This window comes from Thalassophryne amazonica, chromosome 21, assembly GCF_902500255.1.
Source record: "Thalassophryne amazonica chromosome 21, fThaAma1.1, whole genome shotgun sequence".
NCBI classification, from domain to species: domain Eukaryota; kingdom Metazoa; phylum Chordata; class Actinopteri; order Batrachoidiformes; family Batrachoididae; genus Thalassophryne; species Thalassophryne amazonica.
This window is the reverse complement of record NC_047123.1, coordinates 7,247,626-7,310,045: the sequence shown is the minus strand read 5'-3', so window position 1 is coordinate 7,310,045 and position 62,420 is coordinate 7,247,626. Positions and strand designations below refer to the sequence as shown.

The window sequence follows — 62,420 nt, the reverse complement described above, 5'->3', positions numbered from 1 at the left end:
AAAAAAATAAAACTGTTTCTTTTCTAATAGACCTCGTATATACACACATAACCATATATGGCACAATATATATTGCCGTATATTGAGGCAAATAAAGTCAGACTATTACATGTAAAAATATAGTGGCCTCTTTGGTCTTGATTGCAATATATATTTTTATATTTACCAATATATACACATATATGGTCTATGCATATACTGCAATATATTCAAAATATAAATGCAGAATCTCATATATGGAAATATATTGATAAATGTATTGCATGATATTCTCTAATATACTGCAATATATTTTTGTTTCATAAGGGCAGGTGGATGCGTTTAGGTATCTCGGGGTCTTGTTCACGAGATGGGGTAACTTGGAGCATGAGATCAATTAACGGACTGGGTTGGTATCTGATGTGCTATGGATGTTGTACAGGACCGTTGTGGTGAAGAAGGAGCTGAGCCTCTCAGTTTACCAGTGGATTCACACTCCTATCCTCACCTATGGTCAAGAACTTTGAGTTCACTTTTTGACAATACAAGCGGCAGAAAAGAAATTCCTCATCTGGATATCTGGGTTCATACTCAGGGACCAGGGTGAGAAGCTCAACAATCTGGGAGGGTCTCTGAGTAGAACCGCTGCTTCTTCTAATTGAAAGGACCCGGTTGAGGTGGTTCATGCATCTGGTGAAGTTGTGCCCTGGTTGTGTCCCTAAGGTAGGTCTTCCAGTTGTGATCCAGGGAAGACCCAGGACATGCTGGAGGAATACTGTTTCCCAGATGGCTTGGGAACACCTCAAGATCTTGAGGGAACAGTTGCAGTTGCCTTGGCTGAAGATAGTGAAGTGTGGGATGAGCTGCTTGGTCTGCATCCTGAAGCTGGACAAGCGGCAGAAAATGAATGAATGAACGAGTGATGTTGTTTGCAAACGACACTTGGACTATGCGTTGCTTTGCGCCAGGTCTGAGAGAGAGCACAGAAGGTTCCCGGTTTAAACCCCACCGTTGCCACATTTCTCCATGTAATGTGAATTTGCGTCAGGAAGAGCATCCGGTGTAAAACATGTGCCAAATCAACATGCAGATCTTCACTGGGTCTGCTGTGGAGACCCTGAGTGAAAATAAGGGGGCAGCCAGAGGGTCTTACTTACATCCTGTGACTCATCTAAAAACTGGCTGTAAAAGTGATTATGTAGATGTGTTACACTAAACTGCATTCATGCAGTACTTTTACCAACTTGTTGCACTAACATTCTATTTTTTTAGGCCTGTATTTTCTTTCCCAAGCAGTTCCTTTTGATTGTTTGTAAAAAGGAAATGTTCCACTTGTCAGCTTAGATATAATGCAATTATTAAGAGGCAATACACTTCTGAACGAGAGCACCACGCTCGTAGAGCGCAAACCTCCACCAACACTGGTTTCTAATTCCACACATTTTCACCTTGGAAAAAATTTCCTGTTAGAAGTGGTTTTTCATAAGCTAAAATATAACACAAAATATAACTCAAAAGGGCTTTTCAATGTTAAAATCAAATATCCGCTAAATCCGCAATACGGATCAGACGTGGATGAAATTTAGTCTGTTCATTGAGAGGGCCAGTTTGGACCTCAGTGTCACAAATGAGAGTGATTGAGGCACTTGATTGGATCCGATCCACAATTTGGATCAGATCCGGTGTCGCAGACTGAACGGTCCCCCCATAAAAATCAGTCCGCCGTGCCTTAAGTACGCATGTGTCATTTCTGAGCGTCATCTGCGATTCATCAATTATCACCTCATTTCTGCTTCAACCTGCACTCATCTATCTCAGCGACAGATATCTGTGGCTTTTGTAAAAATAATTTCACATAAATTCAGCCTTCTTTTGTAATTAAAGACAGATCAGAGCGCCACAGCAGCAAAGCAGACGTATGACGTGCTGCCGTGATTTAAGAGGTTTTACTTTGTCATTTGATGGTTAATAGTCACATTATTCCCTTTGATTGCTTTGTTTGTAGAAAGTCAGTCTCAGATGTGCAGCTGTGGTCCAAAATGACGCACAGTGAAGACAGGGCGGACTCATTTTTAGGGGGGCATCGTTCGGTTGGCGACACCGGATCAAACTTTGTCAGGTGATAGTGAGTGCCAGTCTGCACCTCAGTTTCAAATATGAGAGTGATTGGTGCACGTTTGATTAAGATATAATGGAAAATATACATTAAATGTGGTTTTCAATGTTAAATTTAAATGGCCACAAAATCTGTGATCTGGATCAGATCCAGATCCAGATCAAACTTTGTCTGTCGATAAAGGATACCATCCTACATAATGTCTCAAATATGAAAGAAATTTGATCTTTTTTGACAGAGTTATGAATTTTTAAAAAATTTGTTCAATGTTAAACATTTTCTCTGACTGCCCTTTAACCTTAAAAATTGAATCACTTCTTGCCCATCAGGATATGAATCTTCAGAAATCTTCAGAAAAAAATGTAATTATAATGATATCTGAAAAATTGTGGGTTACAGGATGTTCACAAACAGACAAACAAATGGGTGAAAACATAACCTCACCCAACTTCATTAAATCAAAATCAAATCAATTTTATTTATATAGCGCCAAATCACAACAAACAGTTGCCCCAAGGAGCTTTATATTGTAAGGTAAGGCCATACAATAATTACGGAAAAACCCCAACGGTCAAAACGACTCCCTGTGAGCAAGCACTTGACAACAGTGGGAAGGAAAAACTCCCTTTTAACAGGAAGAAACCTCCAGCAGAACCAGGCTCAGGGAGAGGCAGTCTTCTGCTGGGACTGGTTGGGGCTGAGGGGAGAGAATCAGGAAAAAGACATGCTGTGGAGGGGAGCAGAGATCAATCACTAATGATTAAATGCAGAGTGGTGCATACAGAGCAAAAAGAGAAAGAAACACTCAGTGCATCATGGGAACCCCCCAGCAGTCTAAGTCTATAGCAGCATAACTAAGGGATGGTTCAGGGTCACCTGATCCAGCCCTAACTATAAGCATTAGCAAAAAGGAAAGTTTTAAGCCTAATCTTAAAAGTAGAGAGGGTATCTGTCTCCCTGATCTGAATTGGGAGCTGGTTCCACAGGAGAGGAGCCTGAAAGCTGAAGGCTCTGCCTCCCATTCTACTCTTACAAACCCTAGGAACTACAAGTAAGCCTGCAGTCTGAGAGCGAAGCGCTCTATTGGGGTGATATGGTACTATGAGGTCTCTAAGATAAGATGGGACCTGATTATTCAAAACCTTATAAGTAAGAAGAAGAATTTTAAATTCTATTCTAGAATTAACAGGAAGCCAATGAAGAGAGGCCAATATGGGTGAAATATGCTCTCTCCTTCTAGTCCCTGTCAGTACTCTAGCTGCAGCATTTTGAATTAACTGAAGGCTTTTCAGGGAACTTTTAGGACAACCTGATAATAATGAATAGTCCAGCCTAGAGGAAATAAATGCATGAATTAGTTTTTCAGCATCACTCTGAGACAAGACCTTTCTAATTTTAGAGATATTGCACAAATGCAAAAAGGTAGTCCTACATATTTGCTTAATATGCACATTGAAGGACATATCCTGATCAAAAATGACTCCAAAATTTCTCACAGTATTACTAGAGGTCAGGGTAATGCCATCCAGAGTAAGGATCTGGTTAGACACCATGTTTCTAAAATTTGTGGGGCCAAGTACACTAACGTCAGTTCTATCTATCTATGAGTCCACTGTCTGAGGCCATAAGAAGATCATTTGTAACCTTCACTAATGCTGTTTCTGTACTATGATGAATTCTAAAACCTGACTGAAACGCTTCAAATAGACCATTCCTCTGCAGATTATCAGTTAGCTGTTTTACAACTACCCTTTCAAGAATTTTTGAGAGAAAAGGAAGGTTGGAGATTGGCCTATAATTAGCTAAGATAGCTGGGTCAAGTGATGGCTTTTTAAGTAATGGTTTAATTACTGCCACCTTAAAAGCCTGTGGTACATAGCCAACTAATAAAGATAGATTGATCATATTTAAGATCGAAGCATTAATTAATGGTAGGGCTTCCTTGAGCAGCCTGGTAGGAATGGGGTCTAATAGACATGTTGATGGTTTGGAGGAAGTAACTAATGAAAATAACTCAGACAGAACAATCGGAGAGAAAGAGTCTAACCAAATACCGGCATCACTGAAAGCAGCCAAAGATAACGATACGTCTTTGGGATGGTTATGAGTAATTTTTTCTCTAATAGTTAAAATTTTATTAGCAAAGAAAGTCATGAAGTCATTACTAGTTAAAGTTAAAGGAATACTCGGCTCAATAGAGCTCTGACTCTTTGTCAGCCTGGCTACAGTGCTGAAAAGAAACCTGGGGATGTTCTTATTTTCTTCAATTAGTGATGAGTAGTAAGATGTCCTAGCTTTACAGAGGGCTTTTTTATAGAGCAACATACTCTTTTTCCAGGCTAAGTGAAGATCTTCTAAATTAGTGAGATGCCATTTCCTCTCCAACTTACGGGTTATCTGCTTCAAGCTGCGAGTTTGTGAGTTATACCACGGAGTCAGACACTTCTGATTTAAAGCTCTCTATTTCAGAGGAGCTACAGCATCCAAAGTTGTCTTCAATGAGGATGTAAAACTATTGACGAGATACTCTAGCTCACTTACAGAGTTTAGGTAGCTACTCTGCACTGTGTTGGTATATGGCATTAGAGAACATAAAGAAGGAATCATATCCTTAAACCTAGTTACAGTGCTTTCTGAAAGACTTCTAGTGTAATGAAACTTATTCCCCACTGCTGGGTAGTGTTGTATGGCTGGGGGGGCCTGGCTGCTGGTTTGTTTGCCTTTTGTGTTTCCTCCCAGGTGGCGTGCATTTGGGACTGAGTGGCTGTGTTGCTGAGGCTGTTAGGAGGACTTCACCCTGATCACCTGCGACTCGTCAGGACTCACAGCTGAGGTGCATCTGGAGGGATTGGAGTATGTTGGCATTTAAGACTGAAGTGCACAGTGTGCATTTGCCAGAGACTCGACCTTGTGACCAGACGGGTGAGATCGTCGTCTTGGGAGCCATCTCATCAGCAGCGGACGCTGAGAATGTCCAGGTTTGATGCACGGTCTGTGAAAGAGGAGAGGGTGAGGTCTCACGCTCGTCAGCACACTTCCTGAGGTACGTTGGATTTTGTGACTAACAGTTATACAGTCAGTAAATGTGGTGTCCCTCACACCTTATTGTATTGAGCTGTATGTTAGTCATGTATCAGCTTCCACTGCTGTGGTGATTTGTGAACGAGATGTTCCATGCCTGCAGGTTGGAAGCTGATCAGTAATCAAGCCAGGAAGTGTTTGCTGTTTGTACACCTTTAAGTGTTCTGTGTGTAGAGTGTGGACTCACATAATGGTTCCTTCTTTCACAGACTCGGTTGTTGCGGCCACCTGGGGGGTGTCGGCGGGGTCCTTGGGTCCGAAACAGCTTCTGGCTCCGGACCATTAGCGCTGCTGGGAGCGCACCACGCCAGACCGCACTTTTTATTATTATTATGGTCACTGTTATGTATTAAATTCAGTTAGCCTTTGTACCGTGCTCTGCTTATTTCATACTGGGTCCTTCAAACGCTGGTCGGTTCTCCGAGCTGCGTCCGACACATAACAGGTAGTCCATCAGAGTAAATGTAAATGTTATTAAGAAATGATCAGACAGAAGGGAGATTTCAGGGAATACTGTTAAGTCTTCAATTTCCATACCATAAGTCAGAACAAGATCTAAGATATGATTAAAGTGGTGGGTGGACTCATTTACATTTTGAGCAAAGCCAATTGAGTCTAATAATAGATTAAATGCAGTGTTGAGGCTGTCATTCTCAGCATCTGTGTGGATGTTAAAATTGCCCACTATAATTATCTTATCTGAACTAAGCACTAAGTCAGACAAAAGGTCTGAAAATTCACAGAGAAACTCACAGTAACGACCAGGTGGACGATAGATAATAACAAATAAAACTGTTTTTTTGGACTTCCAATTTGGATGGACAAGACTAAGAGTCAAGCTTTCAAATGAATTAAAGCTCTGTCTGGGTTTTTTTTTATTAATTAATAAGCTGGAGTGGAAGATTGCTGCTAATCCTCCGCCCCGGCCCGTGCTACGAGCATTCTGGCAGTTAGTGTGACTCGGGGGTGTTGACTCATTTAAACTAACATATTCATCCTGCTGTAACCAGGTTTCTGTAAGGCAGAATAAATCAATATGTTGATCAATTATTATATCATTTACTAACAAGGACTTAGAAGAGAGAGACTTAATGTTTAATAGACCACATTTAACTGTTTTAGTTTGTGGTGCAGTTGAAGGTGCTATATTATTTTTTCTGTTTGAATTTTTATGCTTAAATAGATTTTTACTGGTTATTGGTGGTGTGGGAGCAGGCACCGTTTCTACGGGGATGGGGTAATGAGGGGATGGCAGGGGGAGAGAAGCTGCAGAGAGGTGTGTAAGACTACAACTCTGCTTCCTGGTCCCAACCCTGGATAGTCACGGTTTGGAGGATTTAAGAAAATTGGCCAGATTTCTAGAAATGAGCGCTGCTCCATCCAAAGCGGGATGGATGCCGTCTCTCCTAACAAGACCAGGTTTTCCCCAGAAGCTTTGCCAATTATCTATGAAGCCCACCTCATTTTTTGGACACCACTCAGACAGCCAGCAATTCAAGGAGAACATGCGGCTAAACATGTCACTCCCGGTCTGACTGGGGAGGGGCCCAGAGAAAACTACAGAGTCCGACATTGTTTTTGCAAAGTTACACACCGATTAATTTTGTTAATTTTAGTGACCTCCGATTGGCGTAACCGAGTGTCATTACTGCCGACGTGAATTACAATCTTACCAAATTTACGCTTAGCCTTAGCCAGCAGTTTCAAATTTCCTTCGATGTCGCCTGCTCTGGCCCCCGGAAGACAATTGACTATGGTTGCTGGTGTCGCTAACTTCACATTTCTCAAAACAGAGTCGCCAATAACCAGAGTTTGATCCTCGGTGGGTGTGTCACCGAGTGGGGAAAAACGGTTAGAAATGTGAACGGGTTGGCGGTGTACACGGGGCTTCTGTTTAGGGCTACGCTTCCTCCTCACAGTCACCCAGTCGGCCTGCTTTCCCGGCTGCTTGGGATCTGCTGGAAGGGAACTAACGGCGGCTAAGCTACCTTGGTCCGCACCGACTACAGGGGCCTGGCTAGCTGTAGAATTTTCCACGGTGCAGAGCCGAGTCTCCAATTCGCCCAGCCTGGCCTCCAAAGCTACGAATAAGCTACACTTATTACAAGTACCGTTACTGCTAAAGGAGGCCGAGGAATAACTAAACATTTCACACCCAGAGCAGAAAAGTGCGGGAGACAGGAGAAGCCGCCATGCTAAATCGGCTAAGAGCTAGTAGCTCTGCTAAGCTAGCGGATTCCTAAAAACCCACAAAGTGAATAATGTGTAAATAATTTAGAGGTGATTCAGCAGAGGGAGTGCTTTAGTTAAGGCACGTGAAGATTACACTGTAAAACAAATTATCTAGTTAACTAGATCAATCTAACTGCGCAGATTAAACAGCGAACAGATACAGCAAAACACCGCTGTGTTCCGGAGCAGGAAGTGATACAATACCGCAGTGAGAGCCATTAGCAGAGGTAAGAATCTGAGAGTTGATTTACTGCACAGCAGAAGTGTTACTTTTGATTTTTTCTGAATCCTCTCGGACTTAAAAAAGAAGTAATTAAATACGGGGTAATCTCACAGACTTTACTGGGGTTTCTGGCCGTCCTGACTGCGAGCGCTGCCCTTCCCGCCGTATGTTAAACTCCAGCACGGCGCTGACAAGCAGCAGCAAATGAGCCAAATCCATCAGCTTCACATTACCCAAAGATTTGTGCTGAAACATTATACACCAGGGTCCTTTCTCTTCCAATCAATTCCGTATGTATAGACCTCCTCAGAGCCCCTGGGCATCACATCAGGTCACTGAGAACTCTATTAGCAAAAAGAATCACGCTTGGACACACCGACATTTGCACAAAGAGGGAAAAATATACAGGCGGGACTTAAAAGAATGACACTAAAAGTGCATTTGTGGTCATAAAACCAGCAGCCGTCTGCTGCTTTTATTTCCACGACTGGCACAGGTCAGAACGCTCTTTATTTGGGCGTCACCGCCTGTCTCTGTGGACGTGTGTGCACATGGCCTCTTTCAGTACCGTTCGTCATAATGTAGCCGATAAAGTGCTGATACGGCTGCAGCTGACACGATTACACCACACCACCGAGGAGGGGGTTATGGATGGAGCAAACTGAGGGAGGCGGGAACAGGTGGCGGTGGCGGCGGGGATGGATGGACAGGCTGCAGTGTGTATATAAGCAATTTGGCGTGGCAACTTTAGATGAATCTATAATTTGTCAGAGATTGAGTGAGTGTGAGAGAAAGGGCAATATGGATGGAAAGCTTACTCTTACTCTTACTCAGCACCAGAGCCACAAAACATGATGAAAAATGCGCCTGTAATGGAGTGTGTGTTTGTGCGCGCGTGCATGTGCACAAACACAACCTGCCATGGATTTGGGACGCAACGAGAGTCGAGTGCGTCACCTAGAGGTTTATTATAAGTCATGATTTTTCTCCCCTATAACGCCACATTTACACACATGTACTGTAAATAATTAATGGATATAATCTCTTCCTCAACTAGTGATAAATTATTTGGCAGTTATTATAATTAGGCAACGCAATTAAGCAGACAGATGATGTACAGCAGCGGATCTCAAATTGAGGACGAGATAAGGCTCACAAGAAATCTGACTCATCATGTACGTGCAATTGTGCAAAACTGTTGGCAATAATAACTCAAAAATACAGCGACAAATTCAAAAAGAGAGCTGTTGTAATTTCAGCAAGACTGCAATAAAAACACAATATCCCAGGCTGGCAAATGCTTTGGTACAAGTGTTTGCTACATATTATAACAAGGAATTGCACCGTTTGTTGGGAAGGTGTAGTGACACGGACCCACAACAGGGGGCGTTAATGAACGGACAATGGATAAGCCAAAAAGTAACAATTTAATATTGTGAATTGCACAACGGAATACACACAAAACAAATAGAGGAGTACAGTCAATCATACACAAGGTGACGTGTGGGCAGGCTCGAAGATAGAAGACGTCTGTCCAAAGAAGAGCCGGATCCCACACGGCTTCCACCGGCAGCGGATCTGAAGAACACCGGAGCCACCGTCTCCAGCTGTCAGACCAGGTACTGCTGGCAGAAACAGAAACAGTTAATGGTGGGTGTGTGAAGACACACCCAGTAATCGTCCCTTAAGTAGTTCCTCCGGGAGGGAGAACCTCCACCTCCAGAAACAATTTCACCCATGCAGCTCCTGTTGGTCTCTTTCCTGGATGGAGTGAGAGACGAAGAACATCGCCCTCTCACTGTCCGCCAATCCAGCCTCCGACAGAGCCCGCAGGAACACGGCTGCACACAGAACAATGTTTTTAGTCTCAATATAAATCGCAGAGAAGGTTACCTCGATTGGTAGCTGATTTCTCGGCGGGGAGGTGGAGTTGCAGTCCGGCCTTTATGGTGATGGTGTTGAGTAGTGGATGAGTGACAGCTGGTACAGATGATGAGTGACAGCTGTCACTCCCGATCGCTCCGACGCCCTCTCGTGCTTGAAGCCCGCACTTCAAGCAGGGCGCCATCTTGTGGTGGTGGGCCAGCAGTACCTCCTCTTCAGCGGCCCACACAACAAAGTTTCCCAAAATTCCTACTAGAAATGTGAGAGGAGTTGATTTCAGAATGCAGGCACTGACTCGTGAAACTGGCAGTGTCTAGGTTTGTTAATCAAGGGCCATAACTCTGCCAAAATGTGTAAATCTTGTACAATATTACAATTCACTTACTATTAACCAAAAATAAGGATTTGTACCAAATTACATGAAATTCCTCCTAAAAATGTGAGAAGAGTTAGATTTTGGAATGCAGGCACCCATTGATGAAACTCAGAGTCTTGACTTGTTAATCAAGGACCATAACTCTGGTAAAATGGGCCCAAATTGAACGACGATATGTGTATTACCAACCTATAACAAGGACTTGTACCAGGTTTCAGGAAATTCCTCCTAAACGTGTGAGAGGAGTTGATTCCAGAATGCAGACACTGACTTGTGAAACTGGCAGTGTCTAGGTTTGTTAATCAAGGGCCATAACTCTGCCAAAATGTGTCAACCTTGTACAATATTACAATTCACTTATTATTAACCTATAATAAGGATTTGTACCAAGTTACATGAAATTCCTCCTAAAAATGTGACAGGAGTTAGATTTTGGAATGCAGGCACCCATTCATGAAACTCACATAGTCTTGACTTGTTAATCTGGTAAAATGGGCTCAAATTGAACGATATTTATTTGCTATAAAATAGCCTCTACATGTGGTGATGCCTTGTTTCTTTTTTACCGTTACCGGTATCATTTCAATAACCAGAAGTCGTTTTATTTTATTAGCACTGCATTAAAAATGGCAGTTACTAATCTCAACACACACGAATGATTCAAATAAATCCACATTATTTGAAATCTGTTACCAACAATGACAAACTAATTCACCCTCCAACATCTTGTCGATTTTCACTTTGGATGAAACGTGGTCGTTCAATCGAAGCAGGTGAATCCTTACCACAGTACATCTATTAACTTACAAATCTTATTAACAAATCAGCTGTTTAGCATTTTTTTAAAAAGCAGCTGCAGCTTCAACAGGAGACTCGTGAAGGACACACGCTCCCATCAGAACAAATGTACAGAAAGTCCCGTCCTCGAAAACACCTTTCTCACTTTCTCTTGTCAGGATATACTGCTGCATCCTAATGATAGCCAAGAGACACTACTCGCTCAGATAAACTATGAAAGTGTCGTTTCCAGCCACAATCTCAGCTGCTTGTGATCTCTCAGGTGGTAAGCGGACTGGAAATAAGTGAAAGTTATGCTACAAGTTCAAATCCTTCTTGAAAAACAACCATTATTTCAACTCTAGTTAGGTTTCAATGTTGTCCAAGGATATATTAGAAGACTCTGTTCTTTTAATCTTTCCTCAGATGTGTGCTGCTCAGATGTCAAAAACACAAAATAGCATTTTAGATTAATAAAATGCATATGAGCGCTCTTGTCTCATACCAAGAATTATGGAGATCTGGTATGACTGTGTCATTAATAATAGTAATACAGGCCTTTTGGTTCTTGATGTCCTAGTGATGGCTAAATGAGGCCTCATGAAGCACTTGGCATTTGTCCTGAGTCCACTAGATGGCAGTCCACCCATCCATTCATTCATTTTCTATACCCGCTTAATCCAATTAAGGGTTACAGGGGGGCTGAAGCCTATCCCAGCAGTCACAGGGTGTGAGGCGGGGTACTCCCTGGACAGGACGCCAGCCTCTCGCAGGGCCACACATCGACAAATTCACACACACACACACACACACACACCTACGGACAATATTTTACAATTTTCTTAAGTTTCCGATTCACCCAACGTCCATGTCTTTGGATGTGGGAGGAAGCTGGAGGGAACCCGCGCAAACATGGACAGAACATGCAAACTCCTCACAGAAAGGCCACAGGTATGAATCGATCCCCTGACCTTCATACTGTGAGGCAACAGTGCTAAGGCACCATGCTGCCCCAGATGGCAATGTCTATTCAACAACAACAACAAAAGGTTTCAAAAGAAACTAAAGTGCATTTTGCTTTGAACTACTGCCATCTAGCGGGCCCAGAAAAAAAAAATCTTTGTGTGTGATGGACTGACATGACGTGCAGGTGAAACAATGATCCCCACCCAATCCAATGTTAACTTGAAAATTCTGATTAAAGAAAACAGTCATAATTCGGACACATCCCGTTCTGGGCCTGTTATCACATTACATCAACAATTTTCTACCACAGATGCATTTCAGTTAGAACTGCTGCTTTATTTACCCTTTCATCCTTTCATTGTAACATTAAATCAAGTGCACATTGGTTCTTTGAACATACTGTAAATAAAGGTTGATTATGACAGAACCACAGTACAGATATGGCAACTTTAACAATCACAAACTGTGAAACTAATTCTCACACTGTTACATCCTTGTGTAAATGGCAAAACAAGAAAATTATCTCCAAAGAATAAATAAAAACTCCTTTGGTATCACTAGTAATGTTACAGTATGTTACTGGGCACTCATACTGACCAAATAACACAATGTCCACTGTGTAAGCAAAGATGAATACAGGGTCATCTACTAGCTCAGTGATTTGGCAAAAAGCCAGAGGAGGTACCAACTTCACCGGGGTGGAAATCAAACATAAAAAGTGGTACAGAACAATGTTGCAATAAACCCGGGGATTTATGGCAGCACAGTAATACAGTCAGGTCCATACACAATTGGACAGTGACAATTTTTGTAATGTTGCCTCTGTACAACCACTGAAACAAAACAAGTTGCTTTTCATGCAAACTTTCAGCCTTAAGTCAAGGGAGTTCAATTCCATCGATCAATAAGAAAAATCTATATATTCCTCACTGACCCAGTGTGGACCCATATAGACACTGTCAGCGTTAATTTAACTGATGATTTTGCTGTGTACAAGGAGAGGAGTGACTGAAGCCACCAAGACACCAGTGACAACTATGAAGGAGTTACATGGACTTCTATGGCCGATTAGAGAAACTTTAGTTTGTCTAATTAAATATGGGACAATATATAAAAATGGCTGTAATTCCTAAATGCTTAATGTGATATTTTCATTAAACTAGAGCCCAACTGATAATATCGCCCAAAGAGCGTTTCATGAATACATCGATCGGTATTGGTATTATTTTGGCTGTTGGAAATTGTCAGTACATAGTCCCTCCAGCAAAGGGCGCTCTGACAGCATCGTTTACAATGATGTCAAGCATGACTGTAACTGTCATCACCGCTTGGTCACATTAGCTACAAGAGACAGAGGCAAAGTGACCAGCTGCCAATCATTTTCAAACAGCATGGACGTTTCACAGCCAAGAGACGAGCGATCGCTATGCCGCCAGCTAGGGGGAGCTAAAATAGATGAAGTCTGTTTTATGCAAATGCGAGGAGAGCGAGGAGACACGACAATAGCCAATCAGAGTAAAGTTAGCGTGACGACGTACATTGGTTGTTGTTGGTTATATATAATAAAGTTCATGTTTAAAAGGTGAAGCCTCAATCACATTTCTTCGCCATAAGAGTTTGTTAGGAATCATTGCCATTTTTACGCATATATTGGCACACATATCTGTATTAGAGCCCGGCCGATATATCGGAATTTATAAGCCCTTTTCAAAGTACTCACTATCAGCCGAAATTTTGCCGATAGAACGCCGACAATTTCTCATAAACAGAACAGTTACTGAAATAATGTTTGTCAGCAATGTAAAATGTCCTTGCACCATTTGTCCAGTAGATGGAGCTCTGACTCCATTCAACTGAGAGCTGCTTACACCCCTGCTTAAATGTGTTCATCACCAGCCCCCGTAGTTCGCTGTAACACTGCACTGATCGGATGACAAAAGCATACAAGTTTCTAAGGATCTATATACTTATCCTGAACCTATATCTAAGTTGCAGCAACAAGAGGTACAAGATCAGATGTATTTCACAACTCTTTTTAAGGATATGCATTTGCTAATTTCACAAAGATTTAATCTTGATTGCATTTTTTGAACTGAAAATTCTTCTCTGTTATAAAGTTAATCAATATGAAGACAAAGCTTCAGCCTTTAGCTCATACCTGTTTATTAAGGGTCCAAAAAAGAACATTTTATTCATTAAAAAAATAAATAATAATATCGTCTGATTTATCGGCTATCGGCAAATCAGCCGATTTATCGATTATCTGCATTTTTTTTTCATCCAAATATCGTTATCAGCCTCAAAAAATCCATATCGGTCGGCTCTAATCTGTATTAATTTTTTACTCCCTATTATCGGTATCAGCCACCCAAGAAATCCATATCGGTTGGAATCTACATTGAACCCATTGAAATAACACTGTAACCTGACGAGACAAGCACATCTTGATTGTTTCATTGTTGTGGCTGTACTGAGACAAAATTTAAAAACTGGCATCCCTGTTCAACTACTTATGAAGCTGATTGGATGAGTTTGCAGTTCAGTCAGTAGAACAACAGAAAACCATGACTCTGTTCTCGACAAATGTAAAATACAAACCTTCAAATAGCCATTTTAGAAACTTCTGTGTTATAAAAGAAAGAAGGTTCCCAAAAGGAGTTAACACAAAGAACCACACCACATCAAGAATAAAATATATTAAAGCACTCAGAAATAGATTTTAAAATAATGAAGAGAGAGGGTGGGGGGCACTGAACCACAAAATATGTGGAAAAACAGTTTGAATCTAAACATAAAGTGTTACTGTGAAACTGTGATGCCACAGGTTGCATCATGTAACAGGACTGTTTGTGGAATAGTTACGCTGGCACGTTTAAAAACTTAGCGCAAACGCTCCGTTATTAATCAGCTGAGGTAAACCGCTTTGGTTACGTGTGTGTTGCCAAACAATTTTACACAGAACAAGTCTCAGAAAAAGTAACAGAATTAATGAAATGATGGCGAATCTTCGGTTCCATCTCTCAAAGCAGGCAGTTCCTGCAGACGACCTTATTGCACCACAGTGAGACAATGGCGGCAGTTAGCTAGAGTCGCGCTGCGAGAGTCTTCTGAGTGGGCAGTTTTCCTTCTAAAGAGAGACAAATACAAGCGCCTTAAAGAGGATCAACAAAACACTGAGTCCAACTGGATGTCCTGGAATCAGATTCTTACCGAGAGTGTCTTCCAGTATGTTCACCATCACTTTGTTGATTTTTAGAGTCTCCTGTTCGGCACTGAGTGGAAAAACAGTGAAGCTCAGAATATTTTCAGCACAGCAGTGATCTGGAGTTTATGCCGACGGATGGCTAACAGGCACAGCTGTGACATGCGGTGACTAGTGCTGGGTTGAAAAGATCGATTTGCCCCATTTTAAATCGATTTTCATGTTAATTCCCATAGATTGATTCCTACATCCAAGGATCGATTTTTTTTCAAAAATAATAAAAATATATATAAATATATATGCACTTCTTGCCAGCGTTATAACAGCATGTCTGAAAAAAATGACGCTGCAGTTGGGGCGTTGCACTGTTTCTGAGGGGGTGTATTAGCCATATAAAGATGTTAATCATGACAACAAAAAGACAATTGTCGTTTTTTTCCGTTCCTCATAAAGTGCCATTTTTGTGGGAGCTGCGTTCTTCTGCTGCAGGAGAACTTCCCCCCACTGCAGGATAATTTGTCTAATAGCTGCGTTCTCCTGCTGCAGTGAGTGGTACAGGCGTGAGCTTTGTAGGGGAGACCGGGGCATTATCCCACAGAAAATTTTTAAATTTATAACTCTCTGAAACACTCTTGCCTGCATTTTGAGGGTCACATTTTGTGAAGTAATATTAATATGTTGCATAACTAGACAATCATGTAACAGCTTAAAAAACAGTTTTAATAACACTAACCCAAATCGATATCGGATCAAATCAAAATGATTGATTTTGAATCTTAAGAATCAAATCGAATCCATTCTTGAAATTTGAATAGATACCCAGCTCTAGCGGTGACGTGGGTGAAACAGATGTGGTGCAGGATGGGGAAATGATTAGCGGGGAGCGCTTCAACTACTGTACAAAAATATACGTATGGATATGACAAAACTGCAAAACTCAGCAATTTTTTTTTTCAGTGCACTATTTAAACTGGCCACAGTGCAGTTAGTGGTAATGTTTCAACAGTAACCCAATCTGCCACATCATAGTTATGTGTAATTATGATGTGGCAGATTAACTACAATGCGGCCAATTTAGTCTTTAAAATTTTTTCATATTCTGTGATGTAAGAAGTAATCCATAGGCCACAGAGGTTTTTGCTACCACTTAAGGGGACAAAGCACCATTTACAATCGTGCCACTCTATATCATGACCTACACAAAAATGTAGGGTGGCAGCTATAGCCACGCAGGGGTCAATACATGATTACACAGGGTTCAACTTTGAAAAAAAATGCTCCAGTGACATTGAAAAGTATCCCACATTATTTGTCTGGTCATAAAGATTCCAAAAATGTATGTTTGGACTATCTATGAATGTACACTCAACAAAAATATAAACGCAACACTTTTGGTTTTGCTCCCATTTTGTATGAGATGAACTCAAAGATCTAAAACTTTTTCCACATACACAATATCACCATTTCCCTCAAATATTGTTCACAAACCAGTCTAAATCTGTGATAGTGAGCACTTCTCCTTTGCTGAGATAATCCATCCCACCTCACAGGTGTGCCATATCAAGATGCTGATTAGACACCATGATTAGTGCACAGGTGTGCCTTAGACTGACCACCATTTGCCTCATGCAGTGCAACACATCTCCTTCGCATAGAGTTGATCAGGTTGTCAATTGTGGCCTGTGGAATGTTGGTCCACTCCTCTTCAATGGCTGTGCGAAGTTGCAGGATATTGGCAGGAACTGGTACACGCTGTCGTATACGCCGGTCCAGAGCATCCCAAACATGCTCAATGGGTGACATGTCCAGTGAGTATGCCGGCCACGCAAGAACTGGGACATTTTCAGCTTCCAAGAATTGTGTACAGATCCTTGCAACATGGGGCCGTGCATTATCCTGCTGCAACATGAGGTGATGTTCTTGGATGTATGGCACAACAATGGGCCTCAGGATCTCGTCACGGTATCTCTGTGCATTCAAAATGCCATCAATAAAATGCACCTGTGTTCTTCGTCCATAACAGACACCTGCCCATACCATAACCCCACCGCCACCATGGGCCACTCGATCCACAACATTGACATCAGAAAACCGCTCACCCACAAGATGCCACACACGCTGTCTGCCATCTGCCCTGAACAGTGTGAACCGGGATTCATCCGTGAAGAGAACACCTCTCCAACGTGCCAAACGCCAGCGAATGTGAGCATTTGCCCACTCAAGTCGGTTACGACGACGAACTGGAGTCAGGTCGAGACCCCGATGAGGACGACGAGCATGCAGATGAGCTTCCCTGAGACGTTTCTGACAGTTTGTGCAGAAATTCTTTGGTTATGCAAACCGATTGTTTCAGCAGCTGTCCGAGTGGCTGGTCTCAGACGATCTTGGAGGTGAACGTGCTGGATGTGGAGGTCCTGGGCTGGTGTGGTTACACGTGGTCTGTGGTTGTGAGGCTGGTTGGATGTACTGCCAAATTCTCTGAAACGCCTTTGGAGACGGCTTATGGTAGAGAAATGAACATTCAATACACGAGCAACAGCTCTAGTTGACATTCCTGCTGTCAGCATGCCAATTGCACGCTCCCTCAAATCTTGCGACATCTGTGGCATTGTGCTGTGTGATAAAACTGCACCTTTCAGAGTGGCCTTTTATTGTGGGCAGTCTAAGGCACACCTGTGCACTAATCATGGTGTCTAATCAGCATCTTGATATGGCACACCTGTGAGGTGGGATGGATTATCTCAGCAAAGGAGAAGTGCTCACTATCACAGATTTAGACTGGTTTGTGAACAATATTTGAGGGAAATTGTTGCGTGTTGGGGGGGGTTGGCTGGCCACGATGCTTTTTGTGTGCACTCCAGGTGATTTGTGGGGGACGTGTCTGAAGCTGTGATGATGGATGAAGCGTCTCTCACCCTCCACCATCATTATGCCATGGTTTGTGAACAATATTTGAGGGAAATGGTGATATTGTGTATGTGGAAAAAGTTTTAGATCTTTGAGTTCATCTCATACAAAATGGGAGCAAAACCAAAAGTGTTGCATTTATATTTTTGTTGAGTGTATGTTAAGGAGTTATGGGGTAAAAACTGCAAAAACTGATAAAGGTCCATTTTACTTTGTATAGGGGTCACAAGTTAAAGTTGCTCCAATTTTAATAAAAAGTGATGGCTGAGCTAATCAGAATTTAAAAAGAAATAGTGTGCACCAGCTGTTAGGGTTACTTATCACGTTTTGGTGTAACGTACGCATATCATAGAATCCAATGGATTTTGACATGACGCTATTTGACAATCAACGCTGTCTAAACTATTCCATTTTTTAAAACTAATATTGAAATTGTCACCATTTTTGCTGTTTTTACTCCATAACTCCAAAAGATTAATGAACAGATAGTCCAAAGTATATCTTTTTGGAATTGTTATGATCCGACAAATACTGTGGTATATTTTACTGCTGTATTGTGTACTGCAGTCCCTCCTCTCTATGCAGGGCTGGCATGATTTAAAATCAGCTGATTTAAAATTGCTGTTAAATAAATAAATAAAAATCAAAAATGATTTTATTTATTTATTTTTAGAAATCAGTAATTAAAACATCACCAAAATATGAAATCAGTTGTACATGTTGTATGTGCACCTTAATGTTTTAACATGTCAATAAAGATTATAACTAATGATATTATTTGTATAGTCTCAAACAGAAGAGTGAAAAAAGTCTATTTAAACCAATAAAACTCAATTTAAATGGGGCAAAAAAAAAAAAAAAAATAAAAAATCATGACTTTTTTTTTTTACCACCCCTGTCTCTGTGGGAACAATTCCACCTGTTGATTTCCCCAAAGCTGTGAAGGTTCAACTGGCAAAAGCCAGACGACAGAGAAGAGGCAAAAGACCTCCATATTTTACATTCTGAGAGACCAACATTTCTCAGGATTACACACAGTAACTGAAGATTTTCACACATTCTTCAGAAATGTTGGTTACTCAGAATGTAAAAGATGGAGAACCATGCCCTCCTTTTTCTGGGTCAGGCTCAAAACTTCTCGATCGCCCGCCTTATACACAAACACACACAGCTTGAATTCAGCTAGAGCCGGAATGAGTTTGGACGCATGTGTTGGATGAGCTGGATTTGGAAATGCCTGGACATTATATGACTAAAAAGCAATCTAGACTGAATCCGGCTCAATTCAGATTGCCAGCCCCAGTCTGAACGGGGACTAGGTGGTACCGATTAGGTCAAAATTGGCATCTGGCTCATGGACAAAATGAATTTAAACATAGTCAAACAGGATGTTCTGATGTGTGGCTGATGACTCACCCTTTGATTTTCCTTACAGCTCCAAGTCTGAGCAAAGCTGCCAGAATGTTCTTCTGAAGGTCAGATGACAACACCTCACAGTATCTCAGTGTACCTGGTCAACAAACGCACATCATTTACAACACAGTACATCTTGTAGAGCAGAGAGGTGAAAACAACAGGAAAAATCAATCAATCAATAGCTCCAAACACACAACGAGAGCAAACCTGCAAGAATCTGTTTGATGATGAACTTTCGGACAGCAGGAACAAACTGTTTTTCTGTCAGGTCCTCTGTGGCCTCTTCACACAGGTAGCGGCACACCACCTACACACACACACAAATAGACTTAATGATGTGCTCACACCACCATCTGGTGGCCATTCTTCAAAATATAACAAACATCTCTGATAAACAGGTTTTACTTTGATAATACAGTTAATATCAGTTTGTCTTTTGGACTCCATTACATTACTCCATACAGTATAGTCAAAGAAATTAAACAATGAAAACACACAAAATAAAGTGGTCAAAGATGACAAATAAATGATGTATTCCAGACCAAAGGCTGTATCCAAAAGGATAAAAAGTTGCTCCCAACATGATGACTTTAAAATACATTATGCATCAGCTAGAACTTTGATTTTGGCAAAGACAGTTTGGTGTTGAAATATTTCACAACTAAAACTTTTCTTAAGTCCGGACGTACATAAAGTCCAAACAGTCTTTAAAAAAAGTTCAATAAACTTGTGATGAAGATGCCCGTTTGTCAGGAAGAAGAAGAAAAATTCAAATATGCCAACTTTTCCAATATATTTATTTAGTTATCTTTAACGACGGTAAGTTGGGAGGTTCTGTGATTTACACTCCATGTTTGTGCAAAAGATGAATTAAACCAATCAGATTGTGATTTGTCAATGTCTTTAAGAGTAGGGTGTTGTACACGAACCTGGTGCATTGCTATTCAGATGGCGGACTGAAGTGAGAGGTTTTCTGGCAAAAGCACGGATCATTTATGGGAGCAGCTGCCAAAGCTCAGTGACAGAAAGCAGGAAAGCTGTAATGGGAGGTATATTTTTCCCCTCAGTGTTTGCTTTTATTTCAATTTAAATGTTTGTTTTCAATTAAGTTTAAGTGTAGTTTGGTGCGTTCATGCGTACCAAAGCAGAGTGTAGATGTGTACCTGAATGCTGCCCTGAAATAGCAGAAAAACTCAATTTGGATGAGAAATTTAAAAGTATTTATGGAACACACCACAAACTGAGGGCTTCCTGCATCCATGTCCATCTGATGCTTTCTTTTGTTGAAACTCTGTCAATTAACATCCAATGTGTTGTTCAATGCATGCTTATGTTAAGTAACAGCGCATTCTGGTGTTGCGCACATGTGCTACCCAGTTCCTGTCTGTTCTTAAGTTAAAAAATTAATTCCACATACAGAAAAAAGGTGCAACTTATACTCCAGTGTGACTTTTACTCAGAAAAATGTACACAAACAGAGAACTACTACTGGTTGTTGTATCAGAACTTAAAACAGTCGCCACTTATACTCCCTAATAACACTAGTGCTGTATGCGGCTTTGTAATGGGTGTACCCTAGGGCCCTTCGTGGCATTCAATGTAAAGGGGTAAAAGATTCTAAGTGCCCCGTTTTTGGAAGCATACTGATAAATCTGAAAGGGCAAGTGAGCAAAATCACCTCATAACTACCCCTGCCGCTGCAGTTTTTATTGCACTTCCTAGAAAAACCTTTCAAGTACTAACAAATTAATTTTAAGATTGCAATGGAAAGAATTAAACACAACTGAAAGTAGGAAAATTTTTAGAAAGTTTTGTAGTAAAAGGTTTATGATTTGGGTTGCATTCGTTGTACAAGCTTCCATTAATCTAATGTGTATGCAAATTGTATATAGTGAACTAATTCATGAAAAACAGCTCATGTTACAAGCACGCTTTAGTGCCATTTAGGAGGAATGCCTAATGGTAAAATATGGCTGAGAAAAAGTCCTCTAACCTTCACATTTCCATTCAGAGCTTTTAAAATATCAACTGCATAAACTGTGGATGAAATTCTGTTTATTCAGATATATGCAGATTTGAAAACAGCAAATGAGCTGGTATAAAATATAACCTACATTTGTGGCATACGTTGTGTGGCTCCCTCTCACCTGATATCCTTGGAGGAAGGGATCAAGCATGCTGGTGAGAAAGGTCAGTATTTTGTGTCCTCTGTCCGTCACCAGCACCTCCTGCTGGCTAACTTGCAGAGCTCTAGTCTTCACCAGTAAGTAACAGGCCTCTTCAAAATCCTACAACACAACAAACAAACCAGGAGAAAAACAAATTAGCAAGTATTATTTTGCATGTCTGCATTTTTAAAACTTTTGAAACACTTATTGAAGACATTTTAATACCAATTAAAGCCTTTTGAGATGAACACATTCAGTGCTTTTTAATGAACAGAAGGAACCCTGCCTGACCTGGGGAAAGAAAACTGTAAATTAATGATATGTATAAATCATTTTTGTATTTTGTGCATTCAATTACTTACAGCCTCTGAAAACAGAGAAACAATGCAGTTGGACCCACAGGTATTTGGACAGTGAGAATTTTGCATCTGAACGCCACCACAATAGAGCTGAAATGATTTTTTTTAATACAGTGAGGCAAATAAGTATTTGATCCACTGTCAATTTTGCAAGTTTTCCCATCTACAAAGAATGTAGAGGTCTGTAATTTTTATGGTAGGTACACTTCAGCTGTGAAAATTCAGAAAATCACACTGTATGACTTTTAAATAATTAATTTGCATTTTATTCCATGAAATAACTATCTGTTCTCCTACCAACCAGCAAGAATTCTGGCTCTCACAAACGCATTAGTTCTTTAAAAAGTCCTTGTTACCTGTATAAAAGACACCTGTCCACACACTCAGTCAATCACACTCCAACCTACCCACCATAGCCAAGACCAAAGAGCTGTCTAAGGACACCAGGGACAAAATTATAGACTTGCACAAGGCTGGGATGGACTACAGGACAACAGGCAAGCATCTTGGTGAGAAGACAACAACTGTTGATGTAATTATTAGAAAATAGAAGAAACACAAGGATTCACAGGAGGACCTGGTCAATGACCTGAAGAGAGTTGGGACCACAGTTGCAAAAATTACATTAGTACCACAAAATGCTGTCATGGTTTAAAATTCTGCAGGGCAGCAAGGTCCCCCTGCTCAAGCCAGCACATGTCCAGGCCCGTTTGAAGTTCACCAGTGACCATCTGGATGATCCAGAGGAGGCATGGGAGAAGGTCATGTGGTTAGATAAGACCAAGATACAGTTTTTTGGTATCAACTCCACTTGTCGTGTTTGGAGGATGAGAACAACCCCAAGAACACCATCCCAACTGTGAAGCATGGGGGTGGAAACATCATACTCTGGGGGTGCTCTTCTGCAAAGGGGACAGGATGACTGCACCGTATTGAAGGGAGGATGGATGGGGTCATGTATTGCGAGATTTTGGCAATCAACCTCCTTCCCCTCAGTAAGAACATTGAAGATGGGTCATGGCTGGGTCTTCAAGCATGACAATGACCCCAAACACACAGCCAGGGCAACTAAGGAGGGGCTCCGTAAGAAGCATTTCAAGGTCCTGGAGTCGCCTGGCCAGTCTCCAGACCTGAACTCAACAGAAAATCTTTGGAGGGAGCTGAAACTCCAAACCTGAAAGATCTGGAGAAGATCTGTATGGAGGAGTGGACCAAAATCTCTGTTGCAGTATGCAAACATGGTCAAGAACTACAGGAAACATCTGACCTCTGTACTTGCAAACAAAGGTTTCTGTACCAAATATCAAAGTCTGTTTTTCTATTCTATCAAATATTTATTTCATGCAATAAAATGCAAATTATTTAGAAATCATACAATGTGATTTTCTGATTTATTTATTTATTTATTTATTTTTGTAGATTCTGTCTCTCATAGTTGAAGTGTACATACAATAAAAATTACAGACCTCTCTATTCTTTGTAGGTGGGAAAACTTGCAAAATCAACAGTGGATCAAATACTTATTTGCCTCACTGTATGTTAGGCAAATGAAGGCTGAAAAATAAGCAGCGTTTTGTGAACGTTTAGAAATTTGTCATTTTAAAATTGACTTGTTGTTATCAGAAGAAAAACACTTAGACTTGACACTACAGGAAGAGTCAGCTCAGGTTATGTTAAAAAAAAAATATATATATATATATATATATATACAGGCAATATTGCCCTGAAACTGTAAATATGGACTGAAATTAACAGCATTACTCTGTTTCTGTTCCAGATGGTGGACAAATTATTTTTTTTTTTCCAGTTATTTCAGAAAGTGTACATTTTTTTGCATTGTAGAATCAGTATATATTACATTTAAAGAACATGTTTCCAACATTTTTTTTTTATTTTGATCATGTCTGTAACGCCAAACAAACAGAAAAATATGCATCTTAAAATATTACGATATTTAATTTCAAGTTTGAATAACTTACTATTTATGTAGTATAAATACCATGAATCTCTCAGTCTGCTTCAGGATACACAACCTGGACTTCCATAAAACCTCAGAAGCACCACAGGCTGATGCTGCACTGGTGCAGTAATTCATGCAAAACGAGTCACAACCAAGCACTGAGTGCAAAACGGGTTGGTCACACCAAAAGATAAACCCAGGTTATACGGCTTGCTCATGACATAAAATCTGACGAATCACCAGACAGTCGTTAAGAAGAATGTGCTACCAATCACAGAAGTCATGGTTGATCATTGGATGAATAATCGGTCATGGGAGGTTTTTGAGCATGTTCAAAATCCAGTAGCAACTGATTTGTAAATTCTGAGGTCGCATGAGCTCCCAAGAAGGTTTTACCATCAGTCTTTGGTCATCGTACAACTGGTCTTGCATTATCTAGGACAACAATGACTCATTGTTCAACTGCTCGTGCCACCTGATGATTGTTGGCACCACGAGTGATACGACCTTGTGCCACTTCAAATGATCTCTCACGATTTGTGACAGACAGACAGACAGACAGTTTATTAATCCAGAAAGAAATTATGTGGTGGTCTGCTGCTCCCATTCACACAAATAAAAGCACACATGTCAAAAATACATATAAAAAAGTAACAATAAATAATACAGCACAATTACAATCAAAGTAAAAGTAAAAGGAGTTTAAGGCATTACACTTGTGGCACAATTGGTCGAGTTATCAGCTGAGCAACTGGTATAAATCTGTCACATTCTGGGGCTATTTTGAAATTTGTAATAATAACAGCACAAACACAGAGTACTCAGCAAACCTACGAGCTGATCACCTTCAGCACCATGGACAGCGCCACATGCTATTCCACTATTGAAACTTTTGCAGAATATTGCTGATCATTTTTATGGCTCATGTTGGTGAGACTATGTGAACATCCTGGTGAATTTATGCTTGAACCCATCTCATTGTCATTCTGGTCACAGCCCCCTCCAGGGGGCAGTTTTGGGGAGTTTTCAGCAGACTTGCAGCCTCCTCACTCATATTTCAATGAAATATTCAAATCTTTTGACATTTTTCCCTTTTTGAGCTGGAGGCCATATTTTCAATATTAAAATTACAAAACTGCTTGAAATATTTTAGTTTAATATACGCAATGAGTCGAGAATATTTACAATTTTCACTTTCTGAAATAACTGACAAAAAAAACCTGAACTTCTTCACAGCATTCTAATTTTTGGGGATGTACATTTGTGCAGTGGGACTAAAAGCAGCAGAGGTGGTTTTGTATCTGGGTGGAACAGTTGGTAAGTGCTGCTTCTCACCTGCACTGTAGCTCCAGGACAGAGGATGAACTCATCGGAGAACATGCTTCTCAGGAAGCTGAAACTACTGAAGACTTCCTCTGTAAAACATCACGAGTGACATACAGGAGATCAAGTCAACATTTTTTGTAAGTCTTGTTTAAAAAAACTGCTGGTAGAGTCTTGCTGCTCGGCTCGGTTTCTTTTTCCCCTCACTAGTTTTTCTTCTTGTAAGATTTCACATAAATTTGGGGTCTCCCATTTGTTTTTATTCCCATCTTGTAAGATGCCTCAAGTTCATTTTCAGTAGTAGCTAATAGAGAAACAGCATCTGCTCTCATAAAATATGCCACATTAAAAAGAACAAAAAACTAATCCAATTCTTATTAATTATGGCTGATTCGTTAAATTTCATTTAAATGTGTGCAGCCTACAGCCGCACAATATGACGGCATTTTGAATGGCTCGATCAGTTGTTATCACCCAACTAACCAAAAGTTTTGAGGGGGGCTGGTGTAAAACTATCACCAAGTCTGAAGAGAAATGGAGAGAATGAGTCAGGATAAACAAACGTGATGATGATACAAGACAGCTGCACCACAACATCTCAACATAAAGCAGCTTACAGCAGAAGACCAGGTTTTAGTCTCATCTGGAGTTCATGTAGAGACGCTTTTCTTTTCAACTGCTCCTGTTTGGGTTCATGATTACATCTTACCTCTCTAACCCACCTGAATTTGTTATCAAATCCCATTTTTTGTGGTCTGCATATTGCACAGGATGCCCTTTCCTTTTCTTTCTTTCTTCATTTTATTTTCATTTTAGCACCAAATCATAACATAGTTGTCTCAAGGTGATTCACACAAGTAAAGTCTAACCTTACCAACTCCCAAAGCAAGAACACTGGCAAGGAAGAAACCTCAAGCAGACCAGACTCAAAGGGGTGACCCTCTGCTTGGGCCATGCTACAGACACAAATTACAAAAACAATTCACAAAACGAATATACAGGAAATGTTACTGGTGCACAGGACAGGAGGGTTTCAGAAACAGACACCACATCCATCTCTGGATGGAGCCGCACCTCAAACAGAGAGAAAAAAAACAGAATCAGCCATCAGAAAAACAACAAATACAGTATAATTTGTCAACGTTAAGCAACAAGAAAAACAGAAGAAATACTCAGGTGATCGCCAGTCCCTAGCTCCTCCATCACCTCCCCCAGACCATCACCTGGGGGAGGTGATGGTCTGGGGGAGGTGATGGTCTAGTGGTTAAGGTGTTGGGCTTGAGTCCACAAGATCCTGGGTTCAAATCCCGCCTGACTGGAAAATCACTAAGGGCCCTTGGGCAAGGTCTTTAATCCCCTACTGCTCCCAGTGTGTAGTGAGCGCCTTGTATGGCAGCATCCTGACATTGGGGTGAATGTGAGGCATAATTGTAAAGCACTTTGAGCGTGATGCAGATGGAAAAACCCAATATAAATGCAGTCCATTATAGCTCTAAGCGTCACTAAAAGACTCAGACTTTAGATAAAGTTGAGGCCGCGGTTTGTTTCCTAATAAAATTAATTTAAAAGAGTAAATTTTGTTCCCAGGGTGAAGAAGTCATCAGCAGGTCAAAGAGCCTTTTCGTATCGTGCACCCACCCTGTGGAACAGTCTTCCTGCGACCGTGAGGCAGTCGGAGTCCGTGGACATTTTTAAGGCAAGACTGAAAACCTTTTTTTTTTCTTTCTTATGAATAGTTTTTATTTTTATCTGTGTTATTCTTTTACTTCTGTTTTTATTCATGTATTTTGAATTTTTTTATTCATTTTTAGTTATTAATTAAATTTTATGTTGACTTGTTTTATGTAAGGTGCCTTGACACCTGTGATTTGGCGCATTATAAGCTAATTAAATTAAATGCTTAGTAACATACTATGCCAGTATGCTAGCCATACGAAAGGGAAAATAAGTGCATCTTAAGTCTGGACTTGAAAGTCTCTACAGAATCTGACTGTTTTACTGACGCATGGAGGTCATTCCACAGAACAGGGGCACGATAAGAGAAAGCTCTGTGACCCACAGACTTCTTATTCACCCTAGGGACACAAAGTAGTCCATGAATGTCTCAGTCTGATTCAGGACACACAAAGGGTTTAATTAGGTCAGCTAAGTAGGGAGGTGCCAGTCCGTGAACACTTTTGTAGGTTAGTAGTAGAACATTAAAATCTGATCTCACTGGGACAGGAAACCAGTGAAGAGACACCAAAACGGGTGTAATGTGGTTGAACTTTCTGCTTCGTGTCAAAAGTCTGGCTGCAGCATTTTGAACCAATTGGAGAGCCCTAATGCTGGACTGCGGTAAACCAGAAAAATAGAACATTGCAGTAGTCCAATCTAGAAGAGACAAATGCATGGATCAGGGTCTTAGCATCAGCCATAGACAAGATGGCAGGATTTTCCCTTCCAGCTGATCCACAGGCCTCCATCCTCAGCATCCTTCTCCTTAAACCATATCAATCTCTCCTCTCTCACTACGTCTCTAAAGCACACGACCTGTGCTGTCCCTCTGATGTGCTCATTCCTAATACTGATTAGTTGTAAGGGCCATAAAATGTCAGAAAATTGTGAAACAGCCAAGATGATGCTTTTAGACGTCATGTTTTGTCCACAACGCAGAGGTATTCAGTGCACTTTCAGATATGAGTAGAGAAAGTAGCACAACAAACCAGAACAAATTCACATTTAAGAAGCTGAAATCAGAGAATTTGCTTTTTGGTTTTAAAGGAGAAAAATTAAATAGTTTGTGATTAATAATCAATTAATTGGTGTTGCTCTGATTCCTACCATATCATCATGTGGTGTGCAGTTGTCACAGAGAAGATGTGAAATAGAGCATTACTCTTCATTTTGACTTGATCATTAATATAATAATATATAAAAGAAACAACAACAGCCCAAGAACTGAACCCTGTGGCACTCCACATGTATCACACGTTTCATATACAGTTTAAACAGACACACAGCAGCCTCAGGCTTACGTTTCTTGTTGGAAGAGGCAGCGCTGATGGCAGAGGCCAGCAGTGCTGGGCGAAGGAAGACATGCAGAGCCTGGTTCCTGTAGGAGGTGCACGAGAGTATAATGACTGCCTTGCTCAAAAGTTCCTCTTCTGGTGTGGTGGTGCACTGAGCCTCCCCAGGCCTCGACTGGTCTCCTAGTTGAGGTTGAGGATTAACATAAGGTATGGTAAAACAGAGTCTAAGTGTTAAAATACAGTTCTGGACTAAATTTTTGTAGCACCTTTTAAGACCAGCTTTATAAAACATGATGCAGTGGCACGTCACTTTCACTCATTCATACCTGCTTGAATGCAAGGAGCTTCCACGCACTGTGCTGACCTGCACGCTGAAGCTATTTGGGGTTCAGTGTCATTCTCAAGGACATATAGAGAGAAGCACCCAGGAACTGAACAACATCCTTTGGGTTTTTGAAAATATTCTAATCTATGGAAAAGGTTTGGGAGCCTCTGCCATAACGTCAAGTGGATGAGTCTCTATGACTCACCCTAGCTGGGACACTTGCCTGACAAAGGTTACCTCCACAGCCAAGGCCAATATCCATTTACACCTCGGTGGACAGACACACTGGAGATGAAGTGCCTTGTCCAAGGACACAGACCACATTAATTTTATTACTTGGGATTGAAAATAAATAAATTATTGGAATTATTGTTGTAAAATACATAAAATATAAATGAAAATAATTTTTTTAAAAGTCTCATTTTGACAATACGTAGGCAAGTAAAGAAGGCCGTGCTGACGGCCCACCTCTCAAGGATCTACACTGTACATACCAGTGTTGCACTCTCAGGCTTCCCCTTCTTGTTTTGTTCATGTGACAGAAGTGTAATTATATTGGGGTTTTATTTTTAATAAAAAGAATTTTAATCTCTGAACTTATTATTTATGGAGTACAGTGCATGATGTTGTTACAGCATTTAAGAATGAGGTTGCAAAAAGACTAAATGTGCAAAAGGCTTCTGAAAACTTTGTGGGAGCAATGTAAAAAAACAAAGAAACGTGCACCTTGTTGCTCGAGTGCCAGCTGGACCCGCCTGTCACAGATCCTCACGAGACCGTGGTGCAGAGAAAGACTGGAGGAAACTACTTCAGATGGGGACATGTGGTCTGAGAGAGACAGAGAGAGAGAAATCAAAGACTACTGGACAGTGAGAAAGAGGAAGACATGGGGGACAGGTAGGTCTTTGGACACAAGTCACTACCACATACGGTGACAAATCCCCACAACCCCCCCACCCCAATAATTTACTACGTATATATCTCAAAATAATATTTAAGCTGAACAAAAATATAAATGCAATACTTTGTTTTTGTTCCCATTTTTCATAAACTGAAAAATCTAAAACGTTTTCTATATACACAAAAGACCTATTTCTCCAAAATATTAACAAATCTGTCTAAATCTGTCCCAGGTGTGGCAAATCAAGATGCTGATTAGACAGCTTGATTATTGCACAGCTGTGTTCAATTTGCACAAAATAAATCATGGTGCAACAGCTGTTTGACAAAGTGGTGAGTCAATTATCATCATCACATGACACTGATTTCTAAATAAAGCCAAACCTTTTTCAAATCCATAACCAATATCACTAAACAAATAGTAGCGGAAATAAGAGAGATCTGCTTGATTCATTACGGCTCTGGTTTTGCCCTGTCAGATACACACGTAAGATCCTTTACAAAAACATCTACCACATTTCTGAGACTAAAAGTCACACCAGAGTGTAAGATGCATTTATTTTTGAAACAGGTTTTACAAAAATTCAAGAAAATTTTTTTTTGTAACAATCTGGAAAGACTATTCAGTCGCACACTAGCCTAAAAGACAGACTAAATAACTTCAATTCTGTGTTTCGTGTTTCTACTGCACTGCAAACATTGAACAGTGATTTTTATGAACCTTTACACCCCAATTTTTTGACATATAAGTTGAATACAAGTTGCAGGACCTCCCAAACTAGCATTAAAAAAACAAAAGTAAAATGATCCATAGTCCAGAAAATATGGCAATTCTAATGAATTGATAGTGACTTTGACCAAATTCCATGCATTTACATTTAGCTGTGTGACGGCAAACTCAGAGGTGTAGGCACTGCCTTCCTGCCATAAGATAGCATCATATGTAGATAGATTAGCTAGAACTTTACTGATCCCTTGGGAAGACTCCCTCAGGGAAACTGAGGTTCCAGCAGCATTGTTTAGCAGCACACAGTAAAGTCAAAAACATTTTGCAAGTATAAATACCAGAAATACTGTTCACTACTGGTTTACTGGCTACTACTGTTCCTCTCCTTCCTGTCCTCTGTCTTCCTGTTATTCCTCCTCCCCCTGAGTAAGGAGCTGTACCATGTGTCAACTTTATTCAGATACCTTTAAAAGGCCAATTTTTTAGACTCGCCTAATCTGATTTATTCTTAGCCAGCATTTATTTTTATGCGTTTTTCTTATTTATTCATTTAAACACCTCCTTTGATTTTCAAATGGAGGCTTCCTGTTCATCAGAGCACTTGAAACAGAGACATCCAGTTGTACCTCTGTGATGACACTGAATCTGACGGAGAAAGCTGAGCTCATACTGTACCGGGCCAGTGAAGGAAGGCTCCATACTGCTGGGAAACATCTCTGAGCCACACAGTCTGTTCAGCCAGCTCATCTAATGACATTCCCTGCTGTTTCGGCCATGACTCCTGGTTCATATGGTGCTGCTGGAGCAAAAGGGAAACCACAAGAACCCAGGGCTTCAGGACCATATTCTCCTCCTGGACCCGTACTAGTCTGTAGGCAGCATCGTTGACAAAGCGTTGGATCTCCTCAGTGGGTCTCCTGGGGATATGTCTGGAAACAGAAATGTTACACTCACCACAAGGTTTTGAATTTTTTTTCTTGCACAAAGAAGAAAAAATAAGGAGAATGACAGATATCATGCTCAGGTTTTGAGGATTAAAGCCAGGAGGTAGACAGCACAGGTGGGAAATAACCTCAAACCGTACAGCACCTAGTCCTCCTTAACCCGTTTATGCCCAGTTTTTTGTTTTTTTTTTTATAAGTGAAAAAAGTTGCATTAGTACCTTTGAGATTTTTTTATTGTGAGTAGAACATGACAGTGACGCACTTCGGCAACAATTGTCGCCAGTGGGGTACAAGGGGTTAAGCTCAAATAACCACATTCTGGGATGAGAGTTGCAGTCATGTGGACATAATCACTACCACTATAAATATGTAAAATGTTTGATAGACCATGAGCCAGTCATGAATTTTGACCTCATCGGTACCACTTAGGGGACGAAATGACACTTACAATTCAACCTCAGTGTACCATGGCCTACACAACAATCTATGATAGCCATCCCAGGGTGGTAGCTGTAGCCAGGTAGGGGTCAATGAAGAATTACACAGAGGTCAAACTTTACAAATGCTCCAATCATGTTGAAAACTATATCACATTATTTGTCTGATCATAATTCCAAAAAGGTATAGTTTGGACTATCTATGACGGAATGTTCTGGAGTTATGGGGTCAAAACAGCAAAAATGATGACAAAGGTCAATTTCAATTTGTGCAGGGGCCAAAAGTTAAAGTTGCTCAATAAAAGGAATCGTTTTGACTGTGTTGAATGCTCTGTCTCCAAGGTAAAGATCAAACAAGGTCAAGCCCATTGAATTCTATGACATGTGACATATGTTACCCTGTAACATGATAACTAAGCATGACAGATGGTGCAAACTATTCCTTTTTAGAACCATATTAACCCAAACAATAATTTGCATAATTGTTTACTGAAATTGGAGCAACTTTAATATTTGACCCCTGTACAAACTGAAACTAACCTTTGTGCACCATTTTTGCTGTTTTGACCCCATAACTCTAGAACATTCCGTCATTCATAGTCCAAACTATACCTTTTTGGAATTGTTATGATCAGACAAGTAATGTGATATAGTTTTCAACATGACTGGAGCATTTTTAAAGTTTGACCTCTGTGTAATTCCTCATTGATCCGTACCTGGCTACAGCTACCACCCTGGGATGGCTATCATAGATTTTTGTGGAGACCATGTTACACTGAGGCTGGATTCTAAGTGTCGTTTTTTTTCCCCTTAAGTGGTACCGAAAACCTGCTTGGCCCATGGACTATGACCAGTTTTATAATTAAGAACACATAACTTGTGTTAGATGATCAAACTACTTTTCGTTCAGGTGGTTTCCTGCCATTTAATAGAAAAGCAGGTTGGATTTAATCAGGTTATGATCATTTTATTATTGCATGACCATTGTCAATTGCCTTTGTTATGTCCTCTACTGGACAGTACACTGTGAAGAAATGTTGTTTTGTTGTTTGTTTATATACGTACGTGTATATATATATATATATATATATATATATATATATATATATATATAAACAAGGAATGTAGCTTGAAAATGAACTTGTTCCTTCAGCAAAATTAGGGAGCTTTGGTATTCACCACAATCCACATGTTCCATCCATTCTTTAAAAGTCGGGTTTTACTTTCCAGTTCTGTTGGGTGTTTCACCCCGTGGACATCATGTTTCTCCACGGGGTTGCTTATTTAACTTGTTAGCTGACATGCACCTGAAGGCAAATACATGTGGGTAGAGCACACCACATGTAAGTTCAACCACAGCTGTTCACAATTCCCCATAATCCATCGAGCATCCACTAACCACCCAGCAGGTAGCAGACACAGCTACGTGTATCTGGTGCACATCTACTCGAAGAGAAGGTGATGGTCAAGTGTTTAATTTCATGTATATTTTTGCTGTACAGGGCATACTCTGTTACTAGCACTGGGAATATATCAATTAATTTGTTCCAAAATTCTTCAGCTCATCGAAGATCTACATCTGACCAGTTAGTGATGAGCTCATTTTATGGTACTTTGTCGTACCGTGGCACGAGGTTGAACTGGCAGCGATTAATGCTTGTCTGGGCTAAACTTCTGACAGACACAGGGGTACCGAAGTAAACATGGATGCTGCCGTAGTCTTCACTGAGGACCTTTCTGGCTTTAAACAGACCCTACAGGACGAAAGATAAACAAGAGAAAAGAAAAACAGTTTTACAGAATAGTTCAGCATCTGTCACGTGACATAAAGCCTTTATCTGTCAATTCAGTTGACTTTACTATTAAATATTTTGAAATACTTGCATAAAGTACCCACCACAGGTTTAAAATGTTATCATGCAACAATGCATAGGTTTGCAATAATTAGTCTTTGCCTAGCTTTTCTGTTCTGTCACCCTGGACATTTAAGAGACTTACTGAAGTGGTCTCCTTGGGTTTGGGTACACCCAGCAGTTCCCTCGCATACAGTGACTCTTCCAAGACTCTTTCATAACTGATACTTACTGGGACCAGGCTGATATCAAACACTTCTCCTTTGAGGAATGGGTCCATCACTATATTCAACAGACCTGGATGAAAATGAACAGTGAGAGGCAGAAATAAACAAACAGAATAGTGTATGAACCCTGAATGCACCACAGGAAAACATTAAAAGGGACCTGCTTTAAAATGTTAATGGTAAATCAAACTAATATCTGCAGTTATTTTCCAAATTATTATTTTTTCTATTAATAATTATCTAAACAAATGTGCTAAAAATAATCCACCACTAGAGGCGCTGCAGTCAACCTAGAAGTGTGACATCAGCGTATGGGCATGTGTTTACATCACAATGTTCTTACACGTTTCTGCGAGGCATTTTCTTTCCATTTTATTTTGTTCGGAGATGACAGAGAGTAGTAACACCAGACAGGGATTTCGTAGTGTCAAGATGCAAATGCATTGATGTTTGCTATGTTAGCAATGCCACTGGAAATTGCTCATCAATGCGCACTGGCATTCAGTCCTTGCTACAAGTGTTTTAGGGGCCAGAATTTCATTTAAACCTCTGGGGCCGACGCCGTCGTATACGACGGCTAAGACCAAGCTTATAAATAGCTTATAAATAACTTTTTAATGATATGAGATAGAAACTTACTTTTTTTTTTTTTTTGCTGAAAAGTTAACGCCACGGACTTTCGAGCCAGCCATCGGCCATCTTTGTACTGCTCATAGAAGCTCTGTGATGACGTGCGCAATGTGAGTGTCCAATCGGAATTGGTTCACCGTCACATGGTTTTCCAAAATCCAATCGTAGAGCAGATTTACCTCACGTGAAAAGCCAAAGATCGTTTTCAGGAGTGATGTGTTACTAGTTGGCCCGTTTGAATAGCCCCCTGGGTGCTTCAATGAGTACATACTATTAGTACATACTCAGTGCACCCTGCGCCATTACGCACAGTGAATAGTGAAAGCAGGAGCAGATGGAGAGCCTCTGATGACAATCTCATGTGCTCAAACAAAGAGTGTGTAACTATCAGGATTGCTCCACTAGTTTGCATGTGAATGTTACTGGATAACTCTGTTGCTTTCTCTGCGTAAAGCACTGTTTACCATATCAATGGAGAACAAAACGCATAAACCATTTTGTATATACTGTTCAAAATGTGCATTTGTGTTTATTGTTTGAACCTTTTTGTTGTACAGTCTTTCACACAAGACCTCAAATTACCTTTATAAAGTGTCGCTTTATTTTTTCCTTGCCTATTTTTGATTGTAAACTTTTATTAAATCAAATCAATTTTATTTATATAGCGCCAAATCACAACAAACAGTTGCCCCAAGGCGCTTTATATTGTAAGGCAAGGCCATACATTAATTACGGAAAAACCCAACGGTCAAAATGACCCCCTGTGAGCAAGCACTTGGCGACAGTGGGAAGGAAAAACTCCCTTTTAACAGGAAGAAACCTCCAGCAGAACCAGGCTCAGGGAGGGGCAGTCTTCTGCTGGGACTGCTTGGGGCTGAGGGAGAGAACCAGGAAAAAGACACCCTGTGGAGGGGAGCAGAGATCAATCACTAATGATTAAATGCAGAGTGGTGCATACAGAGCAAAAAGAGAAAGAAACACTCACTGCATCATGGGAACCCCCCAGCAGTCTAAGTCTATAGCAGCATAACTAAGGGATGGTTCAGGGTCACCCGATCCAGCCCTAACTATAAGCTTTAGCAAAAAGAAAAGTTTTAAGCCTAATCTTAAAAGTAGAGAGGGTGTCTGTCTCCCTGATCTGAATTGGGAGCTGGTTCCAGAGGAGAGGAGCCTGAAAGCTGAAGGCTCTGCCTCCCATTCTACTCTTACAAACCCTAGGAACTACAAGTAAGCCTGCAGTCTGAGAGCGAAGTGCTCTATTGGGGTGATATGGTACTATGAGGTCCCTAAGATAATACATTATCTTAGGGACATTAAGATTACATCAAGATATTACACTTATAAAACACAACAAAAACATATATATTCTGAAAGCACAGGTTGTCCTGAAAAAAATAGACATAAAACTTGATTGTGGGATACAGGGAGAACTGTTAACAGCAATAATAAAACATTTATGCCAGGCGAGTGAACTGTCCAAAAAATGCCCTCGGACCCCGAGGGTTAAATGACAGAGCTGTGAGTAAGTAGCTCCCACTCATACTACAGGAGTTACTTGCATGTACTATATATCAGTGGTAGCAAATATTTTGTGATGAAATACCTGAATTTGGAAACTGGTGAACAACTATAGATGTAATATGCAAAATATGACATTAAATAATAAAAAAAAACATATCTGCCAAACATTTGAACCATCTGTTGGACTGGAATTACTTGCCTTCATGCCCATGGTGTCTTTTCACTGTGTGAAGTTTCATTAAAATCCATGAAGCAGTTTAGGGGAAGCTGCTTTTATGAAGTTTCAGTATCAAGGATTTAAACGCTCTGTGCGCATCGCTAAGCAAGGCCATACAAGACCTTATTTCGGGGCTGGTGGGTCATCTTCAGGTTTGTGAAGAGCCTCCATCATACAGTATTATGTGTCAAATAACACAAAACTCCAATTATCTCCCTTTGAAGACATCAGACCAGAATCATGTTCCTTCATGCACACTTTCAAATGGTATGTGAATCACTGTGAGAAATTTCAGTGGACACCACCAAATGGTTTAGGAGGAGCTGCACCTACAAGACTCAAAGACAGATGGGTGATCCCTACACTGTTAAACCGAACACTCTATTTTAATACAATAATTAATGTAACTCAAACTTTGAAAAAAGTTATAGTCACTCATTTCCATGTATTAAACTAACTCAAAAATGAACTGTTGTCATAACAACTCAGTTCCTTTAAGTGCATTTAAAGTTTTGGGGCATTTAAGTGTTGGTGATGTATTTCCAGTGCATTCCATTCACTCATTGTAACTGAGTTTATACAATTATGAAAAACTGCAAGTTCTGTTCATGGGCTACCATTTAGCATTTTTCATTCTGTTGTAGTCCTTTCAGGTTTTTTTTTTTTTTTTTTAGAAAGCAGATTATTGTCAACAAGTAAACCAAAGAATGCATCCAAAAATGTATCCAAAATACAAAGCAATTTTTTTTTTTAGGCAGAAAGTTATTTGTCACCTTTTTTTTATTGAAAAACGCAAACTAGATTTACATAAGTTTAATTAACTATAAATTGTTAAGTTACTAAAAATTTAACAATTCCATTTTTGAAAATTATTTTATTTAAGTTGGCAAACTCAAATGGTTTAAAGCAATTGGTTTCCTCAAATGGTTTGAGTTCAACTAACTCATTGAGTTTTACAGTGTGTACGTCCCAACTAATGTTTGCCTTTTTTGGGGGTGGGGGGTGTAAATCAAACCTTGTTTCGAGAGTAGAAAATTATATTTTGTCATTATAGATATTTGTGGCTTCATGAATCCAGTAATTCCTGACAGTGACCTCCAGTGTTCACCGGGAGGGATTGGATTGCATTTATGCACATGCTCAAAGCGTTTTACAATGATGCCTCACATTCACACACCGATGTCAAAGTGCTCAACTGCACAATGGGAGCAATTTAGTGGCTCAGGATCTTGCCCGAGGTTCCTTAGTGAGTTCGAGAGGGATTTCAACCAACGATCCTGAGTATGGCACAGTCAGGATTCTATTCTGTGCCTCTAAATCAGAAGTTAGAAAACAATGGTTTGTCAGCAGACTCTTGTGCTGAAGAGTGGACTTAGTCAGAATTCAAAGATGTCAATTCACCAAATGATTTCTATGTTCCAAATCTCAGCTGTGGCCACAAACTGAGTAAAAGGGTGAACTCATAAACACAAGTGGTTGAAATGAGTTTCCTTTGCAATGTGGTAAAACTCACCCTTGAACATTGGGTGAGGAGTTTTGCCATCAGTAAATAACTCAGTCAAAGGACTGCTCCTGTGTATGAAAATACATAGCTGAGGTGGAAAAGGCATCACATCAGAATCCTCCAACGTGTCATGTCCAACTGAGAAACACCCCAGATTACAGCCAGAATACACTGAAAACATTACATTGGCTGTGAAGAACATTTGTTCTACCTTACTTATCCTGCGCTAAGTCAAGTCAAGTCAAGTCTCGGAGCATGCAGTGGTATCGCACTTTGCTGCATCCATGACACCATGGTTTTGGATGGCAACCACACAGGCAGACAACCAGTCCATCCCACATCTCTAAAATAGCCATCGATTTGCCACAGCCAGGTGAAGTGTGGGCATTCTCTTGGTCTTCTCTCCAACCACTGAGGTACTCAACGTTCAAGCACCTTATGTGCTAGATCATGCACAGACATTCAACATTATCCTGCTCCAAATGCTATTAAATCTAGATAAGCAGTTTAAAAATGAATAAGTTTACTTTTTATATCCATGTTGGAATCGTCCTTATGGCCTTACCCAACTTTGGAGTCAAAGACTTGGACGTACGGCTTCTGGTCCCCTCTAGGAAAAATTCAACAGGTGCAAATCCATTCTTGAGAGGAAAATAAAGACAAGCAAACAAGAAAAGAAATAAGATTGTTTAGTCTCTTTACCAACAAAATTAAAGGGATAATAACAACAGACACTGCAAAAGTAATATCGTGAGCCTTAACTAGAGCCCGACCGATATGTCGGCCGGCCGATATTAGGGCTTATATCGGCCGATAATATCGGGCGATATAATTGGGCGATATAATTGGCCGATATAAACCCTTTTCAAAGTACTCACTATCGGCTGAAATTCTGCCGATAGAACGCCGATAATTTCTCATAAACAGAACAGTTACTGAAATAATGTTTATGTCGGCAATGTAAAATGTCCTTGCATCGTTTGTCCAGTAGATGGAGCTCTGACTCCAGTCAACTGAGAGCTGCTTACACCCCTGTTTAAATGTGTTCATCGCCCGCCCCCGTAGTTCACCATCACACTGCACTGATCGGCTGACAAAAGCATACAAGTAAATTTATAAGGATCTATATCCTTATCCTGAACCTATATCTAAGTTGCAGCAACAAGAGGTACAAGAGCATATGTGGGTGATTCTTAGACTACGGGCACTTTTATGTCCCTTGATCATATTTTATGAAAAAAAGAAAAAAGAGGAAATTTCACACTTTTATAGTTATCTTTACAATGAAAGTGTTTGAAGAAATTTGTCCTAGTAGTCTATGATGACTTTTTCACCTTTTTTCAGCATCATTATATGCAAATATTGCCATTTTGTGCTTGTCCCACACCCAGACTTATGATCTTCAATGATAAAAATGAATAGTAAACAAATGTTTTTTCTAATGTTTTAAAATATCTCTGAATAAAATATCAGTAAAATAATCAAAATATAATTGGGGTATTCAATGTCATACAACTGTTGTGATTTTTTTAAACAAAATGTAGTTGTCCCACACTATTGCCGTAATTTCCACCACAACAATAATGTCCCTTTAAAAAGTTTGCATGAAAGATTGTGTGGGTAGTTTCTATGGAGATAAACAGTAACATCAGAGCACATGTATATAGCGCCAAATCACAACAAACAGTTGCCCCAAGGCACTTTATATTGTAAGGCAATGGTGTGGTGGAAATTACATTTACAAGGCCAATAGTGCCCGTAGTTAAAGAATCACCCATGTATTTCACAACTCTTTTTAAGGATATGCATTTGCTAATTTCAAAAAGGCTTAATTCTTGATTGCATTTTTTGAACTTGAAACTTTTTCTCTGTCATAAAGTTAATCAATATGAGGACAAAGCTTCAGCTTTTAGCTCATACCTTTTTTGTTAAGGGCCCAAAAAAGAACATTTTATTAATTTAAAAAAAAAATCGGCTGATTTATCAGCTATCGGCAATTCAGCCGATTTATCGATTATCTGCATTTTTTTTTTCATCCAAATATCGTTATCGGCATCGGCCTCAAAAAATCCATATCGGTCGGGCTCTAGCCTTAACCATCTTAACCTTAAGCTGACAAAAGTCACTTTATAATGATGACAAGAAGATCTCACAGGAATCTCCTTCAGCATGGTGCTTGCAGATGACACTGTGAACTGTAGTGAGAGCAGAGAGCAGCATGAAGCTAGCCTGGAGAGATGAAGATATGCTCTGGAGAGAAGGGGAATGAAATTCAGTAGGAACAAGACTGAGTGCGTGTGTGAATGAGGAAGAGCCCACTTTAATAGTGTGGTTGTAAGTAGTGGGGGTAGTGAAGGTGAAGGTGTATTTAAATACTTGGGATCATCTATCCAAAGTAGTGGAGAGGTGAAGAAGAGTGTGCAGGCAGGGTGGACTGTGTGGAGAAAGGTGGCCAGAAGGGTTTGTCACAGAAAGACAGTGGTGAGACCAGCAATGCTGTACGGTTTAGAGACTGTAGCAATAACAAAAAGACAGGAGGAAGAGCTGGAGGTGGCAGAGCTGAAGATGTGCATTAATTAGAAGTAAGTAGGATGGACAGGATTATGAATGAGCGTATAAGAGTATAGGTGGGACCATTTGGAGACAAAGTCAGAGAATGACATGGAAGAGGCACCCAGGGGATATCAAGAGAAGACTTCTGAGGATGGAGCCACCAGGCAGGAGGAGAAGAGGGAGGCCAAAATGTGGTGAGAAAGGACATGGAAGTAATAGTACAGCAGATAAGAGAATATTTAGAGTGGAATCCTGCAAAGTTAAAGTTTCCCTAATTTTGGTAAAAAAGTGATGCAAATTATTAGTTGAGTTAATAGAGTTTTAAAAAGGAATAGTTTGCACCATGTGTCATGCTTAGTTATCATGTTACGGGTTGACATATGTCACATGTCACAGAATCCAATGGACGTTGACATTGTTTGACCTTTACTTTGGAGACCAAGCATTCAACACTGTCAAAACTATTCCATTTATTCATCCTATTAGCTCAACCAATAATATGCATCACTTTTTACCAAAATTGGGGCAACTTTAACTTTTGACCCCTGTACAAACTGAAACTTGTTACCATTCTTGCTTTTTTACCCCATAACATTCAGACACAGATAGTCCAAACTATATCTTTTTTCAAATCCTTATGATCAATAATGTGATATAGTTTTCAATATGATTAGAGCATCTTTTAATTTTGACCCCTGTGTAATTCTTCAATTGACCCCTACCTGATTGCCTATCAAAAATTCAGGTGGCTAATTGGTTATTTCAAAAGAGTGTGTCTAAGGAGTATTTGTGCCAAATTTGATGCCACCACTTGCAGGATTGTTTCAGTTATCTCCTGCACTATATTTTGTGTGACAGAGGAAGCTGCAGAGGACAGATTGTGACAGAGGGATGATCTGTTGTTGCAACCCCTAACGGGAGCAGCTGAAAGAAAAGGATAACAATGACAATAAAACAGGAATACAAGTAGTTCTCTTTACCTTGAGCATGGTCTTGACGTACTCTGAGAAGACAGCCCAGTACAGCTTGTCTCCACCAAATGATCGCCGCATGAAGAAGGCTCCAGACTTACGCAGCATCTCCCCAACAAATTTCATCCCCATGAAGTCTACAGGAAGATTAGGGCGAATCAAATGTTCACATAAGTAAAGTTCAAAAACTCTTATCACTGGTGTTGTCCTGAGCCACTTTATATTGAGCTGCTTGTTGACTGCCACATAAATGTAAAGGGAAGTAAGCAATATACTGAGCACGCCTGTTAATATAATACAACTGAAACAACACCTCTAAAAATGACAGGCTCAGTGATAATCACTGGAATAAATTATAGAGGTGAGCCAGTAACTTGGTAAAGCAGTTAATATGCTCTTATTATTTCCATGCTTACCCATGCCGGCTGCGATGACAGGCAGAGCCAGGTCATAAGTGTACAGGATATACGACATCAGCAAAAAGTCCATGTAACTTCGATGACTGGGAAGGAGAATGACCGGATGCTCCTGAATGGTCTGCTGAAGCTACAATTTATAAACACACAAATTTAGCGATATGCATGTGCTAAAGCAGATTGTCTTCTGTGAAACTTCCATAGACTGATAAAACACACAGAAATGCATACAGCCCTATCTTACAGCTGGTGTAAAGCAGTGCACAGCTCAGGACAAGTGTTGTTGCCATCTCCCCAACAATGCAGTTGTCATGTTTACACCCAGCGCCCATGTTCTGCAATTACCAAATGCATTTGCGGTCATCTGCACACCCATGTGTCATGGGTTGTGGCATGTGTTTAATTTGTTTGGTTATGGCTCATTTTGTCCTCCCTCCATGTTATGTTATATTTACTTCCTTATAGCAAACAGGTTTCTTCTGGGTATGTTATTTCATGTCCCAGGCCACTGGTTTTATTAGGGTTCTCATTAGAGTTCATTGCTCCTGGCTTCGCCTTCACATCGGTGTATTTTTCTCTGTTACTTCTACATTACCTCTCTCTATTACGCTTGCCCCCATCGTGATCCCTGGTACTATGTTTTTTCCACAAAACACTCCAGTGGTTTCTCTGCTGATGCACCTTGTCACTGTTGTTTTTCTCCCTCACATCTGTATCTTTTTCCTCCTCACCTTGTGTTTTTCCCCCTCTCGTTCACTCAGCGATTATAGTTTAATATTAGTTTCCTTGCATTTCTGGCCTTAGTTGTTATTAACTGCCTAGTTTCCTCATGCTCAGGTTCTTCAGTGTTGTGGTCATCTGAGCTCCTGTGTCTTGGCATTTCAGCTGTTACTGACTGGCATCCTTCAAAAAGCATCTCATTTCAGATGTGCCCCGATAGATCATCATGGTTCCAACACACTTTCTCATCTCCTCATGTTCCGAGTGAATATCATTAATGTTCCGGTGATTCCTGTGTTTTGACCTTTGCAATGTATCCTGATCTCTGGGTTTGCCTAACATCTTTTGGGCACTGCCTATTTTGAACTGCTTCAGTGTTAAACATCATGTACCTGCTTTGCGGTTATCCTTCCTACTGTACCCCTGAAAAGACTGTTGGTAAATATCTTGGTTTGCTGTGTACCGAATCTGAGCCTCAGAACATGGTCCATGACACCATGGATGTGTTGGTCTTAAAACAAAGTGTCTTCAAGCACAGTGTTGGTGCACTCCTATCGTGAGGAAACAGAAAACACAATAGACAAAAAACCTTGTCTAAAGTCAAGAACAGCGTTTTCTGCCATTTATATAGTGATACACCTCATATAGGTGGGTTCCTAAAGTCCATACATGTTGCTTATACACACAAAGATGTACATTAACAGTCATTCCCCCTCTCTAGTCTTCATACTAAAATTAAGCTGAATTCAAAACAAAGATTGTAACTCAATTAAAAGTAAAAACAAATGGAAAAACACACAATGCTGGATAAATACAATAAAGAGTGGAAAAACATCAACACCAACAAGAATTCAACAACTGGAAACATCTAGATACAATTATTTATTATTATCTGTTTAATATATTGTTATGATTTGATTGTAGTTGTAGTGACATTCTTGACTAAATCTGCCACATGAATACAAACCTTACATATCAAAGCCATAACGGAGGACCAACATTTTCATCCTTATAAACACAAATAGTTTTCACAGACCCTCAATTTTTTGGATAGACACACTGACATTGTGAGAGAGGCCACTCCCAACAATAGAAAAGTGTTTCATCATGGTGTACTCACTCTCTGGATTCCCTCTTCATTGACACAGATGCTCCTGAACAAGGTTTTAAAGATCTTGCTGAGTGTGAAAGCAAAGAATCGAATGGTGCTGAGCTGTAGCCGGTGAGCCATTTCCTCCAGGATGTCTGATGCATCCTCCATGATGGCATCAACCGTTGTGCCTGTCTCTTTAGAAAGCTTGAAAATTCAAAGAAAACAATCAATGAATAATACCAATGTTATTTCAAAGTTGTTTTTTTAGACAGACAAATGTTTTGAGTGACTAAAAATCAGAATGCACAGCTTTTCTAAGATTTCACTCGTCTTCTCAGGTGTGTGTGTTTGCAAAAACGCACTACTCTGCACTTAAAGGAAATAAATTGTTTTTCTATAACTTAGAAAAACACTGTCTGCAAATGTCCTGTATAATTTGACATCACCCTGCATTCACCTGGTGGACAACATAGAGGACATGATGAGATTGAAGCACCATGTTCTTCAACTGGCTGGGACCGCAGGGAGTCAGACCTTTGTAAAGGATGGGTGTGTAACATCTGAGAGCATATCTCAAGTCACTGGAGTTTCTCCTCTCCTTCAAAATGTCCTCAAAGTCATCCCTTTTCTTCAGCATAGGGTCTCTGTGCTATGTAAAAAAAAAAAAAAAAAGTCATACTGAATAAGGACTGAGCAAACATGAAGTGGCCAGAAATAGGCATAATTGCATATTAAATACTGATTTCATGAAACTAGTGCAAGATATTGTAATCGATCATGTGTTTGTATACAAAGTAATTCAGAAACTGGAGAGGAGATTTTCACCAAGCATTGGAGGAATATTATTCAAGAAAGTGTCTCCAGATGATTACTTCCCTTTTTTGAGAACAGCCTACTACTGACAAATTTACCATATAGTACCATACTATTTGTATTTCTTGATGATCGATGCCAGTGAAATCCAAGACATATTCAGTGACGAAAATATTCATGTCTATCCCCTGATTTGTCAAAAGAAAACTGGCTGTAAAAGTAACAGTTTGTATTAACAATAACTAGAGTCCAACCAATAAAATGGCAAGTCGATGTAATCCGATATGAGTTACTTTTTTGGCCGCACAATGTTATTTATGTAAACTAATAAATTGTTCAAATTCTGTTCATGTCAGTACAAACCATGTATGCATTTCAGAAAAATTAAACCCAAACTCTCACCCTTACCCAAAGCTTAACCCTAAATCATTTATGCCAAAGTAACATGCAAGGTTGCTAGATAGCTGAGACATAAGGAATGAGCCTTGTTCGTACACCTGAGGTGCACAGTCCCCTTCCAGTCAAGGTGATCAGTCTCAGGACAACAAAAAAGATCCTATTTGTCCCACTTCACTTACTGTGCAGAACATATGCAAATGGACACAAGGCCTAAAATGATAAGGCAACATTGTTCTGAAAGCTGAAAATCTACACTACAAGCACATCCTGATTGTTTAATTTTAAAGGAAGTGGCTATTTGTACACAGCCATATTAATAATCCCAAAATGAATTTGTATGTAGAGTAGCCTTGTTGTGGTTAAGATTACGGTTGGGGTTAGACTAGTGATTGTGATCAACATACTTTAGGAATCTACGTATCAATAGCAAATCGTGTATGTAGCCTCATGATCATGTGACCTATATTGACCAATGACAGAAACGCTATGTATCAAAAGAATTTCACAATACAAAATTTTAAATCCACTGTGGTGATGTAAAGAGGAAAAAAAAAAATCATAAATTGTGTCTCTATCCAAACACTTATGGCCCTGACTATGAAACTGGTCAAGAACAACAATCAAAGATTATTATCTGATGTCATGATTTTCCAAGTAATTTTTGAGAGGGTAGAGGTTTAAAAATACCTTTAAATCTTTAAATGTTGACAAATAAAACAATATTCACAAATTTATATGCCTAAATTTCCATTTTATGTAACAACTGTTCTTGAAGGTCACTTTTTAATATTCGCCTGTTCGTTATTCAAAGAAATTTCATTAGAAAACACTGCTCAGTTATGAGATAAACAATAATGTAACTAAAAGCAGTGCACCGTGTGCGCAAATAGAAATATAAGGCAGTTTAACAGCATGACAGTAATAATTAATGTTTTAAATGTCAGAGAGAAGACAAAAAAAAAAATCACTGAAGACGTTTAAGTTTGTTCAGCCACACGTAACTTACCGAATAATTAACTTTAGGTGCCATACGTCCTTACTGTTAAAAAAAAATAATAATAATAATAATAATAAAGAATAACGATGCATTAACTGCAAAAACTGTTTACTTTATGTTTGTGTCAAAAACAAATAAAACATGAAAAAAATTCTAATGAGTGAGCGCACTCCACTTCCGGGTTCTACGCCTTCTTTTCTTCTTCGTTCTGCTTTTGGTAGTCAGCAAAATAGATTTTGGTGCATTACCGCCACTCTATCGGTCGGAGATAGTTATTTATGTATCGTAGTTTATGTAGTCAGTTGTTTATGAATCATGAAATGTCGCTAATATTTTATGTTTGAAAAGTACTTTGTAAATCAAATTAGATACAGGTTTTATAAGAGAAGAATTAAAACCACTGTCCACACTTTATGTATCATATTGTACTGGGAAAACAGAAGATGACAGCAGGCAATTAGATTTTACAACTACAAATGTAAAATATGTTTTGTTTTGGTTTTTTAATGTCTTGTGAATCAGAAAAATTTCTGGAGGCTCTAGGGGGATAAAACAGTTTGGTTTAGGGACTTAGAAAAATCCTAAAAATCTATCTATCCATAGATCTACCACCAAAAACCAAAAACAAACAAACAAAAAAATCAGGCAAATTTCAGGCAGTCATATATCATGCACCTCCTGATACTTTAAAAAACTGCCTCTTAAGCAATACAAGGAGGTTCAAGAAATTTCAATTGGTAAAGGGCAAGAGTGCAAGCCCACAATCTCCGGTCCTTCACTACTTCAAAAACTGTCATTCATCAATAGCTGGTATAGCCACATGGTCAAGGGATTATTTTGGGAGACCTTTGTCAACCACTACCATATGAAGTTGCATTCTCATACAGACACAAATGAAGTGTTGTTTTCTATGTTTTCTTCCATGCTGAATCCATTGTAACCCCAGTTGCATTCATTCATTCATTCATTATGTAGGCCCACTTACGCCAATCAAAGGTCACGTGTGTGTGTTTCTGGTTTCTGTTTGTCACTCCAGTCCAGGCGATGGCAGTGATGTACTAATACGACAGCTTGGGAGTGAAGAAGAAGAAGAAGAAGAAGAAGAAGGCGTGGCCAACAGGAGTGTGCTGTCCGCGTCACGTGTGGGATTGTCGTGATTCTGACCGGAACAACTTAGCAGCTCGCTGTTCTGTTTTTATTTAATATTTAATAACCGTGTTATGCTCTAATTTTACAATGTCATCTGAAAGTGACAGAAACGAAGACGAGGATTGTGTGGTTCTTGAGCAAGTGTTGGATAAATTGTATGACTTTGGTAAGTGTTTGCCAAGTAGCTAATGCTAAGATAGCTTGCTTAAAGGCCATAAAACTTTTTTAATTTATGTGTTGGGTTTATTTATTTATTTTTGTAATTCTTTTATCTTTTTTTGGGGGGGGGGGGGGGGGGGGGGGTAACTGTTGTGTGTTTAGGACTTGTAATGTTGCTTTGCAATTTGGTAATATATTTGTAAAATGACCATTTATCAAAAGCAAGCACATCTAGATTCCTTTATTCTTTTGCAGTATCTATTACATTACTGTTCATATACTTATAACACACGTTTTTGTGTCACCTTACAGTTATCTGTGTTAAAACCTAATAACTGTTCACTTGTCCACACCATTGATGGCTTTGATTATTCGTACATTAATTAGATTAGATCATCAGGGTCAAGGATTGACCCAAATTGAAAGGGCTGAGTTCGTCTTCTAAATATTGTTGAGGTGTAAGATTCTAAAAACATTTTGAAATCACATGCCATTCCAACTCATTATACAAGCTTTGCTTAATTTATTACCACCCTTACACTACCCAATCTAGAGCCCATGGATCCCCATGGGCAACACGCTAGTATGTATGTATGTGTGTGTCTATATAGGGCAAAGACAGACTATCACCAGGCAATTACCAGGCCTGGCGAGTATAGCACACCAATGGTTGCCATTAATATACCACTCACTCGCCTTTTTTGTTAGAGGAGCTTAAATGTTGCTGTTACTGTGAATTGTATTAACCGCCTGAAAAGGTATGAAAGTTAGTTAAACCTCATAATTCACCAGTGCCCTCCAGACACCATGGCTCAGAAAGTGTTATCGCTTTCTCCAGAGTGAGTTTGAGCTGCACAAAGTCCTTCTTGATGATGTTGAGCCAACTGGTCCTTGGTGTCCCTCTGGATCTTCAAGAGCCTGCAGCCTTCGGGTTGAAGTTCAGTATGTTGCTGGTAGGATGATTGGCTGGGAGGTAGAAAAAGTGCTCAATCCGTTGGAAGTGTTGCTGGGGGAAGGCTTGAAGTATGGTTGCTGGATGCGTATCTAAAATATTACACCTATTTAAGCCATTTTTTGCGCTTTTGTTCCAGCTTTTTGATACTCTCATTTTTCCTTATGTGTCCTTCACACCAGAGAAAGACAAGTTATAAATATCCACCTCAAATGATAATTCATGTTGCAGGTAATGATTCTGCATTAAAAAGAAAATCTCAGAAGAAGAGAAAGCAGAAAAGATTTGAGGGGGAACCATTGCTTGCACCTAAAGAAGTCTATATTGACATTGAAGATGGAGGAGCCCAGCATTCTGATGTTGCACATATTAAACACCATCCAGAGGCAGATAAAATTCCTGGTGAGTTGATATCAAGCCATGATTTCATAATTTTTATTTTGAAAACATTTCAGATGAAGCTTTCCTTTTTAATGAAAAAGATGCATGTATTTTAATGTTTTGTTATCAGATCCTTTTAAAATATTTCAGTATCACTCCATATGAAATTTTATATGTATGTGTACGTACGAGGTCTGTTAGAAAAGTATCCGACCTTATTATTTAAAAAAAAAAAACATATGGATTTGAATCACGTGTGATTGCGTCAGCCAAGCTTGAACCCTTGTGCGCATGCGTGAGTTTTTTCACGCCTGTCAGTTGCTTCATTCGCCTGTGAGGTGTGGTCTACCCCTCTCGTCTTTTTTTTAATTGCGAATAAATGTCTGAACATTTGGAGCTTTGCTGCATCAATTTTTTTCCAGAAACTGTAAGAGACCTCCAGGTGGACAAAGTTCGAAAAGTCAATATGGCTTTCAGGGACGATTTTATGGGGATTAAACAGATTAAGGAGTGTTACTGCCCCTTTAAGGACGGCCCACAACTGCTGAGAGCGCAGCGCACTCCCAGCGCCGATGGACAGGCTGACACCCCGCACAAACAACCAGATCATTTCCAACGTGAAAGCTTTATTGATCCGGGACCTCGTCTGACTTTCACAAAAAGGCAGAAGATGTGGACATCAGCACTTTTTCCGGCACATTCCATTGTTACAGGAGTTTTTTTTTTTCTTTTCATGGAAAAACAAGCCGAGGGACGCGCCACGGAGCCGTTCATTACGCGGGACAAAACCACCTCGGTGTTGGTCTCACAGGACGGCTTAAAGGTGGATTTCAGACGGATTCCGGTTGCTTTCCAGTCGTGTGATTATCCGATTGTGATTGTGCATGAGCTGGACATGCCAGAACATGTCCTGTGAGGCTTCATCACGGCGTTTCTTTTCGCCATGCAGCTCCGCCGCGACGCGCGGAATTCCTCCGCCTTTGTTCCTCTTTCCATGGAAAAAACTCCTGTAACAGTGAAATGTGCCGTTCATTTTTAAACTGGACGCTGTCTTGATCCGGTATGTCCTCTGACTAGCACAGGAATTGTGAAAAGACGTGGACATCAGCACTTTTTCGGCACATTAAGACAGACGTGCGGAGGAGTTCGGCGCCTCGTGGTGCAGCCGCTCAGCGCAAAGAAACGCCGTGATGAAGCCTCACAGGACATGTTGGGGCTTGTCCAGCTCATGCTCAATTTCTCGGATGTTCACACGAGAGAAAAGCAACCGGAATCCGTCTGAAAGCCGTCCTGAGAGACCAACACCGAGGTGGTTTTGTGCCGCATCAAGAGCGGCACGGTGGCGCGTCCCTCTGCTTTTTTTTCCATGGGAAAAAAAACTCCTGTAACGGTGGTAATACACCTGCCTTCCAGATTAATCATTATGATTAAGATGTTATTCTTGAATATGTTAAATGTTATACATTGAACATTATTCTACTGTAATTATTAAACTTGCAGTGAGGATTTGCAGCATGTAACTCAACATCACAGTGGTTCCTAAACTTGCTTTTGGGGAAACCCTTTTCTCCAGGTTTTCCATGATTCACGGCCCAAATAACATCCGATTAGTTGACTAGCAAGCGTTTACAGTGTTTGACAGCTATTGTATGACTGACTGTGTCAGTAAAGTGGGTTTGGGTAAAATAGCAGGAAATGGGAAAACCTGAAATACTGGGGATCTTTGGGAGCAGGCCATGGTAGGAAATCAGTGATGGAAACACCAAGACCTTACCTCCAAGTCCACCTTCTATCTACACTGTGTTTTCCAGTGAGCACAGCTCAGATTACTTGTTAACTTTGTTGCCACCCCTTTAAAAGGAATGCAGATACCACAGAGGGTAAGAAGGGAGGATATTAATGTGGTCATTCTTCTGGGAGTTGAGTTTCACCTCCATATTATCTAAATGTTTTCTAAGATTTGCCATCCCACACACCACTCGGTTCATCACGCTTCCTTCTGTTTTACAATCTTGTCTTAATTAGGTTCAGCTGTCCACCAAGTGAGCCAGGTTGAAGTAGTGACATTCCAGAATCCCACAAAGAAACACAACAAGGCGACACCAGCCCCTGAAAACAGTTCTGTGAGTATTTATATTATCTAAAGTACACTCAACAAAAATATAAACGCAACACTTTTGGTTTTGCTCCCATTTTGTATGAGATGAACTCAAAGATCTAAAACTTTTTCCACATACACAATATCACCATTTTCCTCAAATATTGTTCACAAACCAGTCTAAATCTGTGATAGTGAGCACTTCTCCTTTGCTGAGATAATCCATCCCACCTCACAGGTGTGCCATATCAAGATGCTGATTAGACACCATGATTAGTGCACAGGTGTGCCTTAGACTGCCCACAATAAAAGGCCACTCTGAAAGGTGCAGTTTTGTTTTATTGGGGGGGATACCAGTCAGTATCTGGTGTGACCACTATTTGCCTCATGCAGTGCAACACATCTCCTTCGCATAGAGTTGATCAGGTTGTCAATTGTGGCCTGTGGAATGTTGGTCCACTCCTCTTCAATGACTGTGCGAAGTTGCTGGATATTGGCAGGAACTGGTACACGCTGTCGTATACGCCGGTCCAGAGCATCCCAAACATGCTCAATGGGTGACATGTCCGGTGAGTATGCCGGCCATGCAAGAACTGGGACATTTTCAGCTTCCAAGAATTGTGTACAGATCCTTGCAACATGGGGCCGTGCATTATCCTGCTGCAACATGAGGTGATGTTCTTGGATGTATGGCACAACAATGGGCCTCAGGATCTCGTCACGGTATCTCTGTGCATTCAAAATGCCATCAATAAAATGCACCTGTGTTCTTCGTCCATAACAGACGCCTGCCCATACCATAACCCCACCGCCACCATGGGCCACTCGATCCACAACATTGACATCAGAAAACCGCTCACCCACACGACGCCACACACGCTGTCTGCCATCTGCCCTGAACAGTGTGAACCGGGATTCATCCGTGAAGAGAACACCTCTCCAACGTGCCAAACGCCAGCGAATGTGAGCATTTGCCCACTCAAGTCGGTTACGACGACAAACTGGAGTCAGGTCGAGACCCCGATGAGGACGACGAGCATGCAGATGAGCTTACCTCAGACGGTTTCTGACAGTTTGTGCAGAAATTCTTTGGTTATGCAAACTGATTGTTTCAGCAGCTGTCCGAGTGGCTGGTCTCAGACGATCTTGGAGGTGAACATGCTGGATGTGGAGGTCCTGGGCTGGTGTGGTTACACGTGGTCTGCGGTTGTGAGGCTGGTTGGATGTACTGCCAAATTCTCTGAAACGCCTTTGGAGACGGCTTATGGTAGAGAAATGAACATTCAATACACGAGCAACAGCTCTAGTTGACATTCCTGCTGTCAGCATGCCAACTGCACGCTCCCTCAAATCTTGCGACATCTGTGGCATTGTGCTGTGTGATAAAACTGCACCTTTCAGAGTGGCCTTTTATTGTGGACAGTCTAAGGCACACCTGTGCACTAATCATGGTGTCTAATCAGCATCTTGATATGGCACACCTGTGAGGTGGGATGGATTATCTCAGCAAAGGAGAAGTGCTCACTATCACAGATTTAGACTGGTTTGTGAACAATATTTGAGGGAAATGGTGATATTGTGTATGTTGAAAAAGTTTTAGATCTTTGAGTTCATCTCATACAAAATGGGAGCAAAACCATAAGTGTTGCATTTATATTTTTGTTGAGTGTATATTTAATTTAAAAAAAAAAGAAAAAAAGCACAACTGACGTCCAAGCAGTTTCAAATGTAAAATTTAGACTAGCAGACAAATTGGTTGTTGAGAAAATGCAGGCTTTCTCTCAGCACTGTGGTTTCCTGCCACGAAAACATGACCTTTCTTGATGAGGAGTGGAGTGGTGGCCAGATGTGGAATTCCTGTTTAAAAAAAAAAAAAAAAAAAAAAATCATCTTGTTTCAGACCACCTAGCATTGAGGCTGGTGTGGGGTGAGCTTCAGACCACCTTTCTGTGTCCTATTTTCTTAGATGAAGTCAGGCAGTGACTTTTCTTTGGGTCAAAGCAGTACAAATATCTGAGATCTCTCACTTTCACAGCAGCTGCCTCTCCTTCCAAAAAACACTGGAACCAATTTGAGCCACCTATTCATACCAATGGGATTCCAAAGTTGAGGTTGAGCCTGATGGCTGTTTACCCGTATTGCAGTTTGCAATATGGGTATATTTATATTACAAGGTTTATCAGTCTTGATTACATACAAATAACCCAAGTCACTGGAGTTGCATTAGGAAGGGCATCCGGGGTAAAACCTGTGCCAAATACCAATTCGGATCTGGCTGTATCCACTGTGGTGACCCCCAAAAAAACGGAGGCAACGAATGGAAACAACATATAGTGAAGTGTTGGATGTTATGTTTCATGGCTAATTTGTCTGTGATATAAATTATAATATAACTTGCTAATACCCTCAAATCTTATAATAAATAATAATAATAATAATATCCTCATATTTCCTCTGGAACGCCATGAAACATAATATCCAACAGCTGTCTGTACTTGCAGGAATGACTTCTGACATGAGAAGTTCAGCTTTCCTGACTTCTTATGGAGAGTGTGCAGCAAAAAGCTCATCAGTCTGTGTTTGAGCAACACTAAAAATAGTTGTTTTTGCCTTCTGATGTATGATTCTTCACCACATGAGCTTTTCCTTTCTTAGTCCCACAGGGTTTGAAATAAATCACACATTTGTTATTGTATAGAAAACATGATTTCTTTTCTGGTTCATCACTCACAATGTCTCTGTGTTGGGGTTGAAGATTGATCTAATGGGCTGTACAAAATACAGGTCCTTACTGTATCTGAAAGACAGAAATGGGAAACATGCATTTTACTTCATCACTCTTATTAGCTCCAAATAAATAACTGCATTCAGATAAAGAATGTGAGGCTCTGAACTGTTTCATTAAGAAAATCTTAGACCATATATATTGAACAAAGTATTTTCATGGTAAATTTTAATATGTTTAGGTATGTACTTTTATTAAACCTAAATTTCATGACATATTTCATGAAATTAGGGTCATTGTGACACCGTTATGATGCGTACTGCTCATAAGTGATAATGCTAATTTTCCTGCTTTTTCAAAGATCATTAAAAAGTGAAAACTCATGCATACAAATGCAAGCGAAAAGAGCTTGAAACACTTTAAATATTTTCACAACCATCCATTTCATGATCCATAGAGCCCAGGCCTTAAGAAAATTATGGTTGTGGTTTGTTGGACAGGGGAGAGGGTTACTCAAATATATAGGACCTCTTTCGACTTCTGCATTGTTGGATCCACCCAGCTGTAAATGAACACTGGCCTTGGCTGGGGAGTAAACTGTGATGGACTCGTGTCCCCTCTAGGGGGAGTCCTTGACTCTCTACTTCATGTTGGGGTGTTCAGAGATGAGTGCCATTGGGCCTCAGGAATACTTTTGTCAACTTCAACTCAGTAAAATAACGTCCATGCTCTTATTGTTGAGGGGTCTGTTTTGTGGGGTGCTTGATACAGAATGTGGCGTTTCCAGGAACCTGATGGACACAGTTCCAGCCATTTGTGACAGCTTGTCGTTAACTTGCGCGCGTTTACCGAATGAACACATTTTGCTTTAGTGAACTGATCTATGCTGAGTTTTAAGTGCTTAGTTGCCAGACCTACATTTTGTGTGATGTTTTACTTTGGGCATGGGGTGTTTTAGAAGGTGCTGAAGTGTGTCAGGTTTGTTAGGCCCTGTCGTCTTCAGCATTGATTTGATGGTTAAGAGGCTGCACTGCTGCTGATTTCAGAGGCTTTCAAGTCCAAACTTAAGACACACTTATTTTCCCTTTCGTATGGCAGCATACTATTATAGTATGTTACTATGCTTTTTACTCTTTTAATTAATTTTATTAGGAAACGGAGCGGGCCGCGGCCTCAACTTTATCTAAAGTCTGGGTCTTTTAGTGAAGCTTAGGGATAGTGCCAGCGATCACCTTAGTGTTTCTTCTGTTTTTCTTGTTTCCGATGCCTGATTCTGTGTTTTTTCCTCTCTGAGGTGCGGCTCCATAAGGCGATGGGTGTGGTGTCTGTTTCTGCAACCCTTCCATCCTGTGCACCAGCAGCATTTCCTGTATATTCGTTTTGTGATTGTTTTGGAAATTGTGTCTGTAGCATGGCCCAAGCAAGTCTGGTCTGCTTGAGGTTTCTTCCTCGAATCATCAGAGGGAGTTTTTTTCTTACCACTGTCACCTGTGTGCTTGCTCTAGGGGTTTGTAAGGTTAGACCTTACTTGTGTGAAGCGCCTTGAGGCAACTTTGTTGCGATTTGGCGCTATGTAAATGAAAATAAATTGAAATTGGGTTCTGTCTCATGTTTTTTCACATCACAAAGAAATTAGCAAGTTAACGTGATTGGTAAGTCGTGACAGTTGAATTTGCTTGGCTTGGTTTGATAAGTTCAGCACCAAATGTTAAAAACTAAGGTTTTTTGCACAACTTTAAGATTGTGTACGATTCCTGATGTATATCTTGCTTGTGGAGAACTGTGTTGCACATCCTTACTCCTTCTTGCGAGCTGTAATTTGTGCTGTGGGGATGTTTGTTCCTGGTGATTCTGCCAACACCTCAAAAACTGACCAATGTATCCAGCGGTTTTACTGAATTACTACAATTTGTAAGTGATGACATTTTTAATTGTGATTAATAGCTGAATTTGTAACATTCTGAATCAAGACTTTGATCCAGGAGAGAGTTACCAAGTTAGCACATTGCTCTGGACTAACTTGTGCAACGCGTTTGCAGTACTGAGTTTTCTTATATTAAAAAAAAAAAAAAAAAAAAAAGATTTTCACCTTGGAAACTTTTTTAATCAAACCCTCTGTTTGTGTGCATTTTTTTTCCATTCGTTTTTGTTCGTCTTGCTGTTTGTTTACATCATTCTCAACTTCAATCTTATTCAGAACCAGAATAAGGAGAAGAAACCAGGTGACCAACCAGATCAACTCAGTATGGAAAAGGTGAATATTATTTTAGACCTACATGTTGAGACACCACACAAAGCCTTTATGATGAAGTTTCTGTGCACAGTATTACGTTTATGGGTTGTTTTCTCCTAAGAACATCGTGATTTTTCATAATAACCAGGATATTAATGGTGTGTGTGTGTGTGTGTGTGTGTGTGTGTGTGTGTGTACATCAGGCTCGCCTGGAGGTCCATCGATTTGGAATCACTGGCTACAAGAAGGAGGAGCAGCGTTTTTTTGAACAAGACAGAGCAATCATGCTTGGAGCCCGAGTAAGCAGAGTTCACACCAGAATTTCTGTAACTTGGTTTTCTAAAAATGCACATTAATATCACAAATCCAGGTTTTTATTTATTTATGTTAATAGATGACTGAGCAAATCGGTGACTTGTTTTGTCTTTATCAGCCTCCTAAGAAGCAGTATGTCAACTACAAGATGCTGCAGAAACAAATCAAAGAAAAGAAGCAGAAAGTAAAAGAGGAGTTTGAGCTGGTAAGAGCTGCATCTTCACTCACTCTCAGACCAAATGGCAGCTGAAGGCAGATGTAGCATTCTTATAGTTTACAAGACGGCTCTGGGGATTAACATCATAAAAATAACAGTTCCAAATGAAACTTACAAATTGTTTGTGTCTTCTGTTCATGCATCATAGGACCAGAAGAAGAAGAAGAAAAGGAAACAGAATAATCAAAGGTAGTTGAATTTTTTTTTTTTTTTTTTTTTTTGTGAATGACTTCAAAACCTTTACCCAAGACTGTGGTTGCATAAAGATCTTGAAGAATCTTAGGGTAGCATCACATTGGTGCTGTCCACAGTACTGAAACCCTCACTGTACCAAAATAAATATAGGTCCAATACAGGTAGCAGGCATTTTGTTTTATTTGTTGTGACACGATATTGTATCCTTCATTTATTAGAATTCATTGTAATCCAATGTTTTCTGTAGCTTTATCTTGCTGACTGTCTAGACTGGCCATTGAAGTGACATCGAATTCCTCCCAACCAAGCCCTCGGATACACACCTCTGGCGTTTTGGCATTGAAATGGCTGCAGTGCTTGTATTTCTCTCTCTTTCATCCTGCTACATGCCCACTCCATTCCTATCACTCATCTTCAAATTATACGGTGCATCCGGAAAGTATTCACAGCGCTTCAGTTTTTCCACATTTTATGTTACAACCTTATTCCAAAATGGATAAAATTCATTGTCCCCTCAAAATTCTACTCACAACACCCCATAATGACAACATGAAAATTTGTTTTGGTTTTTTTTGTTTTTTTTCTTTGAAATTTATTAAAAAACAAAATACTTTACATGTACATTAAGTATTCACACCCTTTGCTCAATACTTTGTTGGTGCACCTATCTTTGGGCAGTTTGGTCCATTCCTCTTTGCAGCACCTCTCAAGCTCCATCAGGTTGGATGGGGAGCGTCGGTGCACAGCCACTTTCAGATCTCTCCGGAGATGTTCAATCAGATTCAGGTCTGGGCTTTGGCTGCGCCACTCAAGGACATTCACAGAGTTGTCCTGAAGCCACTCCTTTGATATCTTGGCTGTGTGTATAGTGTCATTGTTCTGCTGAAAGATGAACCATCGCCCCAGTCTGAGGTCAAGAGTGCTCTGGAGCAGGTTTCCATCCAGGATGTCTCTGTACATTGCTGCATTCATCTTTCCCTCAATCCTGACTAGTCTCCCAGTTCCTGCTGCTGAAAAATATCCCCACAGCATGATGCTGCCACCACCATGCTTCACTGTAGGGATGGTGCCTGGTTTCCTCCAAACATGATGTCTGGCATTCACACCAAAGAGTTCAATCTTTGTCTCATCAGATCAGAGATTTTTGTTTCTCCTGGTCTGAGAATCCTTCAGGTGCCTTTTGTCAAACTCCAGGTGGGCTGCCATGTGCCTTTTACTCATCTTATTCTCTGAGTAATTACTTCTTTGACATGGTCATCTCAGTGGTGCCCAAGAATCTTCTGAAGAGTCCTAGTACTAGACATACAGTCGTTGTCTTAGGTTTCTGGTTAGTGTCAAAGCCCCATAACCATACAGCAAAGACGGATAGCACCAGGACCCTAAAGACTTGGACCTTCATCCTCCTGCAAAGATAATGGCATCGCCAAACACCTTTGTCCAGCATCCTCATGACTCCGTAAGCCCTTCCCATGCACCTCTTGATCTCAAAGCCCGAGGTCCCAGAGACACGTGTGTCACTGCCGAGGTACAGTTGTGTTTAAAATAATAGCAGTGTGTTTAAAGCTCAAAAACCTTATAAAAGCTTTTATTTCCATACATGGAAATCCGCTGCACATTCTGTTCCATATCAAAACATGAAGAAAAATTTTTTTAATCAAATTTGTTGTTACTTTATGTAAAGTGGAGAAAAAGGAATATTAGGCTGTTCATAAAAATAGCAGTGTCTGTCTTTTTCTTTCTGTGACCCTTATTTAAGAGTGAAGACTGTAAATGTTGTACATGCTGGTTTTAGTGCAATTCTGTCTGAAAATCTGAGGAAAATGGGTTGTTCCAGACATTATTCAGAAGAACAGCGTATTTTGACTAAAAAGGTGATAGGAGAGGGGAAAACATATAAAGAAGTGCAGAAAATGATAGACTGGCTCAAATAAAATGAGCTCAAGTGCTTTAAAATTGCAACAAAACCAGAAAGACAAGGAACAAAACAGAAAAGCGCCATTCGAACACCACCGTTTACTGGGAAAAACTCCAAAAGGCTCTGCTTCCGTGCCGAACAGCACCGACGGTATTGGTGTATAGGCTGGCCTGTGATGTTCAGTAACATCTCGGGGATCCCACGAATTCTCAGGATGTCCCAGCGAGCAGTCCAATCAACTGAATCAAATGATTCATGAGAGTCATCACAGGCTATGAAGAAGAACCGTCGATATTCATGATGTTCCAAATCAGTCCACCTTTTAGTGTGGCCACTCCACTCAAATGGTTCTGCTCTCTGTGACAGAAGCCTTTCACTTCATTTTCCCACATTACATAATGCAGGGAAAGTGCTAAAGGAGAATATTGGAATTGGGTTTAATCAATCAATCAATTTTTTTATATAGCGCCAAATCACAACAAACAGTTGCCCCAAGGCGCTTTATATTGTAAGGCAAGGCCATACAATAATTATGTAAAACCCCAACGGTCAAAACGACCCCCTGTGAGCAAGCACTTGGCTACAGTGGGAAGGAAAAACTCCCTTTTAACAGGAAGAAACCTCCAGCAGAACCAGGCTCAGGGAGGGGCAGTCTTCTGCTGGGACTGGTTGGGGCTGAGGGAGAGAACCAGGAAAAAGACATGCTGTGGAGGGGAGCAGAGATCGATCACTAATGATTAAATGCAGAGTGGTGCATACAGAGCAAAAAGAGAAAGAAACAGTGCATCATGGGAACCCCCCAGCAGTCTACGTCTATAGCAGCATAACTAAGGGATGGTTTAGGGTCACCTGATCCAGCCCTAACCATAAGCTTTAGCAAAAAGGAAAGTTTTAAGCCTAATCTTAAAAGTAGAGAGGGTGTCTGTCTCCCTGATCTGAATTGGGAGCTGGTTCCACAGGAGAGGAGCCTGAAAGCTGAAGGCTCTGCCTCCCATTCTACTCTTACAAACCCTAGGAACTACAAGTAAGCCTGCAGTCTGAGAGCGAAGCGCTCTATTGGGGTGATATGGTACTACGAGGTCCCTAAGATAAGATGGGACCTGATTATTCAAAACCTTATAAGTAAGAAGAAGAATTTTAAATTATATTCTAGAATTAACAGGAAGCCAATGAAGAGAGGCCAATATGGGTGAGATATGCTCTCTCCTTCTAGTCCCCGTCAGTACTCTAGCTGCAGCATTTTGAATTAACTGAAGGCTTTTTAGGGAACTTTTAGGACAACCTGATAATAATGAATTACAATAGTCCAGCCTAGAGGAAATAAATGCATGAATTAGTTTTTCAGCATCACTCTGAGACAAGACCTTTCTGATTTTAGAGATATTGCGTAAATGCAAAAAAGCAGTCCTACATATTTGTTTAATATGCGCTTTGAATGACATATCCTGATCAAAAATGACTCCAAGATTTCTCACAGTATTACTAGAGGTCAGGGTAATGCCATCCAGAGTAAGGATCTGGTTAGACACCATGTTTCTAAGATTTGTGGGGCCAAGTACAATAACTTCAGATTTATCTGAGTTTAAAAGCAGGAAATTAGAGGTCATCCATGTCTTTATGTCTGTAAGACAATCCTGCAGTTTAGCTAATTGGTGTGTGTCCTCTGGCTTCATGGATAGATAAAGCTGGGTATCATCTGCGTAACAATGAAAATTTAAGCAATACCGTCTAATAATACTGCCTAAGGGAAACATGTATAAAGTGAATAAAATTGGTCCTAGCACAGAACCTTGTGGAACTCCATAATTAACTTTAGTCTGTGAAGAAGATTCCCCATTTACATGAACAAATTGTAATCTATTAGACAAATATGATTCAAACCACCGCAGCGCAGTGCCTTTAATACCTATGGCATGCTCTAATCTGTGTAATACAATTTTATGGTCAACAGTATCAAAAGCAGCACTGAGGTCTAACAGAACAAGCACAGAGATGAGTCCACTGTCCAAGGCCATAAGAAGATCATTTGTAACCTTCACTAATGCTGTTTCTGTACTATGATGAATTCTAAAACCTGACTGAAACTCTTCAAATAGACCATTCCTCTGCAGATGATCAGTTAGCTGTTTTACAACTACCCTTTCAAGAATTTTTGAGAGAAAAGGAAGGTTGGAGATTGGCCTATAAGATGAATGCGATTTAATTTACTTTTGTTAAAGAAGGCATTCTTCTGATTTTTTATTTTATTTTATTTTGCTTAGTTTCTTTGCATCGTTCTTACAGATGAAAAGGTCAGAGGGCCTTGGTTTAAAAACCTGTTTAACCTCTTCACAGGGTCAAGAAGAAGGAGGTGTCTTCTGGTTCTGGCAAGGCTCCGTCTGGTCAGATGGGGCGCTTCAAGAATGGCATGCTGATCCTCAGCTCCAAGGAGATCCAGAAAATCAAAGGCTCTGTGGGGAGCAAGAAGGTGTGCTGACGCTCCTGTGAGGAGTGTTAAGCCGCTTTCACACCGGGCCTGCTTCGAGTTGCATCAGCTTGGCACCATGACGACGCCAAGTTGATGCAACCTAGTGTCAAGTTGATGCAGCGTAACGCCACAGAACCGTAGAGGACGCAAAGGGCGCCACAAAACGGATGCCAAAAATTAAACGTGTTTAACTTTTTCTGCGTTGAGCACAGGACGCAGAAAGGACGTAGTTTTCTTGCAACTTAACGGTACTTAACGTGACTGGATGCTACACTCATACAATATAACGTTACCCGACGCAAGTTTATGATTCCTGCTGTGCTCCATTGTTGCCGAGCTATAAATCACGCAGGATTGTTTTCTAACTTTTTATACCGTGTACACAATACAGTAAAACGACTCCGCTCAAAGAGCATGTGAACAATTAAAAGGAAAAAAAAAATGCTCATTGCAACCTGGCTGCAGCTTCTCGCGCTCACCTCCTCAAGTTCTCTCACGATTGTGTTAAATAAAGTCCATAAGTCCTGCTCACAGACTGACTGCCAGAGACATGTCCACATCCAGTATACACTTCAGAGGACATCTCCATGTCCACTCATGGACAAGGTTGGGTAGGATTACTTTGAAAGAATACATGTGGATTACATGTATGTATGTACATACATTCAGATTACTTGTAATCTGATTACTCTTGGATTACATTTCAAAGTAATCCTACCCAACCTTACTCATGGACTGTTTGCGGGCATGCTGCAGCTCCGCGGTCACAGGAAGAATGATAAACTTGAACAGAAATCAGAGCGCGCCCCAGCTTATTTTACAGTCTGGCTGCAGCTGAGCTCCTCAGCGGTCTCACCTCCCCCCCCCCCCCCCCGCTGTGCCCAACTGGCACAGACAATCCTGCGTTATTGGATACACAGCATATGCAGCTTGAAGCAGGCCAGGTGTGAAAGGAGCTTTAAAGGCTGGTGTTAGTGAAAAACCCTCACGCGTCTGAATGTGTGGCTCTGTGCTTATTTATAGGCCCACAGTTAAACCATCTGGGATGAGAAAACCAACCGGCTGTGACTCAGGACTGTGTGTGTGACCACGGCCATATGGGGAGGAAACTGACCAGAGCCGCCAACATGAGCTGTGAGAACATGTCAGTGAGCCACGCGCAGGACAAATATAGCAAAGATGCTTTTTTTTTTTTTTTTTTAAATGAAAGACTTCTGAGTCATGAATTCACTTCAGGAATCTTCAAGAAGAACTTTATACAGGGGGGACATTTAGTGTATGAAACTGGAGACTTTCAAATCATCACCATCAATTTATTTCATCTATAGAAATGGCCAAAGTGTGTGTGTGTGTTACACCGTTACAATGCATTTCTCATATACAAACCATCTGATCTTAGAAAACATTTACATACAAGTTGGCAGGAAACAAAAAAGTACAAGTACTGGCAAAGTTTTCATGAGGGGAAAAAAAAAACGTGTAAGAAAACCTTAAAGCTAACTCACTCCAAATCGTGTGTTTGATGTAAATATGAGAAAATGTGACATCAGTCAATTTTTTTTCTCTCTTTGTGAAAGGAAAAATGTAAAAAAAAAAGAACCTCTGAATTTGGAGGAGGAGTTGTGATGAAGAAATGAGATCTGGCAGTATGCAGCCAGGTGAACATTTTCACACCATTTTGTTTTTTAAAGCAGCTTCTGTGGTTCGTATACTTTCCAAAAAAATGCTTGAAGAATTAAACACATCTGCGGCTCATCGCACACGTCGAAAGCTGGACACAAACCTGACTTATGTATGAGAAAGAATAAAGTTTACAGCCTGCAATCAGTTACAGTTTATATAATCTGGCATTAAATCTTTATACTGAACAAAATGAAGCATAAACATAATAAAATTAACAATATATTTATATACATTTTTAGAAAAAAAAAATATATTTTTTAACCATATTTTAAGTCAAATAGGTTTTTCCCAGCAGTGTGTCTTATTCTTTAAACAGGTTCGTTTGTAATTGTGGGGTACAGGGACAGATCACACAAGTACTCATCTAATACTACTGTACATATAGAAAAGGATTAACAGTGTGAATCATTTGGAAAGAATATATGGTCTAGAAGTCTGCTATACAATATTTAATAATTTAATCCAGGCAGTTCCTTCTGTGTCCTTTGAACCACGTTTGCTTAAAAATGTAATCCTTCCACAAACCACTTTGTGTTGAAATTTAATTTTGACAAAGAACCTTTTTAATCCTGTGGTATAATTACAGCTACTTTTTAGAGCCTGACCAGTATGGAGATTTGGGAGGCCAATACCGATAGTGGGGAGTAAAAAAAATGTACGATACAAACCCTTATGACACATACAGTAGTGTTCAGAATAATAGT

At 40.2% G+C, this 62,420-nt stretch overlaps 2 protein-coding genes across 2 annotated transcripts; one reads left to right on the top strand and one right to left on the bottom strand.

The window, feature by feature from the left end:
* Nucleotides 1-13,654: 13,654 nt before the first annotated feature.
* On the bottom strand, nucleotides 13,655-45,399 carry gnpat (glyceronephosphate O-acyltransferase). Its single transcript, XM_034162419.1, has 17 exons — nucleotides 45,237-45,399; nucleotides 43,476-43,667; nucleotides 43,046-43,222; nucleotides 41,206-41,335; nucleotides 40,799-40,926; nucleotides 37,831-37,906; nucleotides 33,312-33,463; nucleotides 32,937-33,067; nucleotides 30,608-30,861; nucleotides 29,032-29,133; nucleotides 27,987-28,160; nucleotides 24,982-25,061; nucleotides 21,307-21,447; nucleotides 19,367-19,466; nucleotides 19,160-19,253; nucleotides 14,845-14,906; nucleotides 13,655-14,761 (listed from the first exon to the last, which is right to left on the bottom strand). Exons 1-17 carry the CDS (start codon nucleotides 45,258-45,260, stop codon nucleotides 14,718-14,720), a joined length of 2,061 nt encoding a protein of 686 aa, XP_034018310.1. The 5' UTR covers nucleotides 45,261-45,399; the 3' UTR covers nucleotides 13,655-14,717.
* A 956-nt stretch (nucleotides 45,400-46,355) lies between these two features.
* On the top strand, nucleotides 46,356-61,938 carry c21h1orf131 (chromosome 21 C1orf131 homolog). Its single transcript, XM_034162587.1, has 9 exons — nucleotides 46,356-46,542; nucleotides 47,719-47,889; nucleotides 49,894-49,991; nucleotides 54,889-54,945; nucleotides 55,128-55,223; nucleotides 55,358-55,444; nucleotides 55,605-55,645; nucleotides 59,901-60,033; nucleotides 61,057-61,938. Exons 1-9 carry the CDS (start codon nucleotides 46,464-46,466, stop codon nucleotides 61,066-61,068), a joined length of 774 nt encoding a protein of 257 aa, XP_034018478.1. The 5' UTR covers nucleotides 46,356-46,463; the 3' UTR covers nucleotides 61,069-61,938.
* The last annotated feature ends 482 nt before the right edge of the window (nucleotides 61,939-62,420 follow it).

Excerpts from the sequence above, each read along its gene's own strand:
- gnpat (XM_034162419.1), bottom strand. The coding sequence starts at position 45,260 with ATGGCACCTAAAGTTAATTATTCG. Across the intron at positions 37,907-40,798 it reads ACGTCAAGACCATGCTCAAG|AATGGATTTGCACCTGTTGA; the intron begins GTAAAGAGAACT and ends TTTCCTCTCAAG. Across the intron at positions 30,862-32,936 it reads CAGTTCAACCTCGTGCCACG|ACATATCCCCAGGAGACCCA; the intron begins GTACGACAAAGT and ends TTCTGTTTCCAG.
- c21h1orf131 (XM_034162587.1), top strand. The coding sequence starts at position 46,464 with ATGTCATCTGAAAGTGACAGAAACGAAGACGAGGATTGTGTGGTTCTT. Across the intron at positions 46,543-47,718 it reads GGATAAATTGTATGACTTTG|GTAATGATTCTGCATTAAAA; the intron begins GTAAGTGTTTGC and ends TTCATGTTGCAG. Across the intron at positions 47,890-49,893 it reads AGAGGCAGATAAAATTCCTG|GTTCAGCTGTCCACCAAGTG; the intron begins GTGAGTTGATAT and ends TGTCTTAATTAG.